Source organism: Lactuca virosa, chromosome 4 (genome assembly GCF_052849685.1).
Source record: "Lactuca virosa cultivar CGN04683 chromosome 4, Lactuca_virosa_CGN04683_v6, whole genome shotgun sequence".
NCBI classification, from domain to species: domain Eukaryota; kingdom Viridiplantae; phylum Streptophyta; class Magnoliopsida; order Asterales; family Asteraceae; genus Lactuca; species Lactuca virosa.
Genome location: NC_136429.1, coordinates 41228564 through 41300652, shown reverse-complemented (window position 1 = coordinate 41300652; position 72089 = coordinate 41228564). Strand labels below are relative to the sequence as shown.

General features: G+C 36.7%; 3 protein-coding genes across 3 annotated transcripts; all 3 read left to right on the top strand.

Moving 5' to 3' along the window:
- Positions 1-29329: 29329 nt before the first annotated feature.
- On the top strand, positions 29330-30591 carry LOC145104335 (uncharacterized). Its single transcript, XM_079041600.1, has 2 exons — positions 29330-29984; positions 30131-30591. The coding sequence occupies exons 1-2, from the start codon at positions 29330-29332 to the stop codon at positions 30589-30591; spliced, it is 1116 nt and encodes a 371-aa protein (XP_078897726.1).
- Positions 30592-30656: 65 nt separating this feature from the next.
- Positions 30657-31688, top strand: LOC145104334 (uncharacterized). Its single transcript, XM_079041599.1, has one exon. The coding sequence runs from the start codon at positions 30657-30659 to the stop codon at positions 31686-31688; it is 1032 nt and encodes a 343-aa protein (XP_078897725.1).
- A 4777-nt stretch (positions 31689-36465) lies between these two features.
- Positions 36466-37205, top strand: LOC145168603 (B3 domain-containing protein At3g25182-like). Its single transcript, XM_079087379.1, has one exon. The coding sequence runs from the start codon at positions 36512-36514 to the stop codon at positions 37142-37144; it is 633 nt and encodes a 210-aa protein (XP_078943505.1). The 5' UTR covers positions 36466-36511; the 3' UTR covers positions 37145-37205.
- The last annotated feature ends 34884 nt before the right edge of the window (positions 37206-72089 follow it).

The following is a 72089-nucleotide window of genomic DNA, read 5'->3' as shown; positions in this document are numbered from 1 at the left end:
TTTCTAGACAGTCCAGTGGGAAACATTAGTAGGCCCGCAACCTGAAGGTGTTAATGAACTTGGGTGTTTATTCATTGTACTCCATCCCCCTCATGGTTGCCTTTAGGACATGTATGGCTGAGGAAACCCCTTAGCAGTAGTGTCCATCCCGATGATATTCTTTAGGCTAGGTCCCTTGTGAAAAGTGTTTAGGGACGTAAAGTGAGGATAACGGGAACGGGTAATCAGGGTTATTGTTGATTGGTGAACTTAATAAGTTTATTATTACTGTGGGTTGAAAACCCTATATGCTCACCAGGCTCCCAAGCCTGACCCACTCAGCTTTTTATGTTACAGGTAGTGGACCCCGAGCATAGTCGGAGGACGATGAGAGATTTTTGGATTATAGGCCAGTAGTTGTATATAACTGTTGAAAGGCTTATAATGTCTTGTTTATGCTTTTGGTCTGTATCGGTACATGACATCCCGAAGTTTTGATATGAAATGAAATTATATATTTCTTAAAGAAAGGTTTTGACAAACTTTTATCGTATTTTGTTTTGGGGACCAATTCCGCAACATCTTTTATAAAGATTTCTCTGATTTGATTTTAAAAAGCATAAATTAAATCGGTCTTTTCTGGCCGAGAAATTAGGGGATGTCACAGTTGGTATCAGAGCATTAGTTTAAGCGAACTAAGAAATTGTAGGATTTCTAGACTTAAACTTAGAATGCTAAGTGATGATTGTGAGATGAGTGTCTACCATATTTTAGACACGAGCACTAGTTTATTTTAGGAAAGATGCCTAAAATGCCCTTATGTGCTAAATGCTATGTGTTTGCCATGTGTGCCATTATTTGTTCGGATCTATGGTATGTTGCCGACCGGATCTGGAAACCTTATGTGTGTAGGATTCTAAGCATATGATTACGAGATTAGAACTAACATGTAAACGTTTCGGAGTGATAAGGGAATTGAAATGTCTAACAAGGATAAAGACCTAAATTCGCCTTATTCGGTATATAGATTGTAATGGCAAGAACTCGTAGTGGAGTTGCAAATGCAAACGGGAACAGGGATCAACAGCCTCAACCTCAAGTAGTTGAGCAAGTACCTGTTGTAGGAGCAGCACCTGAGCCAATGACGATGGCTGGGGTACAAGCAATGATGCAGATGATGTTAGATCGCCAAATGAAGGAGACCAGGCGATTACTACAACAACATAGGGAAGATACTACGATACCTGTTGAACAGCCCGTATTGAATGAAGGGCAATCAGTAGGAGGGAACTACAGTGGGACTCTTGGTCAAGCCAACCCACCGATAGTTAGACAAAACAACCAGGATGGAGGAGTTGATGGATGCGGGTGCAAATACAAAGATTTCATGGCATCTAAACCGCCGTGTCTATCTGGAAGTCCGACACCGATGGAAGTCATGAATTGGATCTCCGAAATGGAGACGATGTTTGAAAGTTGTGAGTGCAACGACAAACAAATGACCGCACTTGCAATTCCTCTGTTAAAGTCTGGTGTGTTGAACTGGTGGAAGTTAGTAGCTAATTCGATGCCCAAGGGAGAAGCTAGTAAGATGTCTTGGGAAGATTTTGTGGTACAACTGAAATTGCAGTACTGCTCTGAGCAGGATCTTCTGGAAATTAATAATGAGTTCAAGAATTTAAAGAAGGGAAAGATGAGCGTTACTGAATACGCTGCTAGTTATACGGAAAAGATGAAGCTCGTTCCTCATCTAGTTCCAACTGAACTCTCTAAGGTCAACAAGTTTGCCCTTGGATTACCAACGAACTTTGGTCCGATGGTTAAGCAAGCAACCACTTTGAAAGCCGCCATCTGGGCTGTTAAGAATGTTGAGGTTTAGATCAGAGAGAAGGGTCTGGAGAGGGCAGAAGTTGGTGAAAAGAGAAAATTTGAAGGAACTTCAGGTTCCAACAAGAAAAGCAAATTTTCTAAGTCTAAGAAGTTTGGAGGAGGAGGAGGTGAAGTGAAATGGTGTGAGAAGTGCAAGAAAAAGCACTCTGGGAAATGTACTGAGGGGGTGACTTGCTACAAATGTGGAAAGATTGGGCATTATGCCAACGTGTGTCCATCCGACAAGAGGGTATGTTTTGAGTGCCGTGAAGAAGGGCATGCTTTTAAAGACTGTCCAAAGAGGAAGGATGCAGCGAAACCCAATCTTCCACCAAAGCCGAAGGCGAGAGCCTTTCAGATGACCCTTGAAGCTGCAAAAGAAGAAGTCGATGTCGCTTCAGGTACCTTTCTCGTAAATGAATTGCCTTCCCAAATTTTGTTTGCTTCTGGAGCCAATTACTCCTTTATTTCGCATGAATTTGGTAGAAAACTAGCTTTGCCTGTAGATAGAATAGTTAATGCTATAATAGTCGAAATTGCTAGTGGCAAGTTTGTACCTGTTAGCCATCGTATGAAAAACATCCTCATTGACTTGGATGGGAATAAGTTCCACGAGGAATTATTGCCTATCGAGTTAAATGGATTCGACATAGTTTTAGGAATGGATTGGCTTAGCGCCAATGACGCCGAAATATTGTGTAGGAAGAAGATAGTAAAAGTAAACCCGCCAGGGAGAGAGTCATTTATGGTGTATGGAGACAAACGCAGAGTAAACTCTGGAATCATTTCCCTAATGAAAGCCAAAAAGTGTTTGGCCAAGGGATGTACATCATATCTAGCGTTAGTGATCGATGCTAAGAAGGAGAAGAAGGAGGTGCAGAATATTCCGGTGGTGTGTGATTATCCGGAAGTCTTTCCCAAAGATCTTCCCGGATTTCCCCCAGATCGACAAGTAGAATTTCGTATCGACTTGTTACCAGGAACGACGCCGATAGCAAAAGCACCGTATCGATTAGCGCCAACCGAGATGAAAGAACTTATGACACAAGTTCAGGAGTTATTGGACAAAGGTTTCATTCGACCTAGTTCATCACCCTGGGGAGCCCCTGTGTTGTTTGTAAAGAAGAAAGACGGGAGCATGAGAATGTGCATCGATTACAGAGAGCTGAATAAAGCGACGATAAAGAACAAGTACCCGTTGCCGAGGATCGATGACCTGTTCGACCAATTGCAAGGTTCGAGCTATTTCTCAAAGATCGATCTTAGGTCGGGATACCATCAACTAAAGGTGAGGGAGCAGGATATCGAGAAGACTACGTTCAGAACAAGATATGGACACTATGAATTTATGGTTATGTCGTTGGGAGAGCAAGCAGGAGCATGAAAAGCATCTGTGTGATGTGCTAGAAGTCCTGAAGAAGGAGAAGCTGTATGCAAAGTTCTCCAAATGTGAATTTTGGATTCAAGAAGTCCAATTTTTAGGTCATGTGGTTAACCAAGAAGGAATAATGGTTGACCCAACAAAGATTGAAGCTGTAATGAAGTGGGAACAACCAAAATGTCCTACGGAGATTAGAAGCTTTTTAGGATTAGTTGGATATTATCGAAGATTTATCCAAGGCTTTTCTTCGATTGCTACTCCATTAACAGCTTTGACCCACAAAGGAGCTACTTATGCTTGGAATGAGAATCATAAGGAAGCCTTTGAGAAGTTGAAGAAGAGATTGTGTGAAGCACCAATTCTTTCGTTACCTGAAGGAGTTGATGACTTCGCAGTCTATAGTGATGCCTCTGGAGTTGGGTTAGGTTGTGTTCTGACCCAAAGGGATAAGGTGATAGCATATGCATCGAGGCAATTGAAAGAGCATGAAAAGAACTACCCCACTCATGATCTGGAGTTGGCAGCGGTAGTATTCGCCTTAAAGATATGGAGGCATTATCTTTATGGTACTAAGTGTAAACTTTTCACTGATCATAAGAGTCTTCAATATCTCTTTAATCAGAAAGAATTGAACATGAGACAGCGGCGCTGGCTGGAACTACTCAAGGACTACGACTGTGAGATACTTTACCACCCTGGTAAAGAAAATGTTGTTGCTGATGGTCTCAGTCGGAAGGTAAATCTTGAAAAGAGAAGGCCAAGAGCGTTGAGAATTGAAGTCGTCTCGAAAATTATGGAAAGTATAAAGAAAGCTCAGGAGGAGGCTTTCGAAAAGAATGACCGAAAGGAGGAACGTTTGGGAAAAACGTTGGTGTTTGATACAAACGGTCAGGGATTGAAGGTATTCAAAGATAGGATTTGGGTACCTAAGACAGGAGGAGTAAGAGGTCTTCTGATGGAAGAAGCTCACAAAACCATGTACTCGATTCATCCCGGCAGTACGAAAATGTATAGGGATCTAAAACCCTATTACTGGTGGCCGACGATGAAGCTCGATGTTGCTAAGTATGTGGCCGAGTGTGTAACATGTGCTAGGGTTAAGGCACAACATCAGAAACCGTATGGGAGTTTAGAACCTTTACCTGTACCCATGGGTAAATGGGAGGACATTACCATGAATTTTGTGATTAAACTGCCCAGAACAAGGAACGGTCACGACATGATTTGGGTGGTCGTTGATCGCTTCACTAAGAGTGCGCATTTCATAGCCGCTAACGAGAAATGGTCTATGGATAAACTTGTGAATTCTTATGTGAAGGAAATTGTGAGGCTACACGGTGTTCCGTTAACGATTGTATCCGATCGTGACAGCCATTTTACCTCAAGGTTTTGGAGGAGTCTACAAGAGGAATTGGGTACCAAGTTGTGTTTGAGTACAGCTTACCATCCGCAAACTGATGGTCAGAGCGAACGAACGATTCAAACATTGGAGGATATGCTAAGAGCATGTACCCTAGAATTCCAAGGTAACTGGGATGAACATTTACCTCTAGTAGAATTTTCCTATAATAATAGTTTCCACTCAAGCATCAAGATGGCACATTATCACGCTTTGTATGGAGAAAGGTGTCGAACGCCGTCATGTTGGCTGGAAGCTGGGGAGAAGCAGTTTATGGGACCTGAAATAGTCCATCAAACTGCTGAAAAGTTGAAAGTGATAAGGGAAAGGTTGTTAGCTGCTCAAGATCGACAAAAGAGTTATGCTGACAAGAAAAGACAACCGATATCTTTCGAAGTTGGAGATTCGGTTTTACTTAAAGTCTCGCCGTGGAAGGGACTTATAAGATTTGGTAAAAGAGGAAAGTTGAGTCCAAGGTTTATTGGACAGTTTAAAGTTCTTCAGAGGATCGGGAATCAAGCTTACAAGCTAGAATTACCGAAAGAACTGGAGGGTATTCATAACACATTTCATGTGTGTTATTTGAAAAAGTTCACGGGAGATGTGCCCGACATAATTCCCATTTCTGAATTAAGGTTGGATGAAAACAAGAGGTTGATCGAAGAACCTGAGGCAATCGTTGACCGTAAGACTAAGAAGCTGAGACGCAAGATGGTCGATTTAGTGCTTGTGCGTTGGAAACATACGAATGGGCCAAATCTCACCTGGGAAACGGAGAGTGACATGATGAGTCGGTACCCGCAGTTGTTTGTTGATGTGTGATTCCGGGGATGGAATCATCCTAAGGGGGAGAGAATTGTAATGCCCGTGTTTCTAGGCTAGGCATTAATTTTGATGTGATAGTCTAGGTTAACCTTTGTAACTCATTTTGAATAAATGAAAAGGAATTATGTGAATATTATGTGTTTTATGTGTTTTATGCTTAATTACTAGGATTTAATTAATTAAGAATAAAAATGAGCGTCAAAAATAAATATTAGATAAAGCCGATATCTATTAAGAAAGTTGTAGTGGGCGTGACAAGGATTACGGATATATAAAGAATACCGAAATCTGAGTTATAACGAAGAAGTTATGACCTGTCGAAGTTTCGCGACAAAACCGGCACGGGGCCGAATGTCGTAAAAAGTTAGTTTTTGATAAACTACTTTTTGGCCTTAGTGATCTAAACGAAACTCGTAGTTTCGTCAAACCGAGAGTAGGTATAAAAAGAACGCCTAAATCTGACTTCGTATGAGGAAGTTATGATTTTTCGAAGTTTCAGCTTAGCAGTAGACAGGTAAAAACTCGAATTTTAGATCGAGCGATTTTTAGCCGACACGACCTAAACGAGAATCGAAGGTCTCGTCATTTGTAGCACAACGGTAAAAAGACAGACGAAAACGGACGTCGGATGAAGAAGTTATGAATTTTTAACGGATTTCCTGTCCCGGTCTGTTAAAAATAATAATAAAAAAATTAAAGTCAAAATTTGCCAACGAAGTCTAAACAAAAGTTGTAGAGCGTAATTTTACCTACGCGTGCATATAAAGAACGTCAAAAACGGAGCTCGTATGCAAAAGTTATGGATTTTAGAAGTTTTGGCGCGAAAACCGAGAAATTTCGCATAGGTGGCTTCGGCCACGTCACCTTCGCTTAGAGCATGCCACGTGTCCGAAATACTGGTGAGTCATCCAAGCTGCTGAGTCATCCGATCTCGTGAGTCATCCGAAGTGGTCCAATGCCTGTCCGACGCGTGTCCTCTTTCACGTGACCGAGCCCTCGCATGAAGCCACAGACACCCCCTACTTCGGACCTAGACCTCAGTCCAGTAAGAAGAGGACAACAGCCCCTTCGCACGCGCAGACCATGTGCGAGCACATGCGCACCCTCGCCCACCTGTTGCCGCGTGGGCTTTGCTCCTGATGCCACCTGCCCTCGCATGTTGACTCATCCCTTCTAACCAACTTCGGACTCCCCTATAAATAGATAGCTTGCGAGCCTTCTCGGGTAGTTTTGGAATTTTGCCATATTTAACCCCTTTCTTCATATTTTCTTCATCTTAACATTCCCCAAAGCCCCGGTATCGATTATAACCCCCAGAATACGCCACGAAGAGCCCGAGAAGCCCGGAAAATTTATCTTTTCGGTTTCGAAGCCCGACCCTCGCAGAGCCCGGTTTCTGAATAAAACTCCCGGTTTTATTAGAAACGAACGTTTTAGGAAACGAATTGCTGCCCGATTTTCATCAAAACATGTGAGTGTATAGTCACTTTCATTTTACACATAGATATGAAGTATTTACCTTATAATACGTGCTATGTGTAAATATATTAAATGTTTATTTGAAGTGACTGTTGAGTTGATGTTTTATACAAGTTTTAAACTGTATATATATATATATATATATATATATATATATATATTTTATCAACAAATATGTTGGGTAGAACATGAATAGATAGTTGGTGTGTGATGAAATAAAGTGATGAGAGGCCTCGATGTGATTTGTGATTCAGTCATCTAGCGGAGTTTGGATGACGACCACGGACTTTCTAGACAGTCCAGTGGGAAACATTAGCAGGCCCGCAACCTGTAGGTGTTAATGAACTTGGGTGTTTATTCGTTGTACTCCATCCCCCTCATGGTTGCCTTTAGGAGATGTATGGCTGAGGAAACCCCTTAGCAGTAGTGTCCATCCCGATGATATTCTTTAGGCTACGTCCCTTGTGAAAAGTGTTTAGGGACGTAAAGTGAGGATAACAGTATTCTTTAGGCTAGGTCCCTTGTTGATTGGTGAACTTAATAAGTTTGTTATTACTGTGGGTTGAAAACCCTATATGCTCACGAGGCTCCCAAGCCTGATCCACTCAGCTTTTTATGTTACAGGTAGTGGACCCCGAGCATAGTCGGAGGACGATGAGAGATTTTTGGATTATAGGCCAGTAGTTGTATATAACTGTTGAAAGGCTTATAATGTCTTGTTTATGCTTTTGGTCTGTATCGGTACATGACATCCCGAAGTTTTGATATGAAATAAAAATATATATTTCTTAAAGAAAGGTTTTGACAAACTTTTATCGTATTTTGTTTTGGGGACCAATTCCACAACATCTTTTATAAAGATTTCTATGATTTGATTTTAAAAAGCATAAATTAAATCGGTCTTTTCTGGCCGAGAAATTAGGGGATGTCACACACGACATGGCGAGGCCACCACGACGTGGTGGCGGGGTGGTTCGCGATTTTTTTGTCGTATTCGACTCCACGACGTGATACAAGGATACCACGACGTGGTGGCCAACTTAGTTGACTTTTCATGACCTTTTTGACCATTTGGCTTGGTTGGACCGAAAAGGCGTATTTTGGGTATTCTGGTTTATTTTGAGAATTGGTCTTTTACCCTAGTTTGAACTCTTAGTGTCATTCGGGATCCAATTGTTAATTGGATGTTATTTTGAGATCATAGCGCGGAGGATTTTAGTGGGCCAGCAGCTAGAGATTTATCTGTGAGGTTTAGCAGTCTGAGGTGTGTTTCCTCACTGTGTTTAGCAGGCCGAAGGCACCAATGCCAACCTATGGTTTGTTATTTTGTGATCATAGCGCAGGGGATTGTAGGGTGCTAGATGTCTGCGTAACTCTTGCAGGTGTATGTGCTTGTATGCTTACTGGGTGGGGCCCGATGGTTGTTCTGTATGCTAGTATGTGGTTATGCGTATATGATTTGTATGTGGGCGGGGCCCGTTATGCGAGTTTGGGCGGGGGCCTGTTATACTTAGTGGGAGGGGCCTGACGATTGTACGATATGCTATTATCTTTGTTATTTTCGCATGTGTTTGTATGTTTATGTGATTATATGCTTATATGATTTGTATGTGGGCGGGACCCGTTATATGAGTTTGGGTGGGGGCCGTTATACTCAGTGGGCGGGGCCTGTTATATTCAGTGGGTGGGGCCCGTTAAACTCAGTGGGTGGGGCCCGTTATATGTATGATATGTGTGGTATGTGGTATTTCGGGGAACTCAGTAAGTTTTGTACTTACGGTTTTTAGTTTATGTTTCGGGTACTTATGTTTTCAAAGGGAAGAGTTCGGGATGATTGCAGAGCACACACCACCTCGTTCCACATTTTCATGATTTACTCTGATGTGATATGATGAGTGATACATTTTTTTTATTTGTATTTTTATGATGATGTTTTGGGGATACTGGTTTTATTAATTTAAAATGAAAGTTTTGGGTCTTATCTTTGGGATGTTACAGGAACCCTAAAAGAATGATGGGCTTGGGCCGGAATAGCTTCCACGCCATGGAAACTCTTGGCCACGCCATGGCGACTCAATAAATTTGTTCGTGCCGTTTATTCAATGCCACGCCGTGGCATAGAGTTTTTCCTAAAAACCCCATCTTTATTTTTAGAGAATAAAAGCTAAACCATACTGGAACATGGATGTTACAACTCTCCCCCACTTAAATTAGATTTCTTCCTCGAAATCACTTCTCACTACATTCCAGGCACCCCAGACGAATGTAACAATTCTTCCAGAACCCCGATAAAAGTCGACTCTAACATATTTTGACCCTTCAATATAGTAATCGATCCTGACCTTAGCAGTACCCACATCGAATCCTTGCCCCACGAACCTTAACGAATGAAGAACAACCATCACTACTCAACTCAAGATCCAGAAATTCAATACCTTGTCTGACTTCCCAACATACAAAACCATTGTGAATCACTGCCAATATGACTACACTTCGCAACCCAAACCGAACGAAAACCCTGTTGGCGCTGAATTATCTTGTTGATTCCACTGGGAAACAGAATCTCTGACTGTTCATCGCTTCCGGAGACCTTTTAATTGGGAAGAAGGGCGACTCCCAGCACGAGTCTCGATCATTGTTACTATCTCAGGCTCATCTTTTTGTTCCATAATCACATTTATGATCTAACCGAGACCTCCTTGGTCTCGTATTTACCTACAATATAACCGAAGTACTAGATATCCAACCGGTTGTTGATGCTGATAGGCTCACGCACAATCGTACCATGCGACTTTGAACGAGGGTGTATCCGGCAAGAGCTAGCTATCCTAGCCTGCTTGCCATAATGGCTCCAACAACCCTCCTTATCCAACCATGGATAACATAACCAACCATTATACCGAGGCAACATAATCTACTTGCTCTAAATGAATGTTATTCGCCCAACTATAGTCCTTACATCACAACCGGCCCCAACCGGCCCTAAACAATCCTTGATGATATATGGTCCATTGGCATGGTCTAGACTGCTCTAGCGCGCCAGCCTGGCCTGGCGCGCTCCTGCCAGCCCGGCCAGGCGCTCCCTCGCCTGGCGCTCCCCTGCCATCCTTTCCTGGTGCGCGCCCGCCAGCCCCGCCCGGCGCCTCCGGGCGGCCTTGCCCAGCTCCTAGCTAGTTAGGCCCGAATTGGGCTGGCCCAAGGCCTGACCCAATTCCCCTTGACCTAATTGTCCACTATAAATAGAATAGTGACTCCTCCATGAAAGAGGACCCCTCTTCCCTAAGACTCTTCCCCATGGCTCAGCCGCCACTACACTCCGGCCGGGTGGCTCAACCGCCACCCACCGCCGTCAGCCACCATACACCACCACTAGCACCAAGATGGCTCTCTCCAGCTATGGAGGACCATCTCAGATCTTCTAGCTGATCTAATTTGACCGTCGGAGTCCGCTCCCGGGGCACAGTCCCTGGGACGGCTCTAACGACTTTGCACTGTGATATCCAGATCTCCGTCGCAGCAGAAGACCAGAAGACTCGCCGGAGGTCGATGTCGCATCATTTGGCGCCATCCGTGGGACGAGCAAGTAGCAAAAGCCTCAGTTGGCCTCAAGCTCGTTTTTGCCCAGATTTGTTCAGATCTGAAGTGTTTTCATCTAAGGTTTGTTCAGATTTGTTCACTTCTACCCATCATTTGTTCAGATCCGTTTGGCTCTTGCCAAGATCTGTCCAAATGCGTTAGTTATTGCTAAGATCTTTTCAGATCTGCTTCTCCATCGTTCAGATTTCTTAATCTATTGAGTTTTCTCGCTCAGATCTTCAGATCTGCCTCATTTCTTGCTCAGATATCTAGATATGTTTCGTTTTAATCCTCAATCCCACGAATATTGTGGTCCTCCCATAGTCTCACAACCCATCAAGCCATGGTTTAACTCTACTTAGAGAAAACTACGAGCCAAAGCATAGATTCACAATACCCCCACAGATGCTCATTGACCAGGAGAATGCTACGGGCCACCCCGCAGTCTTACAACACTTCTATATTGCCTGTCAATCTAGTGAATGCTACGGCTACCCCCGCAGTCTTACAACACTTCTATAATGCCCTGGTCCCAACCCGTGGTCTTACCGTTTATCTACCATACCAACCATAATCATCATGAGTCGAACCCGCATCCAACTGTACCCCAACTAGGTGTTTGAGTTACGCTTCGAACCCCAAAGCCTTAATCAGACAAGAACAGACAAAGAGACTCAAACATAACCCTTAACCTGTTCCTAATCACATACCCACCATGCGTCACTAATGATGCGCAATGCAATCTGAATATCCATTCTTGTGCAACCCTTAGTCCAAAAGATTCTCCACCACTTAGATTCGACTATGCTCTTCCAATCCCCAAAAATTGATGGATTTCCAATCCCTATCACAACCTTATAATTCAAACTGTCAACAACATGTGCTTACAAGAACTATCATTGCATTATTAGCCAATCTTAGTGATCACACACATTACAAAACTAGATGACTACTTCCCGAAATCTCAACGAGATTAATAGTCCCAAGTACTTCCCATTGAATCCACTACAAATCCTCGGCGACTTATCCGATAACGAAGAACAACATCTCAAATATCGAAACGGGTACCCCAACTGATCCCACGACCTATTTGCAGTCTGAGCAATTCCCATGCGAACCCGCAACTAACCACAATACGAAGGCATGAAATTGACAACTAACGATCTTACACTGTGACATCCCCTAATTTCTCGGCCAGAAAAGACCGATTTAATTTATGCTTTTTAAAATAAAATCAGAGAAATCTTTTTAAAAGATGTTGCGGAATTGGTCCCAAAACAAAACATGATAAAATTTTATCAAAACCTTTCTTTAAGAAATGTATAGTTTCATTTCATATCAAAACCTTGGGATGTCATGTTCCGATACAGATCAAAAGCATAAACAAGACATTATAAGTCTTTCAACAGTTATTTACAACTACTGGCCTATAATCCAAAAATCTCTCATCGTCCTCCGACTATGCTCGGGGTCCACTACCTGTAACATAAAAAGCTGAGTGGGTCAGGCTTGGGAGCCCGGTGAGCATATAGGGTTTTCAACCCACAATAATAATAAACTTATTAAGTTCACCAATCAACAATAACCCTGATTACCCATTCCCGTTGTCCTCACTTTACGTCCCTAAACACCTATCACAAGGGACCTAGCCTAAGGAATATCATCGGGATGGACACTACTGCTAAGGGGTCTCCTCAGCCATACATGTCCTAAAGGCAACCATGAGGGGGATGAAGTACGCCAATGAACATTTAGTTCATCAACACCTACTAGTTGCAAACCTGCTAGTGTGCCACTGGACTGTCTAGAAAAGTCTGTGGTCGTCATCTATACTCCGTTAGACGACAACAACAACAACATCGAGGCCTCTCACCATTTTAACACACATCGACTATTTCGTCTACCCATGTTCTACTTAACATATTTGTAGAAAAAATACATATACAGTTTAAAACTTGTATAAAACATCTGTTCAACAGTCACCTCAATTAAACACTTAATATAATTACACATAACACGTATTTTATAGAAAATACTTCATATCTAGGTGTAAGATGAAAGTGACTACACACTCACTTGATTTGATGATAATCGGGCAGTAATTCGTTTCCTAAAACGTTCGTTTCTAATAAAACCGGGAGTTTTATTGAGAAACCGGGCTCTGCAAGGGTCGGACTTCGAAACCGAAAAGATAAATTTTCCGAGCTTCTCGGGCACTTCGTGGCGTATTCCGGGGGTTATAATTGATACCGGGGCTTTGGGGGATGTTAATATGAAAGAAATATGAAGAAAGGGGCTAAAAGTGACAATTTTCCAAAATATACCCGGGAGGTCTCGCACCCTCCTATTTATAGGCTGCGAGACTCCTGATCCAAGGGTTGAGAGGCTTCCAGGTGGCATCAGATGTGAGACGGGGTCATGTGGGCTGCGCATGCGAGGGGGTGGGCTGCTGACTTCTGATTGGACCGAAATGTAGGTCCGAGGTTCGGACCCGAAGCAAGAGGAAAGGGAGACAGCTGGTGCGAAGGTCGGACACGCGACAGGCTTTGCGAGGTTCGGACTAGGCTGCACACGCGTCACTCCTCGGATGCGCCACAGCTTCGGACGACTCAGCATATTTCGGACACGTGGCACACATGCAGCGAAGGTGACGTGGCCGAAGTCCACGTATGCGAATTTTCTCGGTTTTGACATTTTTTCTCGATTTTCGCGCCAAAACTTCTAAAATCCATAACTTTCGCATACGAGCTCCGTTTTTGACGTTATTTATATGCACACGTAGGTAAAATTACGTTCTACAACTTTCGTTTAGACTTCGTCGGCTAATTTTGACTTTAATTTTTATATTATTATTTTTAACAAACCGGGACAGGAAATCCGTTAAAAATTTATAACTTCTTCATCCGACGTCCGTTTTCGTCTGTCTTTTTACCGTTGTGCTACTATTGACGAGACCTTCGATTCTCGTTTAGGTTGTGCCGGCTAAAAATCATTCGATCTAAAATTCGAGTTTTTAGCTGTCTACTGCTAAGTTGAAACTTCGAAAAATCATAACTTCCTCATACGAAGTCAGATTTGGGCGTTCTTTTTATACCTACTCTCGGTTTAATGAACACTACGAGTTTCGTTTTGATCGCTAAGGCTAAAAAGTAGTTTATCAAAAACTCACTTTTTACGGCATTCGGCACTGTGCCGGTTTTGTCGCGAAACTTCGACTGGTCATAATTTCTTCGTTATAACTCGGATTTCGGTATTCTTTATATATCCGTAATCCTTGTCACGACCACTACAACTTTCTTAATAGATATCGGCTTTATCTAATATTTATTTTTGACGCTCATTTTTATTCTTAATTAATTAAATCCTAGTAATTAAGCATAAAACACATAAAACACATAATATTCACATAATTCCTTTTCATTTATTCAAAATGAGTTACAAAGGTTAACCTAGACTATCACATCAATATTAATGCCTAGCCTATAAACACGGGCATTACAATTCTCTCCCCCTTAGGATGATTCCGTCCCCAGAATCACACATCAACAAACAACTGCGGGTAGCGACTCATCATGTCACTCTCCGTTTCCCAGCTGAAATTTGGCCCATTTGTATGTTTTCAGCGCACAAGCACTAAATCGACCATCTTGCGTCGCAACTTCTTAGTCTTACGGTCAACGATTGTCTCAGGTTCTTCAATCTACCTCTTGTTTTCATCCAACCTTAATTCAGAAATGGGAATTATGTCGGGCACATCTCCCGTGAACTTTCTCAAATAACACACATGAAAGGTGTTATGAATACCCTACAGTTCTTCCGGTAATTCTAGCTTGTAAGCTTGATTCCCGATCCTCTGAAGAACTTTAAATGGTCCAATAAACCTTGGACTCAATTTTCCCCTTTTACCAAATCTTATAAGTCCCTTCCACGCTGATACTTTAAGTAAAACCGAATCTCCAACTTCGAAGGATATCGGTTGTCTTTTCTTCTCAGCATAACTCTTTTGACGATCTTGAGCAGCTAACATCCTCTCCCTAATTATTTTCAACTTTTCAGCAGTCTGATGGACTATTTTAGGTCCCATAAACTACTTTTCCCCAGCTTCCAGCCAACATGACGGCGTTCGACACTTTTCTCCATACAAAGCGTGATAAGTTGCCATCTTGATGCTTGAGTGGAAACTATTATTATAGGAAAATTCTACTAGAGGTAAGTGTTCATCCCAGTTACCTTGGAATTGTAGGGTACATGCTCTCAGCATATCCTCCAATGTTTGAATTGTTCGTTCGCTTTGACCATCAGTTTGCGGATGGTAAGCTGTACTCAAACACAACTTGGTACCCAATTCCTCTTGTAGACTCCTCCAAAACCTTGAGGTAAAACGGCTGTCACGATTGGATACAATCGTTAACAGAACACCGTGAAGCCTCACAATTTCCTTCACGTAAGAATTCGCAAGTTTATCCATAGACCATTTCTCTTTGGCTGCTATGAAATGCGCACTCTTAGTGAAGCGATCAACGACCACCCAAATCATGTCGTGACCGTTCTTTGTTCTGGGCAGTTTAGTCACAAAATCCATGGTAATATCTTCCCATTTACTCATGGGTACAGGCAAAGGTTCTAAACTCCCATACGGTTTCTGATGTTGTGCCTTAACCCTAGCACAAGTTACACACTCGGCCACATACTTAGCAACATCGAGCTTCATCGTCGTCCACCAGTAATAGGGTTTTAGATCCCTATACATTTTCGTACTGCCGGGATGAATCGAGTACATAGTTTTGTGAGCTTCTTCCATCAGAAGATCTCTTACTCCTCCCGTGTTAGGTACCCAAATCCTATCCTTGAATACCTTCAGTCATTGACCGTTTGTATCAAACACCAACGTTTTGCCCAAACGTTCCTCCTTCCGGTCATTTTTCTCTAAAGCTTCCTCTTGAGCTTTCTTTATACTTTTCATAATTGTCGAGACAACTTCAATTCTCAACGCTCTTGGTCTTTTCTTTTCAAGATTTACCTTCCGACTGAGAGCATCAGCAACAACATTTGCTTTACCAGGGTGGTAAAGTATCTCACAGTCGTAGTCCTTGAGTAACGCTAGCTAGCGCCGTTGCCTCATGTTCAATTCCTTATGATTAAAGAGATATTGGAGACTCATATGATCAGTGAAAAGTTTACATTTAGTACCATAAAGATAGTGCCTCCATATCTTTAAGGCGAATACTACCGCTGCCAACTCCAGATCATGAGTGGGGTAGTTCTTTTCATGCTCTTTCAATTGCCTCGATGCATACGCTATCACTTTATCCCTTTGGGTCAGAACACATCCTAACCCAACTCCAGAGGCATCCCTATAGACTGCGAAGTCATCAACTCCTTCAGGTAACGAAAGAATCGGTGCTTCACACAATCTCTTCTTTAACTTCTCAAAGGCTTCCTTATGCTTCTCATTCCAAGCATAAGTAGCTCCTTTGTGGGTCAAAGATGTTAATGGAGTAGCAATTGAAGAAAAGCCTTGGATAAATCGGCTATAATATCCGGCTAATCCTAAAAAGCTTCGAATCTCCGTCGGACTTTTTGGTTGTTCACACTTCATCACAGCTTCAATCTTTGCTGGGTCAACCATTATTCCTTCTTGGTTAACCACATGACCTAAAAATTGGACTTCTTGAATCCAAAATTCACATTTGGAGAACTTTGCATACAACTTCTCCTTTTTCAAAACTTCCAGCACCTCACGCAGATGCTTTTCATGCTCCTGCTTGCTTTTCGAATAAATCAAGATATCGTCTATGAATACTATCACGGATTTATCAAGGTATGGTTTACAAACCCTGTTCATCAAATCCATGAAAGCTGTTGGGGCATTGGTTAGTCCGAACGACATAACCAAAAATTCATAGTGTCCATATCTTGTTCTGAATGCAGTCTTCTCGATATCCTGCTCGCTCACCTTTAGTTGATGGTATCCTGACCTAAGATCGATCTTCGAGAAATAGCTCGAACCTTGCAATTGGTCGAACAGGTCATCGATCCTCGGTAACGGGTACTTGTTCTTTATTGTTGCTTTATTCAGCTCTCTGTAATCGATGCACATTCTCATGCTCCCGTCTTTCTTATTTACAAATAACACAGGGGCTCCCCAGGGTGATGAACTAGGTCGAATGAAACCTTTGTCCAATAACTCCTGAAGTTGTGTCATAAGTTCTTTCATTTCTGTTGGTGCTAATCGATACAATGCTTTTGCTATCGGCGTCGTTCCTGGTAACAGGTCGATACGAAATTCTACTTGTCGATCAGGGGGAAATCCGGAAAGATCTTCGGGAAAGACTTCCGGATAGTCACACACCACACGAATATTCTGCACCTCCTTCTTTTCCTTCTTAGCATCGATCACGAACGCTAGATATGATGTACATCCCTTGGCCAAACACTTTCTGGCTTTCATTAGGGAAATGATTCCAAAGTTTACTCTGCGTTTGTCTCCATACACCATAAACGACTCTTTCCCTGGCGGGTTTACTTTTACTATCTTCTTTCTACATAATATTTCGACATCATTGGCGCTAAGCCAATCCATTCCTAAAACTATGTCGAATCCATTTAACTCGATAGGCAATAATTCCTCGTGGAACTTATTCCCATCCAAGTCAATGAGGATGTTTTTCATACGATGGCTAACATGTATAAACTTGCCACTAGCAATCTCGACTAATAAAGCACTAACTAGTCTATCTACAGGCAAAGCTAGTTTTCTACCAAATTCATGCGAAATAAAGGAGTAATTGGCTCCAGAATCAAACAAAATTTGGGCAGGCAATTCGTTTACGAGAAAGGTACCTGAAGCGACATCGGCTTCTTCTTTCGCAGCTTCAAGTGTCATTTGAAAGGCTCTCGCCTTCGGTTTTGGTGGAAGATTGGGCTTTGCTGCATCCTTCTTCTTCGGGCAATCCCTCAAAATATGCCCTTCTTCATGGCACCCATGACAGACGTTATTAGTGAAGTTGCATTTATTGGCATAATGCCCTGGCTTTCCACATTTGTAACAAGTGAGTTCCACGCTGCATTTCCCAACATGTTTCTTCTTGCACCTGTCACACCACTTGGCTTCGGCTTCTCCTCCGAATTTTCTCGAACCAGTCTTCGAGAACTTGTTCTTCTTATTGGAACCTGAAGTTCCTTCAAACTTTCTCTTTTCGCCAACTTCAACCTTGCTGGCGGCTCTCCCCTTTATCATATCTTCAACAGACTTGGAAGCCCAGATAGCTGCCTCCAAAGTATGTGCCTGACGTACTGGCACCGCATACTCCCATGGAAGTCCCTTTGCGTACCTGTCAGTTTTTGCCAGCTCATCTGGGACAATACGTAAAGCAAACTCCATTTTGTCTGTGAATTTATTCGTATATTCGTCAACGGTCATACTCCCCTTCTTCAACGCTAGAAATTGGTTTTCTAACTCGAGTACGTTTTGGGCCGAGCAGTACTTGCGCTTGAAGTGCACCAAGAACTCTGCCCAAGTCAGTTGCAGTGGCTCATTAGGGCTTAGGGTTTTCCCCAAATTGTCCCACCAACGAGCAACACTACCCCTGAACTGACGCACTGCGAATGTGGTTTGTAACTTGCCTTGGCAACCACAAGTCATGAAAGCCAATTCCATTTCCGAGATCCAATTCATTACTCTGACAGGATCTTCTTTTCCAGTGAAAGTTTATGGCTTGCAAGTCATAAAGTCCTTATACTTGCACCCATTTCTCTCCACTCTATCCTCGTGGTTATTTCTCCCAACCACAAGCGGTTCACTATGACCAACCGATCTACTGTTGTTTCCTTCTTCAGATCGATCGTCATTCAATTCACGTTGTTCAACAGGAACTGAAGGTTCATCCCTGTTGTTCAGCAACATTTGCCTCAATTCCTCCCTCTGTTTAGCCATCATGGTCTGAATCACAGCTCGTACTCCAGCCATGGTGATGGGTTCGGGTGCAGCTCCTACTATTGGCACCTGTTCCACCACTTGAGGTTGAGGTTGTTGGTTTATGTTTGCATTTCCCGCTCCACTTCTAGTTCTTTCCATTATAATCTATATACCGAATAAGGCGAATTTAGGTCTTTATCCTTGTTAGATATTTCAATTCCCTTATCACTCCGAAACGTTTACATGTTAGTTCTAATCTCATAATCATACGCTTAGAATCCTACACACATAAGGTTTCAGATCCGGTCGGCAACAGACCATAGATCCGAACAAATAATGGCATATATGGCAAACATATAGCATTTAGCACATAAAAGCATTTTAGGCATCTTTCCTAAAATAAACTAGTGCTCGTGTCTAAAATATGGTAAACACTCATCTCACAATCATCACTTAGCATTCTAAGTTTAATTCTAGAAATCCTACAATTTCTTAGTTCGTTTAAACTAATGCTCTGATACCAACTGTGACATCCCCTAATTTCTCGGCCAGAAAAGACCGATTTAATTTATGCTTTTTAAAATAAAATCAGAGAAATCTTTTTAAAAGATGTTGCGGAATTGGTCCCCAAAACAAAACATGATAAAAGTTTATCAAAACCTTTCTTTAAGAAATGTATAGTTTCATTTCATATCAAAACCTTGGGATGTCATGTTCCGATACAGATCAAAAGCATAAACAAGACATTATAAGCCTTTCAACAGTTATTTACAACTACTGGCCTATAATTCAAAAATCTCTCATCGTCTTCCGACTATGCTCGGGGTCCACTACCTGTAACATAAAAAGCTAAGTGGGTCAGGCTTGGGAGCCCGGTGAGCATATAGGGTTTTCAACCCATAATAATAATAAACTTATTAAGTTCACCAATCAACAATAACCCTGATTACCCATTCCCGTTGTCCTCACTTTACGTCCCTAAACACCTATCACAAGGGACCTAGCCTAAGGAAGGATGGACACTACTGCTAAGGGGTCTCCTCAGCCATACATGTCCTAAAGGCAACCATGAGGGGGATGGAGTACGCCAATGAACATTTAGTTCATCAACACCTACAAGTTGCAAACCTGCTAGTGTGCCACTGGACTGTCTAGAAAAGTCTGTGGTCGTCATCTATACTCCGTTAGACGACAACAACAACAACATCGAGGGCTCTCACCATTTTAACACACATCGACTATTTCGTCTACCCATGTTCTACTTAACATATTTGTAGAAAAAATACATATACAGTTTAAAACTTGTATAAAACATCTGTTCAACAGTCACCTCAATTAAACACTTAATATAATTACACATAGCACGTATTTTATAGAAAATACTTTATATCTAGGTGTAAGATGAAAGTGACTACACACTCACTTGATTTGATGATAATCGGGCAGTAATTCGTTTCCTAAAACGTTCGTTTCTAATAAAACCGGGAGTTTTATTGAGAAACCGGGCTCTGCAAGGGTCGGACTTCGAAACCGAAAAGATAAATTTTCCGAGCTTCTCGGGCACTTCGTGGCGTATTCCGGGGGTTATAATTGATACCGGGGCTTTGGGGGATGTTAATATGAAAGAAATATGAAGAAAGGGGCTAAAAGTGACAATTTTCCAAAATATACCCGGGAGGTCTCACACCCTCCTATTTATAGGCTGCGAGACTCCTGATCCAAGGGTTGAGAGGCTTCCAGGTGGCATCAGATGTGAGAAGGGGTCATGTGGGTTGCGCATGCGAGGGGGTGGGCTGCTGACTTCTGATTGGACCGAAATGTAGGTCCGAGGTTCGGACCCGAAGCAAGAGGAAAGGGAGACAGCTGGTGCGAAGGTCGGACACGCGGCAGGCTTTGCGAGGTTCGGACTAGGCTGCACACGCGTCACTCCTCGGATGCGCCACAGCTTCGGACGACTGAACAGATTTCGGACACGTGGCACACATGCAGCGAAGGTGACGTGGCCGAAGTCCACGTATGCGAATTTTCTCGGTTTTGACATTTTTTCTCGATTTTCGTGCCAAAACTTCTAAAATCCATAACTTTCGCATACGAGCTCCGTTTTTGACGTTATTTATATGCACACGTAGGTAAAATTACGTTCTACAACTTTCGTTTAGACTTCGTCGGCTAATTTTGACTTTAATTTTTATATTATTATTTTTAACAGATCGGGACAGGAAATCCGTTAAAAATTTATAACTTCTTCATCCGACGTCCGTTTTCGTCTGTCTTTTTACCGTTGTGCTACTATTGACGAGACCTTCGATTCTCGTTTAGGTTGTGTCGGCTAAAAATCACTCGATCTAAAATTCGAGTTTTTAGCTGTCTACTGCTAAGTTGAAACTTCGAAAAATCATAACTTCCTCATACGAAGTCAGATTTGGGCGTTCTTTTTATACCTACTCTCGGTTTAACGAACACTAAGAGTTTCGTTTAGATCACTAAGGCTAAAATTTAGTTTATCAAAAACTCACTTTTTACGGCATTCGGCACCGTGCCGGTTTTGTCGCGAAACTTCGACAGGTCATAACTTCTTCGTTATAACTCGGATTTCGGTATTCTTTATATATCCATAATCCTTGTCACAGCCACTACAACTTTCTTAATAGATATCGGCTTTATCTAATATTTATTTTTGACGCTCATTTTTATTCTTAATCAATTAACTCCTAGTAATTAAGCATAAAACACATAAAACACATAATATTCACATAATTCCTTTTCATTTCTTCAAAATGAGTTACAAAGGTTAACCTAGACTATCACATCAATATTAATGCCTAGCCTAGAAACACGGGCATTACATACACCCTCGATCAAGCCAATTCCTCATTGCCTCGAAACCACAAAGAACCCCTACATATCCTACATTCACACCCGACATGCCCACATCGCGGGTTCCTTGAATTCTTGCTGATAGCCCAAAGATCAAATCGACTGTTGATCTTTTCTCACTTTAAGCTTGTTCCAATGATGGATGATGCCGACCACATCGAAATCCAAAACTGGCTCATCTAAATATCCCCTCAACACGGCACTCAGTATGCAAAATGGCATATGAAGATTCTCAAGATAAAATGTCTAGACCATCATGAGGAAAACTCTAATTTCTAGGTTGAGACTTAGATAAACTAGATATAGCCTCTGACATACAAACCTACAATCATAAACATAATTAATAATAGCATGAAGGAATTGAATACAACACATAACGATTATGTCAACTGATGGAACTCAGATCCCCTCGGCCTGTAACTGCAATGCATGACTCCTCACCATAAAAGCATCCACTCTGCCCTCGCGGCCATCAGTAATCCTTAGAGTGGCTAGAGCAGGTTCCCTCACCGCTCCTCTCATCAACTCCAGATAATCGGCCTTCTTGTGGCTCACTTGGTTGTAGTGAAAACATAACGGGCTCGTCTCGTGGGGACAATCTCTACTGACATGACCAACCCTGCCATACTTGTAGCAACCGATACCCCTAGATCAACAAACCCCATCATGCTGCTTCCCACACATGTTGTACTGACCTCGACCCTGCTGGCCTTTCTCTCGCTGATAAGAAGTTTTGGGTCTCTTCGTAGGACCCCCAACTGTCTGCACCTGCCCTAGCTTCCTCTTCCCGAGGTGATCCAAATCACTCTCCAGCTCCTGGGCTCTAGCAATCATGTCCTCTAGAGTCGGATAAACTAAAAAACTCACAAACTCCCTGATATCGTCTCACAGCATATCATGGTACCTTGTCTTCTTCATCTCCTCATATGCAACATACTGTGGAACCAAAAGAGCCCTCTCCCTAAACTTGGCGGTGATCTCCGCCACAGTCTCAGTCATCCGGCGAAGGTACTGAAACTCCCTCGCCAACTGACGTACCTCAAAATCTAGTGCAAACTCCGCCCTAAAATGGGTCAGAAACTCATCCCAAGACATCATCTCAATGGCCTCACCGCCCAAACCAAAGTTTACCTCCTCCCACCAATCTAATGCTCTGTCTTTCAAAATACAGGAAACAAATATAACATTTGACCCCTCAGGGTAGAATCTCGTCCGGAAAGCGTTCACCATATCCACTAACCACCTCATACTAGAAATGGGGTCTTTTTCCCCAAAGATTCGGGAGCTCCACTTGCATGGAACTCACGAAAGTAAATAGTATGAGCTCCCACGATAGCCATAATCTCAGTGCGGAATGCACCCAAACGCTCATCCAAAATCTCCATGATCCCCTCCTTGACCGAACCGAAGATCACAGGAGTCTGCTCCAATATACTGCTGGTGATCTTCGACGAGATGAACTCCTGCATCCTCTCATCAATCGGCTCAGTGCCAACACCTGATCCCGAACTAGATCCTCTGCCACGAGTGCTCATCACCATATTGAAAAGCAACCATACAAAAATAAGGACATACCCAAGAATCCTCATCCACAAGCTTCCTAGATTCTCCGTCACTCCCCTCGATTCGAGTATAAATCTTGTGCTTTTAGTAGTACGGGCCCAATACTGCCTTCCACACCTATCCATACTTTCCTCAACAGTTATCCCGAAGCCTCCAGGTCACATTCTCAAAATCGGTACTCCAAATACTTTCTAAACAACGCATCTGTACCCACTAAGGCACTTTCTAGGTTCCCAACCTCACCCTGCCATCAGCTGCTGAAGAACTCCCACTAATATCAACTAACTACTTCATAAATATAATCACATGCTACAAAACTTAGACAATCCTTCGAGTAACAGACTCAACCCTACAATAGTTAGACTCAAACGAGAGCAACACAATAGAGTCAAACCCATATTATTTAACCTTTGCAACATGTGACTTGACATATTCACTTCAAAGTTAACTCACATCATTAAGAGTTCCATAAAGCACAAAGCAAGCAACATTCGTGCAGTAACACTCCAAGCCACAGAACAAACAAAGGACATCCCAAGCTCACTTACTACTATTCATGTTAGGAACCTCCACTTTCACTGTCGGTTGCCTTATGCATGCAAATTATACACAATACAGGATCAAATAGACTGTCAAATAAAAGACTCTACCCTAGGACCACAACCAAACGAGGAACATGAAATAAGGCAAAATCAGTCATTCTAGGATTATATGATCCTAATCGTATATAATTTTTAAAGCATACACTTAGCACTCCCTTCTACCAATATAGATTCCAAATCTAGCATATCATCCAATTCTCCTAGGCTAGAGGGCATCACATATCAGGCCAAAATATCATGCAATTCCTGAAAGCATCCTTAGCCTTATCCTAGCATACAAGCATTCATATCATATAACATATCAACATGTATGGGTATTCTGGGATTCACTTACTTAAGCTCGGCTGATTGCACGCATCACACCCCCTTTTTCTTTATAAAAATCTTTTTAGAAATTTGTTTTCTTTCAAAAGATTACAAATTCCTCAGTTGAGTTCAGTAACACCCGAGAGTGTGCCCGAATCCCTCCAACCAAGACTCTGATACCAACTTGTAACGTCCCAAAAATTCAAAGTAAAATTTTCATTTTTAATACAATAAATCATACAAACGAGTTGTTCCAAAATCGATCAAAGTGAATATATTATTTAAACATCAAATTAATATCATTAATTGCCAATGCGGAAAACTCTGGGGAATGCTGTGTAGTCACGCCGGACCCTTCCCTTTCGAACCGAAAATACCTGAAATCATAAATATGAAACCCTAAGCACAAAGCTTAGTGAGTTCCCCAAAAAACCATATACAACATATAAACAAATGTAACACCGAGTGGCTGTGTCGGCTCTGTATCAACCCCGAGTCCATAAAGACTCTATGTAACAACTTGTAACTGTGTTGGGTCCATATCAACCCCCGGGTCCGTATCAACCCCGAGTCCATAATGACTCTATATAACAACTTGTAGCTTTGTCGGGTCCGTATCAACCCCCGGGTCCGTTTCACCCCTCGTACATAAGCATACAAACATATAAGCATGAGTCACAAAGACAACAAACACATACAGACATATCAATAAGTGTCACAAATACTGCCATCATCCTTCAAACATAATCTAGTAGGCCGATATTACTGCCTTCGATCCACGAGTACAGTGAAGATACTCACCTGAATCACGATGCTGACTAAAACCTCGCGTAACGTCGCACTGATCACAACCAACAGCTCTATCTGCCAAAAGGTGGGTGCAAAGCACCTCCTAACAATCCACACAAGGCAAACCTTAAGTCTACCTTCTAAAAATAGAGATTGACCAAAAAGTCAACTCATGCCAAAAGTCAAAGGTCAAAGTCAAAGGCCAATGTTGACTTTAGTCAACCGCCACGTCGTGGCCACCTATGGCCACATCGTGGTCCTCTAGCAACAGTCCATCATGATATTCCTAATCGCCATGCCATAGCGACCTGGTGCCACGCCGTGACCACTAAATCTTCAGCAGCTTAATGGATTAAGCTACCTCCCTCGATCCTAAGGGCTCCAAAGTTCAGATCTGGTCCATACTATTGTCTAAATGGATAAAGTTTCTAACTTTATCATGTAAGACACCCAAAGAGATCAAGATCTCAAACCGTAGGTCCAAATAAAGCCAAAACCCATGATGTCTTAATCTTTAAGCCCTTAATTCGAAAAAGTCGACTACTCCAAAAGGGTTTCTAATACCAGATCTATCATAAAGGTGGAAGCTTTATAGACATGCATGTCCAATACATGTCTAAGATCCATCTTAGGTCAAAATATGAACCCTAAAGGCCGTAACTTAGGCAAATGATAAGATCTTCCATCAAAGACTAGATCCATAACATATAAAACTCTTGGGACTCAGGAGAGTCATAAAGTTGCCAACTTCATGAGTTTCTTTCCTCCAAACTTTCTCAAACATGAGGAACATGGAATAATATTCAAGATTCAACCACCAAAAGTCATAAAGCAAGGAACTTGGACACTTACAAAGGTTCAGAGACAATAAGAGATGTTGATGGTGTTGCTTCCTTCCAATATCCAACAATAGAGCACCTTCTTCTCCTTTTTCTCTTCTTCTCCAAGATAAGAAAGCTCCAAAAAGCTCAAGAATCAAACAAGGGATGGATGCTAGGGTTTTATGAGGTGAAAGAGGGCTTGGAGGGTGACAGTGAACCCTAAAATGGGTTTATAGAGGTTTAAATACGAAGAGAACCCTAAAAGAATGATGGGCTTGGGCCAGAACAACTTCCATGACGTGACAACTCTTGGCCACGCCTTGGCGACTCAATAAAATTACGCGTGCCATTTATTCAATGCCATGCTGTGGGCATCCTCGCTCCACGCCGTGACATAGAAATTTTCCCAAAAACTCAATCTTTAGCCCTAGAGAATAAATGTTAAACCATACTGGAACACATGTGTACAAAAACCATATTCATGAAAGGTCAATGAGTTATGTTATAATCGCACTGTTATTAAATGTTGTGTATGATTGTTCATATCTTTAAAACATTTTGCGTAACTAATTTAAAGTTACAATTATATAATTACAACAAAATATCTAAGTTTCTAAGAAGTAACTTGTTGGAAATCTATTATGAATTATTATTACGCCTATTAAGCTTCAAAATTGTTTTACTTTACAAACTCCGTGGGGATTATAACCTAGTATTATGATATATTTGTATACATATTATATATTCTAATATTACATGTACCATTTTATTTGAATATTGTTAAAATATTAGAAAACTTATATATTATAATATTTTGATACTACATATATTAAAATTATATTAGTTTTATCTAATAAAATAATACATTAAAATAGTGATCTTTTTTTTAAATTTATATCAATTATTATTTAATAAATTCAATTACAAAAGTAATTGTTAAATATTTTTTTTTTCTATTTTGTCTATTTAGTTTTAAGTTGTGATTAGGATCTCATCTATTGTTTCACAAAAAATTAAGTTCGTATCAAATTAAGCATTATATAAAACATTATATTTATATATATAACACGTGGCATGAACTGATTTGTTTGAATAGCATAGAATAAGACAAAAGTAAATATTAACAAGTAGGGGGCATGACTACGAATTGGATAAGAAAGAATAAGGTGGTACTATGAATGTATAATACCGTGAGCCACGGTTCCTGTTTTCTTGTGTTGTACTGTTTGTCCCATACGCCCATAATGTCACCTGACACCTATTCCGGTGCAATGCATTTCTTTAGCAACGATACCTCTTTTGCAAATAAATGTATAAATAGAATAGTAATAATAAATTTGGTTTATATATAATATAATTTATTTAATACTAATTCTAAAACTTGTCTTTATTTTGTTCGTGCACTTTTATTTTGCATCTGTGTTTCATATATATTTGTTATTAATTACAAGTAGATTATACCAACCACCAAGATGGTCTAGTGAGGATCGTTTGGTTTAAACACTTTCACATATTTTAATATTGTGGTGATTTGCGGTTAAATAACAACATAGATTTTACCACATTACAATTGTCATATTATTTTTGTATAACTCCAGGTTTTCTTATTAGATAATATATATGAAACATATTCGTGCCCATATATGATATTAGGAGGTTACAACTTATCTTTAAGTAAATGATTAATTTGAATCTAAAGTCAGGAAAATCACAACTATAATAATATTTTATGTGGGTAATTTAAGTGGCATCTGATAATTCTAATGTAATGGAATTTACAAATTACGAATGTTGTTCAAATCTTGATTTAGACAAGTTAGAAGGTGCATAGTGAACGTTTGTATAAAACGAGTTTGATCTAAGTTTGACCAAATGACGAAGGCCCTTGAAATTGATTTGGTTAAGAAAAACATTATGGAAAATATTAATATCAGATTATATTTCCTATATTATCTTTAAAACTCTTATCCTTAATTAAAAGGATAAATCAACATTGATTTGCTCTTATCTTTGTTAATCATAAGAATTCAAATTATATATAAATCTCTAGTTTGTGATTTCCAAATCAATGTCTTGATCAGAAATTCTTTTTGAAGGATTATCCTTACAATCTGAACTTCATGATTCCCAAATATAAGGTCAACATATCATATTCGAAAAATAACTCACAATCTTTCAAATGGATTTAAAATATCTCTCGATTTCCAAATCTATTTTATCCTACCAAACAGTTACACTTTTGTTAAGACGTTTGTATATAGATGGAAATAAAGCCTGATTACAAATATAGATTTCAAACGTTCATGGGCCAAAAATGCAGTCTGGCAAAGATAGGAATCTATTCCAAATCAACTGTGGCGTGTCCAACAAACATTCAACATCCAATATCGGCCCATATTGGGCTTAGGCCCAGTTTTTGCTCTTTGACCAACAAGGCAACAACACTTTTACTTTATCGATGTTGTGCACCTCTACTTTTAACATTTTGAGCTTTTAGGGTCATTGACAGATTGACTCATTGTTTATTTGTTATTTTTTTTAATAAAATGAGATTATATTAAAAAAACTTTAAATGAGTAAAAAATGTATTTTATTTTGTCATAAATTATTATTAAAATAATTATATTTATGAACACAAAGTACTTATCTTCTTGTTTTACCAGATGCTATTAAAATAATGATATTTTATAAACACAAAGCTTCAATTGATTGTGTAACGTCTTGTTTGTACTTTTGTAATTTATGAACTTTTGTGTTGAAAAAATTGTTGCTTACAAGTTACAATAATGTTAAATGAAATATGTAATATTTCATTTTTATACTTTAATCTTATGTTTTGAATATGTCAAATGTTATTTTTGTTAATAATATTATTCTTTGAAATGTGTAGGTCAAGGTAACTTCTTGTTACTATGTAATATATGGTGGTTTGGGCTCCTAAGGTTATATGGGCTAAAGGATTCAATGGTTGTGGGATCATGTGTTGGATTGGATGAATATTGAAGAGTAAAGTGTACAGACTACAGAGGGACCAGTTGTGTCAATATGGAATACTTGAAGGGGTGCAACTTGTTTCTTCCCATCTTGAAAGGAAAGCGCGGAGCATATTTGTAATTTGTTTGTACTTGATATATGTTTTTTATTTTTCTGTAGAATTCATCGATTTTTTTGTTGCATGTAGGAAATATTTGAAGTTTTTAGAAAATCAAGATACATTTTTTTTGGAAACGGCCAAATCCCTTGTCCTAATAAATAAGTAGAATAACGTCACGTGTCATTCTCCCAGCCCCCCAAAAGATAGTTTTCCCGCTTCTTTTTTTCAACTCTAATTACGAAAATGCCATTCAGTTAAATTAGGGAAAATAAATCCGGAAAAAACTAATATCAAAAAATGCAATCAAATAATTAAAAAGAATAAAAGATTTGCAAATAATATGAAAATATCGGTTATTCAAGTTTCAAATTTCAAATACCCCATTTAATATGGAAGTTTGTTTATTGTGATTGGAAATTAAATAATTTTCAGTGATTAAATCCCAAAAAATCTGCACCAAATTATGAAATACTGAAATATATACAATTACATACAATGTATACGCTTCTTTTGTTTTCAGTATTCTGCTTCAGAGAATTATTTGCAAACGGTATTTTTCTTCGGTTCTTCTTCATTGTTTTTATTGTAATTTATTCAATCATTTACCTTGCTAACATAAGTTCTTCAATCCTTCCTGTCGGTATCAGCTTTACTGCATAATCATCCTCTGCCCTCTTAATCCTGCAACGCTTCCATAAACACATATCAGGTTCGTGATCTGATTTCTCAGTATTTGTCATGTTTTCAGAATATGACCGATCTTCTTCTTCATCTTTTCCTTATTCTTCTTCCTCATCTACTTTTTCTACCTGTTCAGTTAAAAACACCATTTACCAAAACATAATTTATTGATGATGTTCTTGACAAACCTTCTGTTGCGGCTTTTCATCTTCCTAATCAACAACAGATTTCCTTCTGTTGTCAGACTACCTTTTCATCTTCCTAATCAACAACAGATTGTATATGGCGAAGACGATGATATTGATGATGTTCTTGACAAACCTTCTGTTGCGGCTTCAAAGTTCACATCTTGGATGGAGTGTAATGTAATCGACAGTGAAGCACGAAAACTTATATATGTTGAATTTCCTACAAAGTTTGTTTGGATATTAAATGGTCGGTTTTGGAAGCGAAGGAAAGTAGGAAAAACCATCGGTAGAATTCATTCGGTTTCACCTAAACTAGGTGAAGCATATTTCTTGAGGATTCTTTTAAATAAAGTAAAAGGTCCAACATCATTTAAAGAAATTTGCATGGTAAATGGTGAAACACATTCTTCTTTCAGAGATGCTTGTTATGCACTCGGGCTATTAGATGATGAGAAGGAATACATTGATGCAATTAAAGAAGCAAGTCATTCTGGATCTGGTTTTTATCTACGTTTCTTATTTGCTACATTGTTGATGTGTAATAGTATGTCTAAACCAGAGGTCGTTTGGGAAAATACATGGGAATATTTGGCAGATGGAATTCTATATAACCAACGACAGAGATTTAAGTCTGCAGGTATTACATTTTTTCTTATTTTTTATTTAAATTGGTTTTTTTATTATTCAACACCCATAAAATAATTAGTAATTAAATTATTACATATTGACCACATATTTTATAAATTATTTAATATTTTCGTGCGTAATTGACACTCGGAGTAGATGAACTTAAGAACTTAACTTTGTTCGAAATAGAACAAATTTTACTTCGAAACAACTTTACTCTCAAAAACTTCAAAAAGATGTCATACCCAAATGTTGAATCCGTTTCTTCTTCAAACAATCGACTTATCACCGAGGAGCTATATTACGACATTCCCGTTATAAAGAATGACTATGATCGTATGTTTCTTGCATTAACCAATGAGCAACGTAACATTTTCCTAAACATCATGAGTGCTATTCAAGATAATAAAGGAGGTGTCTTCTTTGTTTACGGTTATGGTGTAACGGGTAAAAAATTTTTATGGAAGACAATATCTGCAGCAATTAGATCTGATGGTAATATTGTCTTAAATGTTGCTTCAAGCGGTATTGCTTCCTTATTATTGCCCGGTGGTAGAACAGCACACTCTCGATTTATAATTCCATTTGAACTTACAGAGGATTCTTTTGTAAAATAAATTCAGATGGTGAGTTGGCTAGCTTAATAAGAAAAACTTCTTTAATAATTTGGGATGAAGCACCTATGGTCCATAAGCATGCATTTGAAGCTTTAGATCGAACTTTGAAGGATTTATTAAGGTGCGGAAATTCAACCATCTCAAATATTCCATTTGGAGGCAAAGTTATTGTCTTTGGAGGAGATTTTAGACAGATTCTACCTGTTGTTCCGGGTGGCAGTAGACAGAACATTGTAAATGCTTCTTTGAGTTCTTCATATTTATGGCAACATTGCAAAGTCCATAGATTAACAAAAAACATGAGGCTAACTGTTGGAAGGGATCAATCGGATATAAGAAAAATAAGATATTTTGCAAATTGGCTATTGGATATAGGAGAAGGCAAACTTGGTGGTCCGAATGACGGTGAAACGATTATCGATATTCCTGATGATATTCTCATTAATGATTCACATGATCCTATAGGTTCCTTAATTGATTTTGTATATCCTTCAATTTTGGAGAACTATAGCAACACAAATTATTTCGAAGAAAGAGCGATACTTGCTCCAAAAAATGAAGTTGTTCAGGAAATAAACGACCGTTTGCTTAACAAGTTTCCAGGAGATGAAGTTGAATATTTACGTTCAGACAGCATATGTGAATCCGAATTTGTCCATGATCAGTTTGATGCAAATTTATACTCCCCTGATGTATTAAATGGTCTCAAAGTATCCGGTTTACCAAATCATAAGTTAGTTTTAAAAATTGGTGTTCCAGTAATGTTACTGAGAAATATTGATCAGAAAAACGGCTTATGTAATGGCACAAGACTACAGGTGTTATCATTGGGCAAACGTGTTATTGAGGCACGTATAATAACTGGAACTAATATTGGAAACCGGACTTTTATTCCAAGAATGTCTTTAACTCCATCAGAAAAAAAGATTCCCTTCAAATTCACAAGAAGACAGTTTCCTTTGGCCATATGTTTTGCAATGACTATTAATAAAAATCAAGGACAATCGTTATCAAATGTTGGTTTGTTTCTCAAATATCCATTTTTTTCACATGGACAATTGTATGTTGCATTATCTAGAGTTCAAAGCAGAGAATGATTAAAATTATTAGTTTTAGATAAAGATGGCAAAGTCACAAATAAAACTTCCAATGTTGTTTATAAGGAAGTTTTTCAAAATTTGTAGCCAACTTTTTTGTAGCATATTTTATTCATTTTTAGCAAATCACACTTAATCCATCATATTACTTTATTTATTTATAATTACGTATTTTTCACACCCCAAAACCGGAACGGCGGAAACGTTCGGGGGTGGAGGACGTCATGTTTAGTATCACAAGACATGCATCATAGTAATCAAAGTAATGAACAACCATTTCATTAGAAAGAAAGTGTTTACAATGTGTGTGTTCACAAAACATAGAATACATAAGCAAATAACAAAACATGGCTTGAAGCCATTATCCTCCATCTTCTAAATTCCCAGCGCGAGTACCTGTCTACTAGGCTCCTGAGAATACAAGTTATTTGAAAGAGTTGATCAGCAATTAAGCTGGTGAGTTCATAAGATTTTAGTGATGTAAGTAAGTTGTAGAAAGTTGTTGTAAAATGTTGTAAGTTATAAGTTCTGTTTAGAAAAGTTCGTCTGTTCCTCTTAGAAAATCCTATATTTCCTACTTTGATGAAAGATACTTAAAAATGATTCTACAATCCATTCTATGAGTACTAAATGAATACAAGTTGTATAAAACTCAGAGTAAACAAACAATCAACTGTGCGCATCTGCCCTAAGCCCACAACCAAACAAGGAACAGGAAGTAAGGCGGATATCACGCATCCCATTGTTTGTTAGATCATTGTTGTATATAACCCTGGTGTATTCACTTGTTACTGATGGAGTTAATTGTAATGGTTCCTTTATATTTGATGAAAAGATTCTTTTAAGAAAATCCTTATTTCTTATAATAAAATGGTGACCACAAGGATTACTTCTATAATTACTTAGTTTATACTGGCTATATATGATCTAATATCGAATAGATAGTTAATTGGGTGAATCTGCCCTAAGCCCACAACCAAACAAGGAACAGGAAGTAAGGCGGAAAGCACACATCCAACTACCTATTGGGTATTAATGATATATCACCATGACGTATAAGTTCAGGTATTACAGAGTTAATCACCTAAGGTCCTTTAAGTTTATACTGGTTTAATAACATGGATTAAACCCTTAACTGATAAGTTTCTAGTTTTGTATACCAAAAGTTCTGATTTGGAAAGTATGTTTTGTACTAGAAAACTGTGCATTGACTTTGTGTCATACGACCTGACCCATACCTGGTACCCTTATGATGACTTAATGTATAATGAACATATATATATATATATATATATATATATATATATATATATATATATATATCTAGAATCGTATAGATAATAGACTGGGTGAATCCGTTCCAAGCCCACAACCAAACAAGGAACAGGAAATGAAGCGGAGAGCACACATCCTATTACCTGTCGGATCCTATTGATATATATATATATATATATATATATATATATATATATATATATATATATATATATATATATATATACATCCTTTGTTGTATATATTAAGGAATCATAAGGTTAGCATTATGGTCCTTTCTACTAAACGTAACCTTCTACCAAGGCAGCAAATGTTATGTATGTTTGTTTCTTGCATGAGTGTGTATTTTCCCAAGTGAGACTATCATTAACCAAAAATATAGTTTTTACATTACCGATTATGTGAGAATATCACAATGTGAATGCAATGGGGAAATAATAATAGTACTGTAGTGTTGTATTATAATAACTACTGCTGTACTACTTACCTTAAACCAATTGTTATTTAAGGTATAATGTGATATGATTGCACCATACTATCGACTAATAACACGACAATGAAAGACGTCGGAAGAAATGACATTTGGCACCCGTAGACTTGCAAGTCCCACTGTAGCGAACAACAAGGTGTAAGATAGTCAATCCAGTATAGATCTATACACAAATTCTCGCTCTCCCTCCAGGAGACTCTAGCTACAAATCGAGCCATGACAGGTGATGCCATGCCTCGAAACAGTGGTTCACATTCATGTTATAGTTTACTTGTATATGTATTGTATGTACTAGATGTATTGTATGTTCTCTCTGTCTAGTGTGTAGTATGTTCTCTTAGTTTCTCATCATAGTATGTTCTCTATCTGTTTCTCGTTATAGTATGTATTGACTCATATATGAACTGACTCTTTGTATGTTTCATTGTACTAGAACTAGTGAATAGTAACTTCCTAAACTATACCTATTATAGTTTACTAATGTTTTACTTGAACTGTTATTGAAAAGACTCATTTATCTACTAAGTTATGGTTGTACTTTAAAAACGGAGTTTTGTTAAACTATGAAGTAACATAACTTAAAAAGATTTTTTGAAATGTTTTGATCACTTATAAAAGACATAAGCAATATTTTGAAAGATGTCTATAACAAACATTTACACAATTATCATTGTGTTCAACTTGTATTCCCCCCCCCCCCCCCTTAAAAGTATTTAAAACAGTTTAAAAGATCGATTGCGGGGTATGAACTCACCTGATGTGGGTGATTCAAACGAATATGCGTGTAAGGATGAGAAGTTCCACGAGTGAAGTCCCGAGACACAACAAGTCCTAAATGACATATATTGGCATGAATATAGTGTTTATAAGCAACTATATGAAAGGAAACACCTTCCGGGACTAGGAAACACTTTGACTAAGTGTTGGAATCACATGTGATTCATCTAATGGGTGTTTAAGGCCATGGTTTGGTGTTTACGGCCATGTGTTTATGGCCAAGGGAGTTTACGGCCGTACACTCATGGTCAAAGATGCATATGAGGGTGTTTGAAGGCTAGGGAAGCTTGAGGGACCATTGCTCTACACAAAGATGAGAAAGACCAACTCAGTGGAGAGTGTTGAGGTGTTTACGGCCACACCATAACCCTTATGGCCATAAACACTCTAAAGGGTGTCTTATTGGGTCTTAAAGGTAAGGAGTTTCAAAGGCTTAAATGTCCCAAAGGTTAGCAAAGGCCTAGATGTGTTTAAGGTCCAAGACTTGACCATAATTGGAGTTTACGGCCAAGGGTGTTTACTCTTGGGCCGTAAACTCTCTAAATGATGGGTTTGGTGATGTTTCAAGGTCTTACAAAGCACAAGGGAGTGTTCTAGCCTCAAATCTAAGCCTTAGGAAAAGTTTAGGGCCAAAATGGCATACTTATAGGGGTTTACGGCCAAGGGAGATTGCTTGGCCGTAAACTCCTTTTGTTCTTGCATTCTTGATGTTTTCAAGGCTCTAATCAAGTGTTCTTACTAGATAACAAGTTAAGGAGTGAGTACTTACGATATAGAGGCTTCAAATGGTGATTAAGGTCCAAGAACACTAGTGTGTGTTCTTGGTGTTCTTGGTGTTTCTTGAAGATCTAAGAAAATATGATTTCCATGGATGAAATCTTTAGATGATACTAGATTAAAAGATGTATCAACAAATCAAGGAAGAATACTTACAACTTTTGAAGATCTAGGATGAAAATCGGGATGATAGTTGAGAGAGAAATGAAGTGTTCTTGAGGTGAAAGTGAGATAATGAATGAAAATGAAGGATATGAGTCTTAAAGGGGGAGTTTACGACCCACTTTGAGTTTACGACCGTAAACTCAAATGTTGTGGCCGTGAACTCTAAATGAAGAGGTTAAGGCTTGATTTGTTGAACAGTGTCTCTAGTAGGTACATTCTAACACCCAATCCTTAAGTGTACTAGGCTTAAAACTCCTTAGAATGACCTTTAACCAGGCTAGAACTCATTACCAATGAGTCTGACACTCAGTTGAGTTGATTGACTGAGCTTTCAAAGCAAAAAAAAAAATTCGGGTTGTCACAGTATTGTTTATTTTATGTTAATTTCATTATACACACCGGTAATGCATCATCTGCGTATGTCCAACAAGAATCATGCACCAAAAATAAGGGTTTTCAAAAATCTCTATTTCTATTTAAATACTTATGATTTAGTTTGTAATTAAATACTTAAAAATCAAAAAGTTTTTGAAAAATTCAATATTACAATTCATAAGTTGTCAAAATTAATGAAAATTTATTTTATTATTTAATTAATTTTAAAATTCAATTAAAAATCAACACCGGTGGTTCCACATGTTTTTACCTAGTTTATTAATACACCACAGCCAATCAAGTTACATAATTAGATTATAAGTAGCAGATCATTTACATAAAAAAAAAAGCCTTCCTTTTTTCTAGAAGAGATAATTACTAGTGAGGGTGGTTAATATCCAAATTAATTAAAAAACTGTAAACATTTCCTTGTTCTTTATGGGATAACCGACATTTCTCTTTCCTCGCGGCTTTCATTAAAAAAGTAACGGGTGTTCGATATATATACTTGATTTATTTATTATTATTATTATTTTTTTTTTTTTTTTTTTTTTTGGTGTTTCACCTGTGGCATTCGTCGCTACCATTGTTGTGTACTTAAAACAATGTACAAAGAACAACACAATTTTGAATATATAATTACCATTAAACCCTACCTTTTGTTACGTAAGTACCAAGTTACAAATAAATATTTATTAAACCATATATATACTTTCCTTAATTAATTACCTTCCTAGATATGCATAAATTATTATTTAGATATGCACAAAAAAAAAACCATATACTTTCCTAAATTAATTACCTTCCTATTTGTATTAGGTTTTCTTGTGCGAATCCAAGAACTATCACTTGCCATCTATAAATAGGCAAGCATTCATACACAACTTCACATTCTTCTTTTTCTTCTTCCTCCGATTCTTTTAGAGTTTTCACTGAAACTTTTACATTCTTCATTATATAAACAATGGAAATTATTCCGAAAGATTCAGCAAAAGGGAGAAATTCAGCTGGTATGGGATACAAAGATGAGGCTGAGGATGAATATTATCTGAAAACGATCCAGGAATTAGTAAACAAAAAGATGAAGTTGTTAGCCGAGCATCAAGTTAAAGAAGAATCAAAACTCAAACCTCCCACTGAGATGAACAACAGCAAGCCGATGGTGATCAGCAAGCGGAGGTTGGAAGAGTTCATCACGAATGAGATGAATGGCAAAGATTTGAAACTCGTGCTCAAAAAAATACTGTATGAAAGTGATCTGAGAAAAAACCAGAACAGGTTGAGTATGCCGATGAATCAACTAGAGAAAAATATTGAGTTCTTGACAGAAAACGAGAAACAAGATCTGGAGAATGGAAAGGAGTTTGAGGTGGGATTGTTGGGGCCAAGATTGGGATTGCATAAGAAATCGATGATGATGAAGATGTGGAGATTGAAAAGCACAAGCAGTTATGTGTTGAAGACTAATTGGAATGAGTTTGTGGAAGAAAACAAGAAGGATTTGAAGCCACATTCAGAGATTCAGGTGTGGTCGTTTCGCAAAGATAACCAGCTGTACTTTGCCCTTGCGTATGTCGATGAAAACATTGAATTTTAGACGTAAACAAGAGCATGTTCAACTATGTTTTCATCAGCTAATTTAGATGATTTTTTTTAATGCATTGTGGTCTAATTTGTTACTTCTTTTCCGTCATCTGAGTTTTTAGACTAGCTAGGGCATCCTGCAACAAATTTTGAACCTGTATTCCATATGCATTTCTTAATCGTAATTAAATTGTCAATGTTTTTAAAATTTGTTTAACTTTTCATATATTTTGTTTGATATGATCTATCGTGGGAAACTTGCATAAATAAGTTATTTATCTTTAAAGACCTCAACCTTCACTTGGTGACATGTACATGTCGAGGAAATAGTAGACTTGTGTTTTTAATTTGATTATTACGATTTTGAATAATAATATAAAATTGTTAATTATATTATAGTAAATTTGATTTGGATAGCTCGAAATTAAACAACTGTTTATATATGGTAATCATTTTTAATTACCTTAAGAAATTAAGATAATTAATAAAAATAGGGTTTAATCATAAATATCAACAATATATAGTATCTAAGTTGGAAAACCAAGTACAAGTTTTGGGAGTAAGGTGCAATTTAGTCCTAAAATTTTATGGATATGCAATTTAGTGATAAATTGAGAAAATCTTCGACAAGGGTTGCAGTTGTTCAAAAATAGGGTTACAATTAGTACATTGAACAAATAGGGTTTCATTGATACATTGAACAACGTGTGTATTATTTGATTTGGAATCGAAAAATTAAACCTAAAATCAATCAAATCAAATCAAAACCAAAACCAAAACCGAATCCAAACCAAACAAAAAAGAAAAAAAATCTAACAAAGGGCTATGTAATATCAAAATATATTATAAATGTTGGTATAATTTTTATATAAAAACATTATATTGTCCATATGTTGTTGAACTAAAAAATATGAATAAAATATGTAAAACTGATGGAATCTTTATGCAAAACATTATATAACAAACTAAACAAGAACAAGATAGATTTCAATATTTCCTGTTTTATCTTGATTATAATCGTCACTGTATGGTTATGGAAAGATGGGTAAATGGATGGAAACGGGATTGACTTAGAAACTTTATGGGAGGTGCTTTGGAATCTTAATTTTCGAGTTTAATAGATGTGTTACAAAACATTACTTTGATGGAAATTTGAACTTGAAGGTCAAGGATATTAGGCATCATATTGATGAGATAAATTTTCCTTATTTGGGTGTGGTTATTAGATGAAATTGATTTGTTCCATGCAAAATAAATATTTTTATTTGGAGGCTTTGTTTGGATCGAATCCCTACAAAGTTGAACTTGTCAAAGAAAGGCATCGGGATTCATATCATTATGTGTCCGATTTGTGATGGTTATGTGAAAATTTGGAGCATATATTTTTTAGATGTGAGGTCGCTGCTTGAACTTGGAATTTTATTTTTAGTTGGCTTGATTTGCAGCTCCCGATGTGGCATTCTGTGTTGGACATATTTTCGTAGGTAGATTCAGTTAGTGTTTCTCGAAACAAGAGAGTCGGTTTGGATGCCATTTGTATGATTACTAGTTGGGCAATATGGAAGTTTAGGAACACTATGGTGTTTAATAATGAAGACTTTGGGAAGAAGACTATTAAGGAGCTGGTTGTTGATAACTCGTTCGATTGGTTCGTTAATAGGAATATGAAAGTTTCTATTAACAGGTCTCAAAATCCTATGTTATTTTTGTAATTTTTTAGCTTCTTGCTAGTTGGTTTTTTATAAAATTTGTTGCCGTTCAAAAAAAAACAAAATAAAATAAGAACTAGAAATCTAACAAAGCAATCAAGTTAACTGAAACACAAAAAAATAGAATTGCTTCAGTTCGTCGCTGAATACAATTATCAACAAATCTGAGGCTTATTTAGTCTACTGGAAAAATAAGGTCTCATTTTAGCGATAGTTCAACGATGAACTTCTTAATACCGAGTTGTCAAAATATAAAAGCTAGAAAGCAGATTCAACTATAACACTTGTATAATATAAAGACAAAATTGTTTGTCAATTAGTAATATATAAGTCGTCCATAGAGTCCATATATCCGTTACTACCTTGTTGGCTGTTGCTTTATTTTGTGCCAATTTTTCTTGATGTTGTTAATGTTAATAAGACATTTGTTGCAATTCTTGGGTGTCATGTTTTACATGTTTCAACATTCAATATCATACCGACAAAAAAAAGTTACGTTATATATATGTACAACGACAAAAATGCATCCGTTGTCCATAGAGTTGTTTGGTGGTTTCTTAAACCCAATGGCGGACCTATAACAAAATGTTATGGGTAGTACATCGGAAAAATTACACTACGCTGGAAAATTTCTTATATTTTTTTACCAAACCGAAATTTTTGAGGGGTAGCACGGGCTACGCTGTGCGACTTATTGGGTCCATTGTTACATAAAACTAAAGTGTTCGGGTATCATAGTGTTACAACTTAATACTCGTATCATTATCTGGAAGGTTCTTAGCACTAACAATTGTTTGGAAATGAGCTAATACCACAATTTTTTAGTTTGTACTATTGTTAATTTGGTGGGTTGGTAAGATCATTTGCATTTTGTTCATTTAGCAATACACTGATAACCAAGATTTGGTGTTGATCATGTGTTTAAATTAGATCACGCAATGCTTGAAGTTCTTTAATGTGTGCCCTCAAAAAAGTTGAAAGAATATAAGGTTAGGTTTTCAAAGTAGATTATTGTCTTAATAGAAGAATAAATATAAATACAATGTCTTAACAAGTTAGTTTTTGAAAGTATGATATTATAACTTGTTATATTTTACAAATACATTGTTTTGATGGAAATAATAAATAAAATTATAATACACAATTGGGAAGATGATATAATAAACAAATAAATAGGACATTTACATGCATAACAACACATTTACAGACATAACATAAATTATAACGATATATCGATTATATTTGCAAAATGCAACGTAAAAAATATAGAAAAGAACAAATGGTAAGTGATTTGGGGTCTCCGCATAAAAAATTTATGTAATTTCTTAATAATCATAAATATGTTTGTTATTTTGCCTTTATTGATAAACAATTCAAAATATGTTGCTATTTTACAGAATAAGCCAAAAGGAAAATTCTCAAGCGGTCGAGACTAATTTGTAAGATTTGATAAATTTCTCTCATAAATATTTAAGAGTGTTCGTTTGGGTGGATCCGCTTGATCCGATCCAATTAAGTAAATCTGAATTGATTTTGGTTTTCAAAATATGGATCCGAATAGTTCAAACTAAATTCAAATCCGATCCTATCCAATCCAATTACAATTCGGTTAGATCGGTTTTTATAATTTAATTTTCAAAAACCAAAACATTTTAAAATGACATATAATTATTATATTATTTAATTTTTACAGAAGAAACATAAACAAAATATTTAGTTGCGATTTAAATTTTATAAACAACTATTAAGAATGTATATTATAGTTTAATATTTAATTGATAAAAAAAACTTTTGAAAGAAAATACATATTAATGTTTTTTATTAGGTGAAGCTTTTTGAACTTATTTGAAAATAAAAATTTATAAAATTAATAAATAGTTATAGATATATTAACATAAATAAATAATAAATTATTATTCAGTTTTTTAGACTATTCCATTCTTATTTTATAAAGCAAAACCAACTTGAAATCCAAAATAATAATTCGATTTTGTTGAAAACTAATCCAAAGATACGAACCAAATAGTTCAATCCAAATTGTCCAATTAGACAATTCGGCTTTATCTAAACAGTGAACAATCCTTTAATTGGTTTTGTGACTTCATGTGTTACACTATCTTATATAAATAACTATAGAGTGGTTACACCATGCCTATTTTGTATGACAAGATTGTAAATAGAGGTGCATAATTGTAACCGATTTTTATAACTTACCCAAAATAACTGAATTGGTTTTTATAACCGGTTCAACTAAAACCGATATGACAGTTTAATATAAGTTTTCTTTACTGAAACCGATTTTTTTCCCTAGTTTTTTAGTGGTATTTCTAAAGATTCTGAACTAAATTGGTTTTTAAATTGAATAAAATTGATACAAAATTCAACTTTCAAAAAAACCGAAAAATCCATTGATTAAGTTTTTCTATAACCAGGTTTTTAAAAAAATCATTTTTTTTCTAACGGAGCCGATTTAAAACCAATGTTTATGAACTCTAATTTATAAATACCACAACTGAAGCCCAACAACAGCTAGGCTCATCTACATCTACATCTACATCTTCTAATAAATGAAACTTTAAAATGACATGTGTCAGTTTTTTAGAATGTCTTTTTGACACATGACATTTTTCTATGATTTTTATTATTTTTTTTTTGGTAACAAATCAAATTCAATTCAAATTTTGAAAATACAAAATCATATCCTAATAACATTATTATGTTTATTTTGCTTAACAAATTAATTCATAATTACTTACAATCCACAATATCTTGGTTTTTTTTAACATTTATTATTTTTTTATCTATATAAAAATTTTAAATATACCGACCGTGGTTTCCACGGGTTATAACGTAGTTCCATAATAAAACATATATAATTGATTTCATTTGTAATGTTTTTGTTATTTTCTTTTCTTTTATAATTGAATATATATTTTTAAGGTGTTGTAAAAAAAGGTAATGTATTTTGAATCATATAAATTCAAACAAAATAAAAAGGACTTGAAAGAAAACACCAAGATTCAGATTTGGTCTCTTATTTTACCTTTTCCATTTGATTGTTTATATTTATTAGATGGAAGTTAGTATGTAGTAAGATTGAATATCCAAATTGTTTTCCGTTTTACAGTTATTCAAAGACTGAATTTGATATTTTACTATCATATAGACTAAAAGTATTTATGGGAAACAATTACTTAATATGTACTTTTAGTTTGCCTTAAAAACTATCTACTCTATATATTGATATTTCTAATCCGTTTTAAGTCCAATTGTTTTACTTGTTGTTATACCATCTTCATCTTTTTTTTTTATTCCTCTCCGTGTCTCCCTTTTTGTATTTTCATCTTTTTGTCGAGATGTCAAGTAACACATATCCCGGCAAAGACTATTAACACAATGTTGCTTTGTGTTTCAGAATCGTGTAAGAAGAAACTAATGCGACATACCGGATTGATAATGGACAACAAAGGTTTACTTCGATCCGGTCAAGAAAACAAAAGGAAATAACTTGAGTCAATGAACGGTAAAACACATCCTGAGGTAATGAAATTGACAAAAACATTTCATACCAAACAAAATTTCACCAACAATATGCTTACATATTGTATAAAAGAGCTTTTAGAACATTTTGAAGCGGAAAATAAGCATCTCGATGACACGACTTTGACATAGAAACATAAAAAATGTCATGAAACAAAACTACATACTCCATTCTTCCATCACCATCCATTGCACCACTGGTCTCTTCTCTCTCCTGTGTAGACAAGAAAACCAAAAACATTTAAATATGTCATTTTCTATTAATCTTCGTGAAAATTATTTTAAATAAACTTTGTTTCAATATTTTTTTTCTTTAGATTATGGGTGGCAAATCATGCTATCGTTTCGTGTTTCTGTCTGACACGCCACAACACGATAATGTTTTATGTAAAACGAACACGACACGATGTCGTTTTTTTTAACTAACATGAAAATGAACGAATTAAAAAAATAAAAAACACGACACGACACAACAAATATAACATATACTAAAAACTAGTTGATTTAATGAATACTTTATCAAATATAACATAACAAACACGATAAAAGAACTGCTAAACTGTGTCAGTTTCGTGTCGTATTTTGAACACGAAGACGATATCGTTTTTTTTACAGTTAACACAAACACGAATCCAAATTTCAGTTTGTTCCAATTTTGTTTCGTGTTGTGTATTTTTGTCGCGTCATGTCATAAATCGTCACCCCTACTTTAGATTTTAGAGAAGGTGGATAAATATCAACCAAATGCTTTGGGGAGCGGCATGTACGAGACCAATGACCGGTCTTTCCATATCGGTGACAAATATTTTCAACTTTCTTTTTGTCTTGACCACCTTTATCATTAGGATATGAATTTTTGTTATTTTCCAACTTCTGGTGGTTACTTGCAATCTTTTTAGTGTTGTTACGATAACTATGACGACATCCATGATCTTGGCCACGACCTCGGTTAGACCCATGACTATTATGATTATATGATGTTGCATTTACTTCAGGGAATGCACTAGAACCAGTCAAGCATGATTGGTGACTTTTCATCAATAGCTCAATATTTTGTTCAACCACAAGAGTACATGAGATTATTTCATAATATTTTGGGTAAATTACACAGATGGTCCCTATTGTTTAGGGTAATCTGCGTGTTTGGTCCCTAACAACTATTTTTAACTCGGAACGTCCCTACTTTATATTTTTGTTGCACGTTTGGTCCCTATCTAACCTAAAAGACTATTTTTCCCTTAATAACTTTTTTTTTTATTAATTCCTTTTATATTTTTCCATTTATTATTAAATAAATTAAATTATTAATATATTGATGGAAAAATGACCGATCCCAGCTTACTCCTCTACAGTCTTGCCACCACCTCCGGTCATCGGCACCAACTTCGGTAATCATCTCCGGCCATAGATCCATTACCACATAAATTACCCAAAACTCAACATAAAGCTATCTAACATTCCAACAATAAATCTGAATGTGCATCTAAAACCAAACCTGTAACTCAAATCCAAAACCAAAATAAAAACCTGAAAATGATGATGAGTCCTGGAACAAAACGAGATTCAGGTGTTCTAGTTTTTGCATCTGAACCACAAAACACAAAATGTTTGAAATCTAATCGATGATGAGTCCTAAAAATTAACTGTGGTCTCGAAGACGAAGATCGAAGTTTAAGAAAATAAAGAAGATCGATGACGAGAAATCGATGTTTGAAACCCAAAATACAGTCTAGAGACCGACAACATCAGTGCCAAATCGATTTTTTATCCATGTGAGAGAAGGGGGAAGTCAGTGGGTTCAAACTGAATAAAGGGAAAAAACGTGGTCGCCGACGACACCAGTTTGATGACATTGACCATCGGTGAGATAAGAGATGAGGGGGAGAGAAAGAGTGGTCAATTGTCGTCGTCGACATGCACCATCCCTGCTTTCATATCCTTCAATTTCCAAATAAACACCCAATTGATCTTCAGAAACCCTAGAACCCATCTTCACCGTTAACGGCTGTTTTTTTGGCTCTCCCTCAGGCAGGGTGTGGATGTAATCGACCAAGGGGGAGATGCAGAAAACTGCGAAAAGGTAGAGGGATGAAGGGTGGATGGTGGTGGCTGCGTACGAGACCGGTGTTGGTTACAAGTTGTTATTCGATGTTGGTGATATATAGCAATAATGAGAAGGATACGGGGATTGTGGAGTATAACTCAACGGTCGATAGTCGATGGTGGCTATGGAGATGATTTCGTCAGTTTGGAGGTGATGCAGGTGGAAGAAGAGACGAAGTGAAGAAGAAGGGGGAAGAGTTGACGGCGTGCTTAGGCTTTTGGGGCATTTTTGGATAGTTTTTTTTTTAATATACTGATAATATGAAATTAATAAAAGAATATTAAAAAAATATTTATTAAGGGCAATATAGTCTTTTTATCTTGGACAGGGACTAAACGTGCAACAAAAATATAAAATAGCGACGATCCGAGTTAAAAAAAGTTGTTAGGGACCAAACACGCAGATTACCTAAACCATAGGGACCATCCGTGTAATTTACCCTAATATTTAAAAAAAAACCTTTCTCATGGTATTTTATTGCAGGAGAATGTTAGTGACATGAAAAGTAGAAATTTTTTTTTCTAACATGTCTTCATTAGTAATAATTTCACCATATAATTCTTGGTAAGAAATTTCATAAAATAACTTGTAACCATTATACATGTGAACTTATAAAAAAAGACACATGAAAATGACAAGAGTGCTAAAGAGTTAGAGATCAATGGTAGAGTCGCGTTGATAATGTGTTATAAAATATGGAGATAAGTTAAAGAACAAAGTAGGAAATGAAATTGTAAAGAACTATATTTCTTCACTTGTGGTAAAAACAACTAAACTTTACAATACATAATACTCATCATTTATACTAGACAATGAAGATGAAGTGTGAGGTATTTTATGAATGCTCATTATAGTGGTGCATAACGACACTAATACAACTCATAATATTGTTTGTTATAATGCTCAGTAATTATAGAGAGTGGTGGGGGGATATGGAGAATCCAATACTTATTCACTAAATAATAATTCATAACAGTTTATAACACTTATGATAATTACCATCGTAAGTAAGAGAATCTGCCCATGTCATATGCATTATGTTAGAATTACTAAAGTTTGTTTTATTATTTGTCATAGAAAAACATTCTCACAGAATGTTCTCCTTACATAATTCGATTTCATGACAGTTATTTTCATAGAATATGTGAAGGGAAAATGATGATCCAGTGCCTAAAGGTTGGATGATGGTGTGGGATGGAGACAAACAGTATCGGTCTTCACAAAAGAAAGCATTATTCAACGTTATATTCTGACAGAATAATCTACAATAGAATGATAAAATTCAATGCAATAGTACATTTTAGTAGAATATTCAGATAGAATAATCTCCAAATTGTGTTTGTTATTAGTGAGTGTTTCATTATTATAGAATTATATATATATATATATATATATATATATATATATATATATATATATATATATATATATATATATATATATATACATAAAGTTATTTAATTTTTAAGAATATGATGAAAAAATTGAACTTGTATCCAAAAATTTGTTATTTTCGATAAGTTCATTCAATCAAAAATGTTGTTATTTCGTTTGAAGAATGATGTAATATTTGTTCTTACATGATAAAACCTCAAGTTTTCAATATTCAAGACTATTTATTAATGTATCGTTGACATTCTTATAGAATATCATTCGAACAAAATATTATTATGACAGAATAAAATCTGGTCTGATTCAAAAATACGTTAAAATTAAAATTGCTATACTTTAAAAATATCAGAATTTAAATTAAGATAATAAAATATTCTTTGAAATCTGAAAATTTCTATTTTTAAACTCGTGTTTCCTAATTTGAATGTAATGCAAATGTAAAATCTTACCATTCTTTTAATTAAATTGTATTATTCTAATTTATTATTACTTTAATAATATAAGTAAATCATTCTTAAAATAACTCAAACTATTTGTTCATGCTCATCGCTACATCGACACAATATATACCATCTACACTAACAGAATAAAATATGTTTTGATTCAAAAATATGTTAGAATTAAAATTTATATAATTAAAAAAATCAGAATTTAAAAGATAATAAAATATTTTTTAAAATCCAAAAATTTCCTTTTTTAAATTTATGTTTCCTAATTTTGAATGTAATGCAAATGTAAAATCATACCCTTCTTTTAATTAAACAATATTATTCTAATCTTTTAAATTTAATAATATAGATAAATCACTTTCTAAAAATAACTAAAACTTTTGGTCCACATTCATCTCTACATCCATACAATATATATCATCAACATTATAAATATATTTTTAAGAGCGCCATATGAAATTCTAGAAAGATGCAACTCGACGTTTAGTGATTTTTACTTGACGTCAAGTTGCATCTTTCTAGAATTTCATATGACGCTCTTAAAAATATATTTATATTTTATACTTTAAAAAAATGTAAATATTAATATTAATATTTTGTATTTAAAAACCAAATCAAGATTTAAAATTTAAAATTACTAATCATTACCTTTTACATGTTTTATCTCTTAAGACATCCATATCGGTTCTATCAAAACTTCTTATATCATCCGTTATACCCACCACTAACAACTATAGTGGTGGATGTCACATCATCACCACTAACTACTACTAAACATATGAGATACACTGTTAGGTAAAATATGAAAGGTTGAAAACATGTGGCTATGCATGTGAAATAAAAGAATCAAATTCAAACTGAAAGTTGGAAAATAAGTGGTGCATTCAACATGTTCAAACTTGAAGTTGGTAGACTTTAAATTGGTTACAACTCTTTCTGTTTTCACATGGCAAACATTCACCTATATATATGCATGTATGTTTTGCATATTTGGTGTGCAAAAACTTGAGAGAACATCAAGTGTAGAGTGTCAAGCCAATTGTAATCTTGTGAGTTTTAATAAAATTCTCTAGTTGCAGCCCGTGGACGTAGGATTTGCACCGAATCCGAACCACGTAAAATCCTTGTGTTCTTCTTACTTTATTTTCGTGAGTTTGTGTGTGTGATAGTGTGTTTCCGCTGCGTGTACCCGGTCCGGTTCCTAACAACTGGTATCAGAGCCAGATTAGCGAGGTTTGGAGGGTACAATCATTTTTTTTTCACGCACGAGTGTACCTGATTTGTATCTTGTTTGTCGTAATGACTGAAGACAAGGTTGTAATCGAAAAGTTCAACGGTTCTGATTTTAGCTGGTGGAAAATGCAATTAGAAGCATTGCTATGTCAGAAAGACTTGGACATGGTACTCGGAGACAAACCGGAGAAAATGGAAAAAGCTTTTGAAGATGCGTGGAACTCAAAGGACAAGAAAGCCAAGGCGGTTATTACATTGTCGTTGACGAAGAGCGTTGCTTTCAACATCATGAATGAAACCACGGCGCGTGGTATGATGGAGGCTCTGTCAAATATGTATGAGAAACCATCGGCGGCTAACAAGGTGTTCTTGATGAAGGAGTTGTTCACTACAAGGATGAATGAGGAAGGCTCAGTTACGGTTCACATTAACAATCTAAATTCAATTCTGTCCAGATTATCATCTGTGGGAATTAAATTTGATAACGAGACTCAAGCATCACTGCTACTAGCTTCTCTACCTGATAGCTGGTCCGGAACAGTTACTGCTGTTACGAGTTCCGTGGGGACCAGTGGTATGACTTTTGAAGGGGTTAGAGATTTGGTTCTTGGCGAAGATATCAGACGCAAGAATCTAGGTGGATCTTCTTCTTCTGATTTATTAAATGTCGGAAGAGGTAGAGGGAATAGCAGGAGCAGTGGGAGTCGGGGAAAAAGTTCTTCTAGAACTTTGAAGAATGTGAAATGCTGGAACTGCCAAGAGGTGGGACATGTTAAGAGTCAATGTCCAAAGAAATAATTAAACATTGATGGTGCTGAGAGTGTGTCTGAGGATGATGCACTGATACTCAATATGGAAAGTTCTGTGGACTCTTGGGTCATGGATTCAGGGGCTTCGTTTCACGCCATGGACAACGGGGAAACGATGGTGAATCTAAAAAAAGGAGATTTTGGAAAGGTACGGTTAGCAAATGACGAGATGCTTCAAGTAACGGGCATAGGAGATATTGATCTAGTTACTTCATTGGGAACTACATGGAGCCTGAAGAATGTCAGGGTTATTCCGGAGCTGAAGAAAAAATTGATTTCTGTTGGTCAGCTGAATAAACAAGGACTGGAAGTAAGGTTTGGTGGTGGTAAATGGATGGTGGTCAATGGTAATTCGGTGATTGCTTAAGGTATGAAGCGTGGGTCATTGTATATGGTTGAGGTACCTGCTGAGGGAAGTATGACCATCCCGATTAAGCAAAACAAAATCTGGTTCGCTAAATCTACTGCTAAGAGAGTTCATTTTGCAAACATGAATTCTGGAGCCAAGGGGATGTTAGCTGAACGAGTCGGAAATTCTAAACCATTCAGGGGATTCTGTGACAGTGGGAGCACGGGGTGTGTTCCGGGTACAGTTACAAAGAGCCGTTGGGTTTTGAAGACTAAGACTGGAAAATTCTCTCTTGTTGGAAGTTTGCAAAGTTTGGAGAGTGTTAGTGGTCCTCGGTGTATCTCTGGATCTGGTGGAGTGTCCAAACCGGTTGAGACAGAGGATGAGTCGGTGGTGGGATTAGCCACGACTGAGTTGGAGCTAGTGGGAGCTTCAACTGGCCCTTCTAGTACTTGAAGATGAGGGGCGGCTGCAATTAGAGAAATGGGACTAAGTTTAGCTTGTTCTTAGGAACTGGAGGCTTGTAAGAATTGGTTGTTTTAAGATTACTGGAGTTGGATGACAGAGACGGGCCATGTTGTTCAAACTTTCAAGTGGGAGATTGTTAGGTAAAATATGAAAGGTTGAAAACATGTGGCTATGCATGTGAAATAAAAGAATCAAATTCAAACTGAAAGTTGGAAAATAAGTGGTGCATTCAACATGTTCAAACTTGAAGTTGGTAGACTTTAAATTGGTTACAACTCTTTCTGTTTTCACATGGCAAACATTCACCTATATATATGCATGTATGTTTTGCATATTTGGTGTGCAAAAACTTGAGAGAACATCAAGTGTAGAGTGTCAAGCCAATTGTAATCTTGTGAGTTTTAATAAAATTCTCTAGTTGCAGCCCGTGGACGTAGGATTTGCACCGAATCCGAACCACGTAAAATCCTTGTGTTCTTCTTACTTTATTTTCATGAGTTTGTGTGTGTGATAGTGTGTTTCTGCTGCGTGTACCCGGTCCGGTTCCTAACATACACACCATTACCACTCCATTCCACATCATTTTTTATTTTTTTAATTAAAAAATACGATAACAATACAACTTAAAAAAACATAGAATTTTTTTAATTAGTTTTTCATTCAATAAAGAAAAAATTACATTAATACTAAAAACTATATTACTTAAATAATCTAGAATTAAAAAAAACATATAAAATTTTAAATAGTGTGGTCACTTTCATTTTTTTTTATAAAAATAATAAATACAAATTTAAAAATATTTACTTTTAATGGTTTCTTCCAATTGTATATGTTATGTTTTTTTATAGTATTTATTAAACTTATTAAATATTAAAACTATGTCGTTTATTGTAAAATCTTTAAAGAGTGAAAAGTAAATTGAAAAGATGTAAAATACTCATAACCTTAGAATCGTATACTCACATTCAGTGATACAGAAAGTATGTGAAGAGGGACACGGGTAGCAAAGACAGTGAAGGAAGCAGCCCCTCCCATTGGTCGTCCTCTCTCGTTGTAGCCAACCCGATCCACAACGACCACGACTGACGACAACATATTGGGATGGTGTGCACGCTCATGTTTCGTGACCATGTATACCATATATAGATGCTTCCGTTGTATGCATACCGGACAGCCTTAGATTACAAATTTGAAAGACACGCTTAGGCCTTTCTAATTTAGAAAGGCTTGCAACCATTAATGAGCATTAAATATTCCTTTTTATTTCTATTATTCACTTTTATTTATGTATTGCATTTAAATAAGTGCCTTTATTTACCATAGTACTCTATAGTTTTATAAATATAACTATTTATTTATATTTTAAAAATATTAAACTAATTTCTATATTATATAATAAATTAATAAAATTACAAAAATGTAAGTGTGGCATTGTAGATATAACACAAGTAAAAAGACAATAAACAAGATATAATTTGACGTATTTTATACCGTCTAAACTATTTATATGTAATATATTTTGTTAAACTATTTAAATATTTAGTAAATTAGATTAAATTATATAGATTACAAAATAATGTAATTAATAAATATAAAACAATTTTAATATATTAGTGAGACCATTTTTGAAAGAGTGTTGTATTGCACTGATGTAGAGATTATTGCAAAAACTAACGTGTCACAGTTGAAAAACATATGACATTGCACTGATATAGATGGTCTTATTAATAAATATAATTATTTTTTTTACCTCAAATGTTATTGCATTGAACAAAAAAATTCACATATTTGAGCCAATAACTCCACAAGCCTCTAACCTTGTGTGTGTATATATATATATATATATATATATATATATATATATATATATATATTATCCGGATTATAGGTTATAGGGTGATTCATTTATTTTGTACGCCATAAAAATATGCAGAAAAAAACTTTTACCTTCTTACTAGAAATTTACTTTTTATCAGATCTCTCTCTCTCTCTCTCTCTATATATATATATATATATATATATATATATATATATATATATATATATATATATATATATATATATATATATATATATATAGAGAGAGAGAGAGAGAGAGAGAGAGAGAGAGAGAGAGAAAAGGTTCAATAGATAACCATTATTAATAAAGAACTAAAAATCAATCGTAAACCTCAGAAATTATAATGATCAACGACCAAGGAAAATGTTATAGAGTTTTACATTGGACGCACATATACCAGATTATATAAAACTCAATTCTTGTTTTATTAGTGTGCATTGAAGATTCATCTTGTGTTCTTCGTTCTGTATCACGTTTTACATTAATCACTAGATTGGGATTCCGCACCAATTCTAGTAAATCTGATTGATACATAGAGATTTGGGGTTTTACAATTGGTATCAGAGCTAATGATTGGTATCAATCGGGTTATTTCAAAAAACTAACGGTTTTTCTTGGAGCCTCTTGGTGTTTTTGATTTATTTTTGACAAAGTTTTTGCCATTGTTCTTCGTGTTCCTTACTATTTTAGGGAGTTTGATCGAATTTGGGAACAAATAATTGAAAATTTCGTGTTTTTGGCAAGTTTTGTGTGTTTTTGGTCAAAAATTTGCGAGATCTCGGCGGCAGCTTCGGTCTTCGGTCAAACCCTAGGAGATCTCGGCGGCCAGCAACGATTTTGGTCATCATTTTAGGGTTTGCAAAGTTCTCGGTATCGTTCTCGGTCCGCAACCTCGTTCTCGGTCCGCAGCCTCGCGGTTCTCGGTGCGAAGGTTCTCGATGCGCGATCTCGGTCAGCTCCACTTCTCGGTCCACGTCTTCGGTTGAGTGTATTCGGTGCGAGTCTTCTCGGTTAGGATTAGAAGCCTCGCATTTTCGGTCTAGAAGCCTAATTTTCGATCCAAAAGCCACGTATTCGGTCCAATACCCTCGTTTTCGGTCTAGAAACTTTTGTTCTCGGTTAAGGTTATTTTTTTGGACAAAAAGTTTGACTTTCAAGTTTGACCCTCAAGTTTGATTTTCAAGTTTGACCCTCAAGTTTGGCTTTCAAGTTTGACTTTCAAGTTTGACTTTCAAGATTGACTCTCAAGTTTGACTTTCAAGTTTTACTTTCGAGGATTCAAGTCAAAGGGAATTTATTCTGGTTTTTGGTCAAAAAGAAATTACTAAATCATATTCATTTTGGTAAATTATGAGTTCTTACAACAACACAAAAGAGGTAAGCGAAACTTCATGTACTCAAGCCTGTAGTGATAAAATTAAACATTATCGCGATCAACATGACTTACTGATTAGGGAAATTGGGATTTGGGGACCTTAAATATAAATGATACACTCTCAGAAAGGCCCAAAAACCTTTAAAAGAAAAATTAGAGGCCCAAACAAAAGATTTAAAAAGAGTTAAGGAAGAATACAACATTAAATGTGAACATTATGATTATGCTCAATAAAAGATTGTCAGTCTAACTGCCGAATTTGATGCATTAAAAGCTAAATATAAAGATGTTGAATTTAACTTTAAGAAATTTGACATGTCAAGTGAGGTAGTTGATGATAGAAAAACAGTTAAAATTTAAAGATAATCAGAATAAGGGTCTAGGGTATCACAATGTTCCACCTCTCTTCAATGATAACTATACCCCGCCCCTTGAAACCAATGAGGTAGTGATACCTTCTCAGTATGTCCAACCCCCTGTACCAACTTCAGTTAAGACTGAACAATCTGGCCCAACTGAGAGTATTTAGGTGAGCGATGCTAATGCCTCTACTTCATGTGCAGGTAAAGTAGTGGAAGATGAGAACAAGGAGAACAAAAATAATTCTAGTTCTGTTAATTCTGTTGATTATCTAACCAATGTCTCTTTGAACTCTGAATCTGTTGCTTCTAATTCTGTTACTTCTAATAAACCTGTTGTTGGTAAATACATGCCACCAAAACAAGCGAAACAGACTGCTTGCTGTTAGTGTGCTTGTGGGAACAATCAGAAGATCCTTATATCCATTTAACTTTATAATATATTAACGTTTTGATTACTCATAAATTAGTTTTGTAAAATCAACAAAATGAATTTATTCACATTGTGAATCTGAGACGATCCTTATATCCACTGAAAGGTAATGAGAAGATCTAACACCCCATCAACTCTCCTTTGCCTTAAAACTTTCCGAACTTAAATCCAAAATTCATAAAAGGCCCGAACTATCACTTTACGGTTATACCCTTGGGCTCCAAAGCACCAACCGAACTCTTGGATCACCTAATCTACATTCCCACATCCAAAGGGCTATAAATCTCTCTTTCTCCTAAGGCCTGAAGCCTTATGATAACTGGTCGTCAGATTACGACCCGAAATTATGAAACGATTCGAAACAGGGTGTTACAATGCTACGTCACAGTGGGAAGTTTACTAACTTACCTGATATACAGTACATTAGAGGTGAAGTGTGTTATGTTGATTATGTGGACATAAATGATTTATCTGTACATAAACTTGATGCCATAATGCTTGACCTAGGTTACCCTGACCCACGAACGAATGAAGTTGATGTCTCAGACCCCCCAGTCATATACTACCATTTTAAGATACCTAATGGTGACTTTCAATTTGGTCTTAGATCTTTAAGGAATTATCAGGATGTTATCAATCTATCTAAATACATTCCATATAACAAGTTGATTGAGGTGTACACAGAGAATGGGAAGACAAATTTACTGACTTACTTCATGTCTCCAAATGCAAAGGGTAAAGTTGTGATTAATGAATTACTTGAAAATGATTATCAAGAGGTTGAAGTTCATGTGGAATATCTATTGAGAAATATGAACCATGTTAATGATGATCCTATTGGTGAGTACATATTTGTGATATTTTTTGGAGTAAAATTGATGCTTTGTCACCAGAGCATAGAAGAGGTAGAATTGGGAAATCCAAAACAGGTGAAGGTTCTTATAGCAAGAGGCTTGATTTAGATGATATTGATGAATTAAAGGAAAAGATTGGTGATCAAGATGCTACAACATGTGTTATTGATAATGAGGCGGTTCAAGGATGCTACAAGACAAGTACTTAAAATATTGATAATATTAGGGATGAGATGAGTGGTGTTTAGGATAATGAGCATGTTGAAGGATTCTACAACACCCCCTACTAATGATGGTGAAAATTTTAATAAGTTGTTTGATAAACTTATGGACAATTTAATTGGAAGTGAAGAGGATGATTCGTAGTATGAATATGATGATGCAAAGTATGGAGATGTGGTTTCAAACTCTAAAGATGATGAGGTTGTAGAGAAAGTGAAACACTCTGAAGATGAAGATGATGAGGACTATATAACGGATGAGGAAAACAATATAAAAGATGTGGATGTGGACATGGCAGACTTCATTCTCAATGTTAACAGTGATGTGGGAGGAGGTATGAATGATGTTCATGCTGGTGATGAACCTGAAGACATGGAAGTCATAAAAAATGAAGAGTTTGATTCTTTGGATGAAGGATCAGACCAAGACAGAGAAAGAAGAACTCTTATAAAAAATTTGGGAAAATAAAGAAGTGTAGCCTTGGGCAATTACACATGTTATCTTTCACTGTTGGTAAGAAATTTAAAAGAAAAAAAGAATTAAATGAGCAAATTGATGTCCATGCACTTGAAAAAAGAAGGAATCTCTTCTTTAAAAAATGACAATATAAGGATCAGGGCACAATGTACAGGAGTTGTCCCTCTCATCAATAAAGGCCAAGTTAGTAGTCAAGCTACCACTTCCAAAAGCAAGGGCAAAGAAGTAATGTCACAAAAAGTTAAATGTGGTAGGTTTATACATGCTTCTAGGTCAAACCCTGAGTCTGACTAGTTTATAAGGACCTTAAATCAAACTTACACATGCTTACAAACAAGGAAACTTAGGGCTTGCACTGTTGTGTTAATTTCCAATAGAATCATAGATCAAGTTGAGGCAAGTCCACAAATTCCTTTGAGAGCTAAACATGATCACCTTCAAAAGACATACCAGGTGGGTGTTTCGATGGATAAGGTGTTTAGGGGAAAAGATTTGGCAAGAAAACATGTAACTGGTGACTACACAAAATAGTATGTACTGTTACGGGACTGTGCTCTTAAACTTCAAGATACCAACCTAGACACCATATTGAAGATAGATGCATGTTCTAAGGCTAACCCTTCTTCCCCTGCTAGGAAATTTAAAAGGATTTATGTTTGCTTGGGTCCACTTAAAAAAGGTTTCAAGGCATGCCTTAGGGACTTATTACGTTTGGATGGTACCTTCATGAAAGGCCCATTCCCTGGACAGGTTCTTTCAGCAGTAGGTTTGGATTCCAATAATGAAATTTACCCCTTAGTCTATGCAATTGTTGAGTCTGAAAACATAGCTAGCTGGAAGTGATTTTTAGAACACCTTGGGGATGACTTGGAGCTTGGAACAAACTTAAATTATACTTTCATAAGTGACATGAAAAAGGTAAGGCATACTTATATAATTTTTCATTTTCAATGTATGTTTTTAATTGTAATTATTAAGTTTGATTCATGTAGGGTTTACTGCCTGCAATTTGTGAATTAGTTCCCAATGTTAAGCATAGGTATTGTATCAAACATATTCATGACAATATTAGAAATCAATGGAGACAAACTAAGTATAGGGACCACTTATGGAGGTGAGCATCAGCAACCACCATTCTTGAATTTGACCATTTGATAAGGGAGTGTAGCCACTATTATAGAGAGACATGTGAGTAGTTGAAGCAGATTCCTCCTGCACATTGGGAAAGGAGTCATTTTTCAGGTAATTCTATATGCTTCAATATGGTCATTATATGTTACAGTTATTTATAATTGTATAATTCTATTTTGTTGTCATGTACAACAGGAATAACAGCTTCTGATGTGGTGATTCCACACATGTGTGAAGTGTTTAATGGGAAGATAGAGAAAGGAAGGGAAAAACCTATCATTGGATGTTTATAGTACATTAGGGAATACCTAATGAAGAGGATATGCAATATCTTGAAGGAAATGAAAAGGGATAAAGGTCCACTTAAACCAACAGCAACAAACATCCTAGATGTCCGAAAAGCAGTTGCTTCAAAATATATTGCTAGGTGGAATAAAGGAGACAAGTATCAGGTAACTGGAGCTATGAAATATCAATATGTGGTGGATATTAGGAAGCAAACTTGTAGTTGCAGAAAATGGGAATTAATTGGAATTCCTTCCAGACATGCAATTGAAACTCTCAATGACATGAGCAAAGACTCAGAGGCTGAGCTTGACATTTACAAGTGGGTACAAAAGGTCTATTGGCTAGAGACATGGAAAAAAGCATATTCATTTAAGGTGGAGCATACTAAGGGGAGGGCCATGTGGCCCAAAAATGATTGTCCAACAAAGCTAATTCCTCACTTACATCGCACTTAGGTGGTAAGGCTTAAGAAAAAAGATAAGACATAGTGAGGGTTAGAGGTTGAGAAAAAAGCGGAGAGGAAGTCAAGGTGATGGAGTCAAGGCTACATAAGAAGAAGGATCCCAGAGACCAAAAAATGATGGAGTGTGGAAGCTATCAAGGAATCATATTAGTGTTACTTGTATCAAATGAAAAAATAAGGGACACAACTCTAGGACATGTAAAGGGAAAGGTGGGAATTAGTCCAAGAAGTAAATTTTGATGAAGTTGGTATGGTTTCATGCAGGTGTATTTCTATGATTTTGGATGCGTGTTATTGAAAACTTGGTTGTTATGTTTAGACTTTTATATATGGTGCATTGATACTTTGATTGTATTTTGGTTGTTATGTTTAGACTTTTAGGTATGGTTTCATGACGTGCTTATGTATGGTGGAATGACATATTTATGCTTAATTTGGTAATGTATTTTGGTTCTACTTATGTGGTTAATGTAATGTGCATTTTGGTCAAATTTTAATATGTATTTTGGTGATGTACTTTTGGTTCTATTGATGTGCTTGTTTTTATACATTTTTATCATACTTTGATACCATATTTACTGATGGGTTAATTCTGATACCATGTATGGTATACAGACTTGTTCATTACATATATATCTGATGGGTTTTATAGGTTACAATTAAAACATGTGGCGGAAAAACTTAACCCTTAAGTTCACATGCAACCTATTTAGATCTAAGTTTTCTGTATTGATAGCAATAAACTATGAACATCAAGAACCATAATGGTAACCGATCATAATCAAAATATACATAGGATTAGGGTTACACACCTTTTGATTATTGTAGCAAATAATCACACCAATATCCTTCTTGAAAATCATGGAAAGCAAGAACCAAAAGTTTAGTGCCTATAATGCTTTGTATCCACAACCCTAGAAACCCTGGAATGATGAGGAGAGAGAGGGGGAGGAATAAAATTCGTTCCTATGCTTCTTAGGAAGGTCAAAAACGAAAATTGGTGGCCTTGGGGTCCTATTTATAGTTTAGGTAACTTGCAAGCAAAACAGAATCTGAATTGATAAAATAATAGATTTAATCATAATTCAATAATTTCGTTTTATGTAACCAGGAGGCTTCCAGAAACCCTAGAGGAGCGTCCAAAACCGTCCATGCCATGGAGGTTTCTAGAATTGCTTCTTTTGTTCAACTATTGAACAATTACAATTCACCCCTTGCACCTTAAATTAATTCAAATTAATCCTAAATTAATGCATGATTAATTCTGATTAATAATTAATTAATTCTAATTTATTTCTTATTAATTTATTAACCATATAAATTAAAAAAAAACAATTATTTAACTATTGATCTCATATTAATTTATTAATCACAAAACAAATTAATATATCAATTATCTATTCCCAATTAATATATTAATCACATAATATATTAACAAAACATTTCTCTCTCTCTCTCTCTCTCTCTCTCTCTCCTAATATCATTTCTAGCTATTTCTGGTTATGAGGGCAACCTAAAAGGACTTTGCTTCTATTTTCAAGTTTATACCAATTTAGTTATGAGCTTAGACACCTTAATCCAACAATATCATAACATATATATCACTAACAAGAATGATTCCATTTTCATACTTTCATACCATATATATCCTTAACGACTCAATTTTGTTAGGTAAAATATGAAAGGTTGAAAACATGTGGCTATGCATGTGAAATAAAAGAATCAAATTCAAACTGAAAGTTGGAAAATAAGTGGTGCATTCAACATGTTCAAACTTGAAGTTGGTAGACTTTAAATTGGTTACAACTCTTTCTGTTTTCACATGGCAAACATTCACCTATATATATGCATGTATGTTTTGCATATTTGGTGTGCAAAAACTTGAGAGAACATCAAGTGTAGAGTGTCAAGCCAATTGTAATCTTGTGAGTTTTAATAAAATTCTCTAGTTGCAGCCCGTGGACGTAGGATTTGCACCGAATCCGAACCACGTAAAATCCTTGTGTTCTTCTTGCTTTATTTTCGTGAGTTTGTGTGTGTGTGATAGTGTGTTTCCGCTGCGTGTACCCGGTCCGGTTCCTAACAACTGGTATCAGAGCCAGATTAGCGAGGTTTGGAGGGTACAATCAATTTTTTTATCACGCACGAGTGTACCTGATTTGTATCTTGTTTGTCGTAATGGCTGAAGACAAGGTTGTAATCGAAAAGTTCAACGGTTCTGATTTTAGCTGATGGAAAATGCAATTAGAAGCATTGCTATGTCAGAAAGACTTGGACATGGTACTCGGAGACAAACCGGAGAAAATGGAAAAAGCTTTTGAAGATGCATGGAACTCAAAGGACAAGAAAGCCAAGGCGGTTATTACATTGTCGTTGACGAAGAGCGTTGCTTTCAACATCATGAATGAAACCACGGCGCGTGGTATGATGGAGGCTCTGTCAAATATGTATGAGAAACCATCGGCGGCTAACAAGGTGTTCTTGATGAAGGAGTTGTTCACTACAAGGATGAATGAGGAAGGCTCAGTTACGGTTCACATTAACAATCTAAATTCAATTCTGTCCAGATTATCATCTGTGGGAATTAAATTTGATAACGAGACTCAAGCATCACTGCTACTAGCTTCTCTACCTGATAGCTGGTCCGGAACAGTTACTGCTGTTACGAGTTCCGTGGGGACCAGTGGTATGACTTTTGAAGGGGTTAGAGATTTGGTTCTTGGCGAAGATATCAGACGCAAGAATCAAGGTGGATCTTCTTCTTCTGATTTATTAAATGTCAGAATAGGTAGAGGGAATAGCAGGAGCAGTGGGAGTCGGGGAAAAAATTCTTCTAGAACTTTGAAGAATGTGAAATGCTGGAACTGCCAAGAGGTGGGACATGTTAAGAGTCAATGTCCAAAGAAAGAATTAAACATTGCTGGTGCTGAGAGTGTGTCTGAAGATGATGCACTGATACTCAATATGGAAAGTTCTGTGGACTCTTGGGTCATGGATTCAGGGGCTTCGTTTCACGCCATGGACAACGGGGAAACGATGGTGAATCTAAAAAAAGGAGATTTTGGAAAGGTACGGTTAGCAAATGACGAGATACTTCAAGTAACGGGCATGGGAGATATTGATCTAGTTACTTCATTGGGAACTACATGGAGCCTGAAGAATGTCAAGGTTATTCCGGAGCTGAAGAAAAAATTGATTTCTGTTGGTCAGCTGGATAAACAAGGACTGGAAGTAAGGTTTGGTGGTGGTAAATGGATGGTGGTCAATGGTAATTCGGTGATTGCTCAAGGTATGAAGCGTGGGTCATTGTATATGGTTGAGGTACCTGCTGAGGGAAGTATGACCATCCCGATTAAGCAAAACAAAATCTAGTTCGCTAAATCTACTGCTAAGAGAGTTCATTTTGCAAACATGAACTCTGGAGCCAAGGGGATGTTAGCTGAACGAGTCGGAAATTCTAAACCATTCAGGGGATTCTGTGACAGTGGGAGCACGGGGTGTGTTTCGGGTACAGTTACAAAGAGCCGTTGGGTTTTGAAGACTAAGACTGGAAAATTCTCTCTTGTTGGAAGTTTGCAAAGTTTGGAGAGTGTTAGTGGTCCTCGGTGTATCTCTGGATCTGGTGGAGTGTCCAAACCGGTTGAGACAGAGGATGAGTCGGTGGTGGGATTAGCCACGACTGAGTTGGAGCTAGTGGGAGCTTCAACTGGCCCTTCTAGTACTTGAAGATGAGGGGCGGCTGCAATTAGAGAAATGGGACTAAGTTTAGCTTGTTCTTAGGAACTGGAGGCTTGGAAGACTTGGTTGTTTTAAGATTACTGGAGTTGGATGACAGAGACGGACCATGTTGTTCAAACTTTCAAGTGGGAGATTGTTAGGTAAAATATGAAAGGTTGAAAACATGTGGCTATGCATGTGAAATAAAAGAATCAAATTCAAACTGAAAGTTGGAAAATAAGTGGTGCATTCAACATGTTCAAACTTGAAGTTGGGAGACTTGAAATTGGTTACAACTCTTTCTGTTTTCACATGGCAAACATTCACCTATATATATGCATGTATGTTTTGCATATTTGGTGTGCAAAAACTTGAGAGAACATCAAGTGTAGAGTGTCAAGCCAATTGTAATCTTGTGAGTTTTAATAAAATTCTCTAGTTGCAGCCCGTGGACGTAGGATTTGCACCGAATCCGAACCACGTAAAATCCTTGTGTTCTTCTTGCTTTATTTTCGTGAGTTTGTGTGTGTGTGATAGTGTGTTTCCGCTGCGTGTACCCGGTCTGGTTCCTATCAAATTTAATACAAACATGATCAAATCAGCTTACAACAAAAGGACCCTATTTTTCTACTTATACCATTCATCCCTTAATCAACAACCCCCCACCCCCACCCCATTTGTCTAACCCTAACCCCTACATAGACCAAATACTAAAGATAACAATCACAAACAAAAAACAACTTCCAAATAGATAGATTTTCAGCTTCAAAGATTCATCCTTCAATGCATTGCAATTTGCACCAAGATGTTGTTCCTAGCATGTTGACACTTCTAACCAACTGATTGCACCATTGCTACATTGAATTCAAATTTCTTAGGAGATCTGGTATGATGGATTTAACCCTAGCACACATTGGCGGGTCAAGCCACCCGATAAACCCACAAACAAAATCGTTCTCTCCTTTCGGGATTCAGTGGGGTCCATTATGTTTTCACCACAACAAGCTTTCCATAAATCAAAACCACCATTACTATTGTAATAGGTCAAGAAAAAGAATGGGAAGGAAAGAGATGTTGGGGGAAGAAGACGTTGGGGAAGAAGAGAACGGTATATAAGGGGGATATATATTTTTTCCATCTACAAAAATGGTCCATAAATGGTGAAAATACAAATATCACCTCACGTGGTAGACACATAAGGGGGTTAACGACAACAACTTAATAGGAGTTAAGTCCAGGGACCATTTCCACGTAAAAACTAGGCAAAAAGGACCATGAAACCAAAAGGTTGAAGTTTGGACTAAACCTTTAAAAAATGCATATCACAGGGACCATTTTTACAGTTTTGTCTTATTTTATAATTATTTGAATACCAAAATAAATAAAGAAAAAGTAAAATAAAAATAATATGGGCAAAATTGTCCTTTCAACTTTTTCAGGACCAAAACCATATTTTTTTTTTCATTTTGGACTTTTTTTGCAAGTCGAACACTTTTTGGACATCATTCACTGTTTTGTTGAAACCACGAGGACCAATTTTGCAATTTAGTCTAAAAAAACATTATATATATATTTTTTTCGGATTAAACCTCAATTTTATATTTTGCCTAAAAAAACCTTGTATTTTTTACTTTTTTCTAAAAATCCCTCAACTTTGTCTTTTTTTTCTTGAAATAGATCTTCAATTTTTTTAGTTTTTTCAAAAATAAAAAATTAAAAAAAAAACCTTATATTTTATAATTTTTTTTGGAAAAAAAGACTAGAATAATCGAATCTAAAAAATACAAGGTGTTTTTAAAAAAATAAATAAATTTACTGTTTGATACAAACAAGAAATATATATATATATATATATATATATATATATATATATATATATATATATATATATATATATATATAAGCCGTTTACCCGCGCCAAGCGACGGGTGCAAATAGTTTTTTAAAGGCGATTAATTTTTTTGTGCAAATAGTTTATTACATCTAAACATTTATCAATAAGAGTAATGCAACAAAAAAAGAAACCAATAAGAATTAAAAATGAAAAATTGAGATTCTTTACAAATGTAAATAAACACATTATTAATTGTGCATTATTAATCGTGCAACACTTCCTTATACACCACATTTGATGTATAGATATCACTGTCGTTGAATTGTTTATTAAGGTTTACTAATACTTTTGTATTGACACGTGATATCCCTCTGGATAATTACACATAAAGTGTATCATGCGAGAAAACCGACTCTGTAAATACCTACACGTGTAAGTGTTTGTCCGTGAGCTTTATTGATTGTCATCGTGAAACATAATAGAATTAGAAATTGTTTTCTCTTAAGATTGAATGGGAACATGTCATATTCATACGAACATAGAGGAATCATCGGCAAAAATACTATCTTTTTAGCATTTTGAGCGACAACTATTTTGACATCAATAACATTGTGCTTAAAACTTTTACGTATCAATCGATGTCTTTATACAATCCATTTGATGGGTTGAGATTCCGTAACATTATTATCAGGAATCCAACTTTCAGTCGTAGGCAAGGTTTTGAAAACCAGACCGGACATCAACTTGTCATCTTACCGTTTCGATGGTTCAATTGATCCAACCGGTCCTAAAGACCGGACTAAAGATACATATTTTTAATGTATATTGTTTTTTTATTTATAAACCGAACTAAACAGAATATTTGAAATTAAATGTTAGATTTTTTTCAAACAAAAGTTTTTGTGTTGCATCAAACAAAGATGTTTTGCCATGTATTTAATTATTTAATTAAATAACTTTACCTCGGTTATTAAAGATACATAAAAACTAATAAAATAAAAATAATATATTAGTCTTGTCATAAATTCAAAAATAAAATGAATTGTAATTGTATTTCATAATGATATAACTCGTATGTATTTAAGAGGTCGAACAGATATCCATAATAAAAATCAATTTTGACATACCTTTAAAATTTATATAAAAGTTAATATTAAAATAAACTGAAATGATTACATGATACAGTGACATTTTTTATATTGAAAAAAAACAAACAAACTATATTAATATATTCATCCTTGTTTACAGGAAACAAATATTGAGATGGTTTACCTAGTTTAGTGATTTCATATTCTTGTATTAAATAATCAACATATAGTTATCTTTCATAGAAATAACAATTTTTTCAAAAATAAATACATACCGAAAGAAGGGATAAAATTCCAGGATAAAAATGAAATCAAATTACAAATAGATGTCACATAAAATTCAAGGAATGTTGAAGACAAGAGAAGAAAATGGTGAACCGTAAAATAAACTTGAAGACAAGAGAAGAAAATGGTGAACCGTAAAATAAACCATTACCTCAATAATACCAATGTTCTTGCATTAACCACAAAACAGTAAAACAAATAAATCCAGGTCCACTTCCCATACAAATGTGTATTAGTGATCCACCAGCCTTATCCACACATAGTCAACCATCATCCTTCAGTTCTATATCACCTTTTGTGAAAAACTACAAAAGCATAAGAAAGTTTGTTAATAATATTCAGTTCATACTAATAGCAATATACTTTATTCTTTTTACCATAGACAATCTATTTCTTTTTAACCAATAATAGCAAACAAACCATGAAAATAACATTGTACTTTCATTTCTTGCATCTGACCTTTACAAATAAACCAAGTAAATAACATTTTACTTTCTAGCATTTGACCATTACAAAATACCATTGTACTTTCATTTCTTTGACAATTTTACCAGTTTGCATCTAATATTTTTTAAAGATATATATATATATATATATATATATATATATATATATATATATATATAAAATAAAACTCCACATAAGTTGATTATAATTCAACAACCAAATAACACCCTACACATTTTAGAAGGATGTTTGTTTAACTCCACCACAAGTGTTAATCCTCTCAATTCTTTAGCTTTTTAGACCCTCCTACAAATAGATGTTTTTAATTAAACCATACAAATAAATGAAAAATGGTACCTTAAGCTTTTAATACCTTTAAGTATATAAAATTATGGCACGACCATGCTTGTGTTGGTGAATGCATGCGATGCCACTGTTGCACCTATTCAAATAAACAAAAAGGTAATTGGAGCTTTTCATTTAAACCCAACATCTTTTCATCTAATTCTACTAAACATTGTGACTTTCGATACCATTCACCAAAGCTGAATTCAAATTGACATATCACAGGTAAAAAACAATCATGTTAAAACTACTGGAAGATTATATAAAAAAAAAGATTAAACTTAAAAACGAAATATGATTAGAAATTGTTCTTACTTTTCTTCATTTTTCTTATTCTTTGAGAAAACCATGTATCCATATTTTGAAGTTGGCAATCGGGAAATGTGGATGTGGATCTTGCTCTGTTTTCAACACCAATGGCTTCAGCCAAGTGTAGTAATCCCTGCAAATGATGGAATGGAATTGACCATTCCACTCATTCCTTTATGCTAATTTTCATTCCTGGAATTGTTTTTTTTTTCATTCCATCTTGGAATGGTAAGATAATTTATCACTTATATAATTTTGAATGACAAAAAATTACATTCGGTATGAATATACCTCATATTGAATGCTATCAAGATTATTAATGGAATCTTACATTGAATTCAAGCTTACAGTATGTGTCTGGTGATTGAACATAGAGCTTGATGAACAATATCAGAGTGCAGGAGTTACTGGAGAACATGGAGAATTAATAACATGTTGATTCTCCACACCACCTTCATTCACCCTTCTTTTCCCTTTAGACCTTACCAATCCCTGATTCTTTTTAGGGTTACTTCTGTCGTTTTACATTTGTCTTCCTAGCATGAGTTTTGTTATTTTCATCTATACTTTCATGTTTGGTCCACCTGTTATATGTGATTATTTCTAGTGTTACTGGGCCTATTTTTGCTCTTTTAAACTGAATAAATTGATTAAATTTCAATACACATGTAAACACACACACACACACAGAGTTAAAAAACCAATTCTATTACATGAAAAACCAGAATGAAAAAGAGAAAAGGAAATAAACATTAAACAAAGCTCCAAAATTAAGAAATCTTCAATGGTGAGTGAGGCTGTGAAGGAGAAGCGAAGAAGGGACAATGTGGGGGCTAACTATGATTACTGATAATATGATGCTTACAGTTCAAAATCGCAAAATTAAATCAATCAATCATGGATTTGTTTAACACTTCTGTGGATATTCATAATTCTAGATAGAAAAAGTGTTAGGAATAATAGACAATAAAATAAATTTCAGAACACAATATTTAACGTGGTTCGGTCTAATCTGACCTACGTCCACGGGCCAACGAGAGAGAGAGGATTTTATTATCACCAGAGAAAATTACAATCATACAAGGCTAAACTGCACTTGTAATCTGATCACTCAGTATAAGGTATCACTCGTGCTTTTGGCTGCCGAATTAAAGGCTCTGCACAAAAGGCTTCCTCACTATTTCTACTGGATATATAAGAGAAGTTACTTGACTCTTATATATGTTTTTTTTGTTGTGTTTTGGTGCATCTTTTCCCTTCAACATATGCTTCCTTTTATAGTAGATGAAAAGGAATAAAAAGGAGAAATTAGTGGAGCAAATCAAGGAGTAATTTATGGAAAGAGGAGTGGGTGGGAGACAATGGTGAGTCTCCACCAATTAACTCAACAATCTCCCACTGGATTCTTCGTTCCAAGGATTTTCTTCAGATGTAGAGTTCCATTACTGATTAACTCTCGAATGAAATGGTACCTCATCTGAATGTGTTTCGTTCTACTGTGAAACACCGGATTCTTAGCTAGGTGAACTGCACTTTGGTTGTCACAATGCAGTACACAATCCTCCTGTTGAAATCCAAGTTCTAATAAGAACGTTTTCAACCATATAAGCTCCTTGGCCGCTTCTGCAATAGCCATGTATTCTGCTTCTGTGGTTGAAAGAGCAACACTCTTTTGTAACCTGGACATACTGATTGCCGTACCTCCTATTGTAAACACATAACCTGTTGTGCTTTTACCCGAATCCTCACATCCACCCAAATTTGCATCGGTGAACCCTTCTAAGACCACCCCCTTTATTCTGTAACATAGGGCAACCTCAACTGTTCCTTTCAAGTAGCGTAACAACCACTTTACTCCTTCCCAATGCTCTTTTCCTGGATTCGACATGAACCTACTCACAACTCCCACTGCTTGAGCAATATCTGGTCTGGTGCAGACCATTGCATACATCAAGCTACCTACCGCAGATGCGTAGGGAACTTTGGCCATCTGTTCTTTGTCTTCTTCCGTCTTTGGGGATTGCTTCTTTGAGAGTTTCTGACTTCCCAAAGGCGTACTTCTTACTTTAGCATCTGTCATGCTGAACTTTTCTAAAACTTTCTTGATGTACTTAGATTGAGAAAGTTTTAGTGTACCGGTAACTCTGTCCCTGGCTATGCTCATGCCCAATATCTGCTTAGCAGCCCCTAAGTCCTTCATCTCGAACTCTCTGGACAACTGCTTCTTAAGCTTGTCAATCTCCTGCATGTCGGATCCAGCGATCAACATGTCATCAACATATAATAACAGGATGATGTAAGAGGAGTTGAATTTCTTCAAGTAGCAACAGTGATCCATCTCACATCTGTGATACCCACTCCTCTGCATGAAGCTATCAAACTTCAAGTACCACTGTCTTGGAGCTTGCTTCAATCCATACAAACTTTTCTTTAACTTGCACACCAGTTTTTCGTTGCCAACTGTTGGGAAACCCTCTGGTTGTGCCATGTAGATGTCTTCTTCCAGGTCACCATGAACAAAAGCTGTTTTCACATCTAGCTGCTCTAGATGGAGATCTTCAGAGGCTACAATACCCAAGACCATTCTGATTGTAGTCATCTTCACAACTGGAGAGAAGATCTCATTGTAATCAACACCCTTCTTCTGTTGGAAGCCTTTTACCACCAACCTGGCCTTGTATCTTTTACTGCCATCAATCTCATCTTTGACCCGAAACACCCATTTGTTCTGCAATACTTTCTTCCCTGCTGGGAGCTTGACCAAGGACCACGTATGGTTCTTGTCAAGTGAGCTCAACTCGTCTTCCATAGCCCTTTTCCACTGTATGGAATCTTTCATCCTTAAGGCCTCTGGATAAGACTCAGGTTCACCATTCTCTGTCAGCAATAAGTAATTTGCTGAAGGAGAATACTTGTTTGGAGCCTTTCTTGGTCTAGTGGATCTCCTGACAGTAGGAGTTCTAGTCCCTGCACCTTCTTCGACTTCTTCTTCAAAACTACTGTCTTCTTCGCTCCCACTATCTCCAATATTATCATAGCTCCCACTGCTTCCAGAAATTTCACCTATCTCCGGAGTACTAATAGGTCTTACTACGTCGTCTTCAGAGATTTCTTCAAACTCGACTTGACTCTTTATTTTCTCTGGTTGCTTCTTTCTGCTAGAGCTTGCTGCAAGTTCATCCTTGTATAGAGCATTCTCGTTGAACACTACATCCCGACTTCTGATAACCTTCTTTGTCTCGTTATCCCAGAAGCGGTATCCCATGTCATCCAAGCCATAGCCTATAAATGTACACTTTCTTGCCTTCGCTTCTAGCTTGTCTCTTTCAGAATCTTTCACCTTCACATATGAGACACAACCGAAAACTTTCAAGTGCCTGAGTGAAACCTCACGACCACTCCATTCTTCTTCCGGAATTTTGAACCCTAGGGGGACTGAGGGTCCTCTGTTAATTAGATATGCGGCTGTGTTGACCGAATCTGCCCAGAACATCTTGGGCAAGCCTGCATGTAGTCTCATGCTCTTCGCCCTTTCGTTTAACGTTCGGTTCATCCTCTCAGCAACTCCATTCTGCTGAGGTGTCTCCGGAACCATCTTCTGCATTCTGATTCCTTGGTCAGCACAGTAATCAACAAATTCTTTGCTACTGTATTCACCCCCATTATCAGATCTGAAACACTTGATCTTCAAGTTAGTTTCATTCTCAACAATAGCTTTCCATTTCTTGAAAGTACTGAAAACTTCAGACTTATGTTTCAAGAAATAAACCCAAACTTTCCTTGTGCAGTCGTCAATGAAAGTAACATAATACCGGGATCCTCCCACTGAAGAAACTGTAGTGGGACCATAAACATCTGAATGTACTAGCTCCAACTTCCCGGACTTGGGTGGACGACCAGTCTTCACGAAAGTAACTTTCTTCTGTTTACCAAGAACACATGGCTCACAGAAATCAACTGTTACAGTCTTCAGATATGGAATTATTCCTTTGGAGGCTAGCATCTTCATTCCCTTCTCACTCATATGCCCAAGTCTTTGGTGCCAAAGAGTAGATGCCCCAGCTTCTTCTACAGCATGTACTTCAGAGTCATCAGCTTCCACCATGTAAAGTGTACCCCGCTTCTGACCTCTAGCAATAACTAAGTTTCCCTTCGTTACCTTCCATTGCTGATCACCAAATGTAACATGGTGACCCTCGTTATCAAGCTGCCCCACTGATATCAACATTCTCTTTAGGTCTGGAATGAACTTCACATTCTTTAAAGTCCAATTCGTGCCTAAAGTTGTCTTGAGAACCACGTCTCCGACTCCCGTGATATCTAGACTCTTGTCATCAGCCAATCGAACATTTCCTTTGTAATGTCTAAAATTATGCATCACATCTTTGGAATGAGTGGCATGAAACGACGCACCAGAATCCATGATCCAGGATTCAATTGAGTTTTCAACCGCACAAATGAGCGCGTCACCTTCAAAATTTGCTGCCATATTTACTTCCTTCTTGCCTTTATCTGCCGAAGGCCTCGGGCACTGATTTCTGAAGTGACCTTTCTCCTTGCAGTTCCAACAGGTAATATCCGACCTGTTCTTTGACTGACCTCTCTTTCTCGACTTTGATCTTCCTCTACCGCCACCTCCTCTATTGGACCTTCTTCCCCTGTCTTCAGTACTAAGAAGACTACTGGAAGATTCTCCGGCACTCCGTCTGCGTACATCCTCACCAAGGATTAAATCGCGAATACCTTCGAATGTTAGCTTAGCACCTCCGGTTGAGCTACTAACTGCTGTCACCGTACCGGACCAACTTTCAGGCAAAGATGATAATAGTAGCAACGCCTCGACTTCATTCTCGAATCCAATATCAACCGAAATCAATCTTGAGATGATTGAGTTGAATTCATTCACATGATCTATCACCGAGCCACCTTCCTTCATCTTTAGATTTACTAACTGTCGAATCAGAAAAACCTTATTTGCTGCTGAAGGTTTTTCGTGCATGTTAGATAGGGCCTTGATCAACCCGTGAGTAGTCTTTACATTGACAATATTGTAAGCTACATTTTTTGCCAATGATAATCTCACCACACCAAGTGCCTGCCGATCTAACAAGTCCCAATCCTCCTCCTTCATATCTTCGGGTTTCTCTCCGGACAGTGGTTCATGTAACTTCTTCTGGTAGAGATAATCTTCGATTTGCATTCTCCAGAAACCGAAATCGTGACCATCAAATTTGTCGATCTTAACCTTCCCATCTTCCGCCATAAATTCGAAAGAACAATATTGTAAATACTAGAATATAAATCTGTCGTACACAAAACGGTCAACCTTGTTTCTGATGTGGCCGATCAGACTAAGCTGCAACCACAGAGCATACTACAAGATATGACCTCCTTCAACCTTGGGCTCTGATACCAGTTGTTAGGAATATTAGACAATAAAATAAATTTCAGAACACAATATTTAACGTGGTTCGGTCTAATCTGACCTACGTCCACGGGCCAACGAGAGAGAGAGGATTTTATTATCACCAGAGAAAATTACAATCATACAAGGCTAAACTGCACTTGTAATCTGATCACTCAGTATAAGGTATCACTCGTGCTTTTGGCTGCCGAATTAAAGGCTCTGCACAAATGGCTTCCTCACTATTTCTACTGGATATATAAGAGAAGTTACTTGACTCTTATATATGTTTTTTTTGTTGTGTTTTGGTGCATCTTTTCCCTTCAACATATGCTTCCTTTTATAGTAGATGAAAAGGAATAAAAAGGAGAAATTAGTGGAGCAAATCAAGGAGTAATTTATGGAAAGAGGAGTGGGTGGGAGACAATGGTGAGTCTCCACCAATTAACTCAACAAAAAGAAAGGTTTTTGTGTGTGTGTGCCAGGACATACAGAGAAAGAAATCAATATCCATCCCAACGGGTCCAGCCAATACAAAAGTCCTAAACTTCACGGTGATAGAGGTGCAATGGTGATGTGTGTTCATAGATACAGGGTTTTCTTCTTACATGGCCATGGCCAGCGGCGGTGTAGTGGGTTAATACTTTGAAGTCGCTCATAAGTAGTAGTAACACATCTTCAATTTGGTGAAGAAGAAGGAGCAGTTACATGAAAGAAGAAAGAGTAGCGATACCTTAAATTGGGGATGAAATTACCTCTTCCCCTAAACCTTCATATCCCTGGCCACCATCTGTGTTTCAGAAGAAAAAACCCAAACTTGGGTTCACATGGAAATACAATTTTCAACCGAAAAATAAACCCAAATTGCTATTTCTTATGTATGATCGTGAGAAAAAATTAAAATTATACACAAAATAGAAGTGTGTGTTTGTATGTGATTAAAAACCAGAAAGAGAAGGAGAGATACCTCTTGCAAGTTTATATGTGATCGTAAACGGGCAAAGAAGAGAGGTCTGGAACCGAACCATCCGACGAAGGTAGTGCAACTTATAAAGGGTCGACATGATTGTAGGATTGAGTGGTGGCAGCAGTGGAGAGTAGGGTTTCTGGAGAACCGAGGAGCATATGTGTTTCAGAAGAAAAAACCCAAACTTGGGTTCACATGGAAATACAATTTTCAACCGAAAAATAAACCCAAATTGCTATTTCTTATGTATGATCGTGAGAAAAAATTAAAATTATACACAAAATAGAAGTGTGTGTTTGTATGTGATTAAAAACCAGAAAGAGAAGGAGAGATACCTCTTGCAAGTTTATATGTGATCGTAAACGGGCAAAGAAGAGAGGTCTGGAACCGAACCATCCGACGAAGGTAGTGCAACTTATAAAGGGTCGACATGATTGTAGGATTGAGTGGTGGCAGCAGTGGAGAGTAGGGTTTCTGGAGAACCGAGGAGCATATGGGAGGCGAGACACAATATATATGATAAGGAGCCAAGATTCGAGAGGTAGAGCCGGAATTCGAAATTATCATAACAACATAGGCGAAATATTGGGGAATTATTGGTTGAACGTGATGAATGTTCACCGTTTTTGACCAATTCAAATTGAAGACGAAAGCAGGAGACTTGTTCAAAATATGTGTCATTATACTCGTTCACCGCATAAGATTAATGATTTTTGTAATGCATAAAGTTATTGTAGATATTGCATAAGGACTTGCGAGATGGTATCCGATTGGCGTTACTTTAAGAACCTCCACCTCCAAAACCTTCTGCAAAACAAAAATTAAACAAAATCATTAGAAGAAGAAGATACCGAAGAAGAGAGAACGACATAAGAGTTAGAAAACTGCAATAGATAGGCAATGGTGGTGAAGATGTGTTCGTCTTCGACCAAGAAAGTTTAGAATTTTTGGGTTTTAAATAAGTGAGATGGAAATATGTTAATATAGCTCGTGTTTGAACTGTTCAAGTGGCTGAAAGTAAGGGTTGACCGTTAAAGTGGCTGAAAGTGAGGAATATTCAAACGCAA

Excerpts from the sequence above, each read along its gene's own strand:
- LOC145104335 (XM_079041600.1), top strand. The coding sequence starts at position 29,330 with ATGATGTTCTTGACAAACCTTCTGTTGCGGCTTTTCATCTTCCTAATC. Across the intron at positions 29,985-30,130 it reads ACAGAGATTTAAGTCTGCAG|ATGAACTTAAGAACTTAACT; the intron begins GTATTACATTTT and ends CACTCGGAGTAG.
- LOC145168603 (XM_079087379.1), top strand. The coding sequence starts at position 36,512 with ATGGAAATTATTCCGAAAGATTCAGCAAAAGGGAGAAATTCAGCTGGT.
- LOC145104334 (XM_079041599.1), top strand. The coding sequence starts at position 30,657 with ATGGTCCATAAGCATGCATTTGAAGCTTTAGATCGAACTTTGAAGGAT.